Here is a 57,489-nt window from a genome sequence, read left to right on the forward strand (position 1 = left end):
GGGTTGAGGTTCTGGTTCGTGTTCTCCATTCTTGGGTTCTCATATGCAATTCTTTTTAGTTATAGTTATTATGTGTACTCGTCGGGCTTATGGGGGTCCGTTCGGGTTTTTATTTAACTTGCGCACGAGTGTACCTTCTGGGCTTATGGGGGCCCAGTTAGGTGTAGTTAGCTTATAGATTACTTTAGTTAGTTCTTTGTACACTCGTGTGCATTCCCTTGTTAGTTAGATTTTAGTTCTTGACTTCGGTTTGTGTTATTCCTTCTTTTCATATTGCCTTTACTTTTCAAGTTCAGTCGGCCTATGATGCCTACTGGGTACCTGTTGTTTTGGTACTCATGCTACGCTCTGCATCTATTTCGTGATGCAGGTCCGGGCACTAGTAGCCAGCGTTGATCGAGCTTGGAGCAGACTGATCCGGAGACGGGAGTGAGCACACGACGTTTTGTACTATTTCAGTCTCCATCTGTATATATAGACTTGTCTTTTACCTTTCGAGACAGTCCAGTCTCTGTTGTCCACTTTTGGGGCTTGTACTCATTTTGTTAGTAGCTCTGTACTAGTGACTTCCAGGTTCTGGGAGGGATCTTTATTTGTATATATGTTTTTGGTTTGCTTCCGCCTGTTTATATTGTTATTTGCCTACTCTTGTTTAGTTTCTACCCTCAGACCCATTACTTTGGTTTTTCGGGTTACGGGTTGGCTTATCTGTTGGTGGGTTATAGTAGGTGCCATCATGACTTGAGAAATCGGGTCGTGACAAGTTGGTATCAGAGCCTCGGGTTAACCGGTCTCACTTGTATAGAGCTAACGTCTAGTAGAGTCCTGCGGATCGGTGCGGAGACGTCCGTAACTTATCTTCGGGAGGCTACAAGATGTCCTTAGGAAAAGCTCCTCTTTTGTTTCACTTTCGTGCAGTGTATGTCTCATTGGTTTTTGGAAATCTCACTTGCTTCACTCTTTCGCAGGATGGCTCGCTCGCGAGGAGGTGCGGTCAAGGGTGGCGCACTCGGGCCTGCAGGCAAAGCCTAAGTTTGGGGTAAATGTCGACCCCGAGGTCGAGGCAGGGCCATAGCACCAGCCCCAGATAGGGAGGAGGAGCCTCTGGCAGATTATGTACCTCCACAGCCGGTGGCGCCGGGGACAGCCCAGCCACCACCTGCACCAGCTACAGCTGCAGCTCCTGATCTTCATGCTCTGCTAACTCAGATACTAGCAGCTATTGGGGAGATACGACAGGCACCAGCACCAGTCCCAGCAGCAACAGCTCCAGCGCCGCAGGGTCAGCCTGCCACAGCGGCACCAGAGATTCAGCCGCCAACAGTTCATGTGGCTGTCGTGTCAGACTTAAAGGACGGGGAGATGCCTCTGCGCGAGCAGAAGATGCTCGGGGTGTTCCAGAGGTTGGCACCGCCGATATTCTCAGGGGCGATTGGGGAAGATGCCTACAGTTCCAACTCACTTGTCAGGAGCAGCTACAGTCATTAGGCCTCTTGGAGTCGAGAGGAGCCGACTTCACCGCTCATCAGTTTCGTGGGCCAGCCAGGCAGTGGTGGCGCTCGTATCGAGAGTCCAGGCCAGCTGGATCACCTCCTGTATCTTGGAGTGAGTTCTTAGAGGCTTTCTTGGCCCGGTTGATGCCACGGAGCGTCAGGGTTAGGCTTCGTGATCAGTTCTCCAGATTGGAGCAGGGCCCCATGACCGTCTCAGAGTACGAGACGAGGTTCCATGAGTTATCTCGACATGCTACCATGATCCTACCCACGGAGGAGGAGAGAGTTCGTTGTTTTGTACGTGGGTTGCGATACCGTCTGAGGGTCGACACAGAGCATTTAGTTTCGACCGGCCGTTCATTTCTTGATGTGGTCGACCATGCCCGATCCATGGTGCATATTCATCGCGAGGCCCAAGGGAGCAGCGATAAGAGGGCACGCTACCAGGGCAGCACCAGCGGGTCCCAGACTAGAGGGAGAGACTCCTATGATAGGCCCCGCCAGAGGTTCTAGCAGGGTCAGTCCAGTCGGCCTGTTCAGGCGGCATTACCTGCTTTTGAGGGAGGCCAGCATCACCAGGGTGGTCCTAGTACGGGCCAGGGTTCGAGGGGATCAGATTCCCTCCCTTCCTATCGCGGTCGGGTTACTTTAGAGCGTTCAGCTTCGGGGTGTTTTGATTGCGGTGCGCTTGACCATTGGTCCAGAGAGTGCCCCCGACGAGGGCGATGAGCGATGGTACCACCTCCCCTTGCACCTAGACCAGTTTCAGCAGTGCCCCCTCTAGCTAGAGGCGTTGGTTAGGACCAGGGTCGTCAGGACAGCTGACAGGGTACCAGAGGCGGAGCTCGGGGAGGCAGGTTAGGTGGTAGACCAGATGGATCGGGCAGAGGTGCTCAGGGCCACTTCTACGCAGCCCCGGCGATGCCCCCTCCAGCTAGAGGTGGTGGTCAGGGCCAGGATCGTCGAGACAGCCGACAGGGTACCAGAGGCGGAGCTCGGGGAGGTAGGTTAGGTAGTAGATCAGATGCTTCGGGCAGAGGTGCTCAGGGCCATTTCTATGCAGCCCTGGCGAGAGCGGCGGTTGAGGCATCTGATGATGTCATTACAGGTACACTTTTATTATGCCATCAGCCTGCTACAGTATTATTTGATCCCGGGTCCACATTCTCGTATGTAATCTGTTTATTTTGCTCCCCGATTGGGTATGATGTTTGAGTCTTTAGCAGAGCCAATTCATGTTTCGACCCCGGTGGGTGAGTCCTTAGTAGTGGATCAGGTATTGCGATCTTACTTAGTGACTATCCAGGGTTATGATACTAGAGTTGATTTTATTTTGCTAGATATGGTTGATTTCGATATGATTCTGGGCATGGACTGGTTATCCCCTTACCATGCGGTCTTGGATTGCTACGCCAAGACTGTTACCTTAGCGATGCATGGTATTCCCCCAGTGTTGTGGCAGGGTGCTTATATTCATACACCAACGGGGATCATCTCTTTTATGCGAGCTAGGCGGTTGGTTGCTTCTGGGTGTTTAGCTTATTTAGCCTATGTGCGAGATGTGAATAGGGAGGGCCCTTCAGTTGACGCAGTTCCTGTGGTTAGAGAGTTTGCAGATGTGTTCCCTACAGACTTACCTGGCCTACTCCCAGAGGGTGATATTGATTTTTCGATTGAGCTTGAGCCAGGTACTCGGCCTATTTCTATTCCGCCTTACCGGATGGCTCCTGCAGAGCTCAAGGAGCTCAGTGTTCAGTTAGAGGATCTCTTAGGTAAGGGTTTTATCCGTCCGAGTGTGTCGCCTTGGGGTTCTCCTGTTCTGTTTGTGAAGAAGAAGGACGGGACTATGAGGATGTGTATTGATTACAGGCAGCTGAACAAGGTGACGGTGAAGAACCGTTACCCCATGCCTCGTATTGATGATTTGTTTGATCAGCTTCAAGGTGCCGCCGTGTTTTCTAAGATTGATTTGAGGTCCGGGTACCATCAGCTGAGGATTAGGGCAGCAGACATCCCTAAGACTGCATTTAGGACCCGTTATGGCCATTATGAGTTCTTGGTGATGTCGTTTGGGCTGGCTAATGCCCCTGCCGCCTTCATGGACTTGATGACACGTGTGGTCAGGCCATACCTTAATTTATTTGTCATTGTCTTCATTGATGACATACGGGTATACTCGCGGAGCCGGAGTGAGCATGAGCAGCATTTGAGGATAGTGCTCCAGACTTTGAGAGATCAGCGGCTTTATGCCGAGTTCTCAAAGTGCGAGTTTTGGCTTGAGTCTGTAGCCTTCTTGGGGCACGTGGTGTCCAAGGAGGGTATTAGGGTTGATCCAGCGAAGATTGAGGCTATTCGTGATTGGCACAGGCCCACTTCTGTTACTGAGGTTCGTAGCTTCGTCGGGTTAGCGAGTTACTACAGACGCTTTGTTGAGGGCTTTTCTACTATTGCAGTCCCGTTGACTCGATTGACTCGTGTTGATGTTCCCTTTGTTTGGTCAGAGGAGTGTGAGGCGAGCTTTTTGAGGCTCAAGGAGTTATTGACCACTTTCTCCTATATTGACTCTTCCAGTTGAGGGCGAGGGCTTTACAGTTTATTGTGACGCATTCGGCGTTGGTTTGGGTTGTGTATTGATGCAGCAGGGCCGGGTTATTGCTTATGCATCGAGGCAGCTTAAGATCCATGAGCGCAACTACCCCACTCATGACTTGGAGTTGGCGGCGGTAGTTTTCGCGCTTAAGATTTGGAGGCACTACTTGTATGGAGTTCGATGTGAGATCTATACCGATCACAGGAGTCTTCAGTACATCATGAGCCAGAGGGACCTTAATTTGAGGCAGCGTCGTTGGATTGAGCTCCTGAAGGACTACGACCTCTCTATTCTCTATCATCCGGGCAAGGCGAATGTGGTAGCGGACGCCTTGAGCCGGAAGGCAGTGAGTATGGGTAGTCTAGCCTTCTTATCTGTTGAGGAGCGACCCTTAGCTTTGGACATTCAGTCCTTAGCTAATAGCATGGTTCGGTTGGATATCTCAGATTCTAGACGCGTCTTGGCCTTTATGGGAGTTCAGTCTTCTTTGCTTGATAGGATCCGTGGTTGCTAGTTTGAGGATGATACCTTCGTGGCCCTTAGAGATCGAGTGTTAGCGGGTGATGGTGGTCAGGCTACCTTAGATCCTGCTGGAGTATTGAAATTCGCCGGCCGCATCTGTGTTCCGAGAGTTGGAGATTTGATACAGTTGATACTTTCTGAGGCCCATGAGTCTAGATACTCTATCCATCCGGGCACAGCGAAGATGTATCGTGATTTGAGGCAGCATTACTGGTGGAGTGGCATGAGGAGAGATATTGCTGACTTTGTTTCCCGTTGCTTGTGCTGCCAGCAGGTAAAGGCCGAGCATTTGAGGCCTGGTGGCGAGTTCCAGAGATTACCCATTCCTGAGTGGAAGTGGGAGCGTATCACTACGGACTTCGTTGTGGGGTTGCCTCGGACTTCTAGAGGTGTTGACAGCATTTGGGTCATCGTGGATCGATTGACCAAGTCAGCACGCTTCCTTCCTGTTCATACTACCTTCAGTGCTGAGAGGTTGGCTCGTATCTATATTCGGGAGGTAGTTCGTCTTCATGGTGTGCCTGTTTCTATCATTTCAGATCGGGGTTCACAGTTCACTTCCAGCTTTTGGAGGGCTTTTCAGGAGGAGTTGGGCACCCGTGTCCACCTTAGCACAGCATTTCACCCACAGACGGATGGTCAGTCAGAGCGTACTATTCAGGTCCTTGGGGATATGTTGCGGGCATGTGTTATGGATTTTGGAGGTCAGTGGGACCAGTTCTTGCCTTTGGCGGAGTTTGCGTACAACAACAGCTACCACTCTAGTATTCAGATGGCCCCGTTTGAGGCCTTATATGGTAGGCGTTGTTGCTCTCCAGTTGGTTGGTTTGAGTCTACAGAGCCTAGGCCGCGTGGTACAGATTTGCTTCAGGAGGCCCTGGATCAGGTGAGGGTGATTCAGGATAGGCTCAGGACGGCTCAGAGTAGGCACCAGAGTTATGCGGATCAGAGGCGTCGACCTTTGAGATTCTCTGTTGGTGACCGGGTATTCCTCCGTGTGTCGCCCATGAAGGGCGTGATGAGGTTTGGGAGGCGGGGCAAGCTTAGCCCCAGGTACATTGGGCCTTTTGAGATACTCCGGACAGTTGGGGAGGTTGCTTATGAGTTGGCCCTACCTCCAGTATTTTCGGCCATCCACCCAGTGTTTCATGTTTCGATGCTGCGGCGGTATGTTCATGGAGGTTTTAGATATCTTTCTGAGCCCTTTTGTGGGTTTTGACTTAAAATGGCTTTTGGAAGTGGGACCCACTTTTTATCGAAATGACCTCTGATGGAAATTTCGACTGCGCTGTTGAGTCTGGAATATCGAATTTGGTATGGTTGCATATCTCGTTTGCGTGCACGGGGTTCCGAACGAGATCGGAGCACCCCGTCGGAGTTTTTAGTTTTTGAAAAAGTTACAGCAATCTGCTATTTATTGCAAATATACTAGCAATATTTCCAAACTTCAAACCCTCATAACTCACTTATCTCTCAACCGATTTGGGCGATTCAACAGGCAAAGTTGTGAGATTTTTTCGAGGACAACGCGTTGGTGAGCTCGGATAGTGATTTGGGGTATTCGTTTGAGGTAAATTTCATGAAACACCTGCTGCCACGACCCTTTTGTGAGCTTGATTTTGGAAATTTTGAGCTCAGCCATTTTAGGTCCGATTTCGGTGATTTTTGAGGCTATCTTGAGTGGTTTTTCGAGGAGAACGTCGTGGTGTTGTCGCATTTCACTATAAACCTCCATTTTCTGGTAAATACACTGATTCAATTGCTGTCCATTTCTAATTTTTGAGAAAATTTGGGATTCGATTGTATGTTGGTAGTGTGTTGTTCCCGAGTCCCGAATTGTGTCCCATTTTGGGATATGAGCTGGGGAAAACTGGTTAAGACCCACTTTTGGGGGTTAATTTCGGAATTTTCAGCGCGGGTCCCACGATTTCTATTTTGACCCCAAAATTGGTCCATCTCCGTTTATTGTGATTTTGGTGTCTAAATGACCTCATTAACGTTGTGATTCTATTTTTGATAGCGAGGCAGCATTTTGAGGATGTTCGAAAAGGGAAAGCTTCGAAGAAGTGATTTTGGAGCGTATGTGATTGGCCTACAGGTAGGCTACGGTTTCCCTCTCTTAGATTGAGCTCGAGAATGTGAATGCATGTTGATTAGTTGGGATTTGGGTTGGGTAGTTATTGAATCCTGCATAGGTGTTAAGAAATCATATTTTCAGCCTATTTCGAGAATTATCGGGTAACTGTGAGCATGCTTTGTGTTATTAATGGACCCTTATCGCTATGTGGAGTGCTTTCATGCTTAATTACTATTTATTTGAAGCATGTTGGGCCTTAGTTTAGGTTTGACTAGGGCTTTCCTTAGAAATACATGATTCGGATTCGATAGGCGTTAGTTTTGCCCCGACGTCGTTCGGCCGACATAGATCCATGTAGGCTGGTGTAGCAGACTTGAGTCTGATAGTTTGGGCCTTAGGTAGGCGATCCGCTTGCTCCGACTTTAGTTATCCTTATTTTTTTCCCGATGTTACGGCTTCACGAGTTACATCGGCGACACTAGTTCTACTTCGCAATTTGAATTTGATTTTCGATTTTGTCACAATTAATTACATTGATTGGGTAAGTATGGACGGTCGTTCCACGGATATTTATGAATGTGGATCGATTAAGACTCTTTCAGCAGCTACATTGGCACCTTTATAGAGCATCCGGTTTAAGGTCCGGCCTCTATTGCCCAGATACTTATATAGAGCATCCGATTAGAGTTCCGGCCTCAGATACTTGTGATTGGTTACTTGGGTACTTCTGGTGAGCATTCGGTTTGAGGTCCGGCCTCCGTACTATTAGATTTTACAAATTGGGGTTGAGGTTCTGGTTTGTGTTCTCCATTCTTGGGTTCTCATATGCAATTCTCTTTAGTTATAGTTATTCTGTGTACTCGTCGGGCTTATGGGGGTCCGTTCGGATTTTTATTTAACTTGTGCACGAGTGTACCTTCTGGGCTTATGGGGGTCCAGTTAGGTGTAGTTAGCTTATAGATTACTTTAGTTAGTTCTTTCTACATTCTTGTGCATTCCATTGTTAGTTAGATTTTAGTTCTTGACTTCGGTTTGTGTTATTCCTTCTTTTCATATTGCCTTTACTTTTCAAGTTCAGTCGGCCTATGATGCCTACTGGGTACCTGTTGTTTTGGTACTCATGCTACGCTCTGCATCTATTTCGTGATGCAGGTCCAGGCACTAGTAGCCAGGGTTGATCGAGCTTGGAGCAGACTGATCCGGAGACGGGGAGTGAGCACACGACGTTTTGTACTATATCAGTCTCCATCTGTATATATATAGACTTGTCTTTTACCTTTCGAGACAGTCCAGTGTCTGTTGTCCACTTTTGGGACTTGTACTCATTTTGTTAGTAGCTCTGTACTAGTGACTTCCAGGTTCTGGGAGAGATCTTTATTTGTATTTATGTTTTGGTTTGCTTCTGCCTGTGTATATTGTTAATTGCCTACTCTTGTTTAGTTTCTACCCTCAGACCCATTACTTGTTGTTCCGGGTTACGGGTTGGCTTACCTGCTGGTGGGTTATAGTAGGTGTCATCATGACTTGAGAAATCGGGTCGTCTCCGTATTTAGATAGTAAGAATCTTGCCTAAATGTAGCTCCAATTGGTCGATTTTGGTTACTGTCTTTGTCACATAATTGCTCATATATATTCATAATGTCTTTATCTTTAGCATTTAGTATTAATCCACTTTCATTTTTCTTTTGTCATCTACTGCATCTTATAATCCCATATGAGTTTAGGCATTCAAATAATTTGTGAATAAATTTATGTGCATATACTAGGCGCAAAACATTAATATTGTTATGCATCTTCCTTTTACCACTTGTAGTTGATTATGAAAGGTTTTGAATGAGTTGTGTCATTTTTTTTTAAAAAAATAAAATAAAATAATAATAGCATTAACTCAAATACTTACTGATCTTTGTCTTCTTTGCTTACACGAAACGCTCCTGTATGAGTCCATACGGACTCCTCCTTTTGCATTTAGAGTTGGGATGGAACCAACTCTATTATCGAGTCAATCGCAATGAAGTACAGGTCCCAAAAGTTGAAATGCAGGGCTGGAAATCGGGTTTTGAGGTTCCGGGAAGCTGAAAATAGACTGATATATCTGCTGTATACACCGATATACAGTCAGAAAATATGATATACAGGTCAAAACGTGAAAATGGAGAAGTAAGGAGTTTAAAACAAAATACAGGTCCGGGAGTCCGAGAACTAGTAGTATACATGATGTATACATCAAATATACACTTGGTGTATATCATGATCAAGGAGGATGGAAAGGGGGCCAAAAGCCCAATGAATTTATTTATTTATTTATTTTGCAGGTTCAACAGATTTGTGAATTTGGGCCCAAATTCAATATGTCTTTCCTTTCCCTTTCCTATTTATTTGATATTGTATTTGACTAACGCTTTGATTATCCTATGGTTTAATTTAATTAAATTCCTCAAGATAGCCATTTCATTATATATATATATAAATTAAAGTATTTCCGTTTTATGCTTAGCTTTAATTTTATTTGTCTCGTCACTTAAGTCTATTCCCCTTTAGTTCATTCCCCCTTAAGATATATAAAAAATAATAAAAATAATAATAGTAATAAAAAAATAAGTTAAAATAAATGAGCTTCTTTTTACTTAAGTTAAATTTAAAGAATAATTAGTTAAAATAAATGAGTTCTTTTACTTTGTTAAACTTTCAAAATTAGTCAAAGTCGTGAGTTCTTTACTTAGTTAAATCCTAAAAATAATTAGTTAAAATAAATGAATTCTTTTACTTAAGTTAAAATTTCAAAATTAGTCAAAATCATTTTTAGTCAAATCACCGGTCAACCGCAAGTTAGCGGACATTCCGAGGGCCTAACACCTTCTCGGAATGTACATTGAACTTCGAACCCTTTTATTTTCAATTGATTTTATCTGTTTTAAGTCTGTTGAAAAGTCTTATACTTTTTCTTGATTTTTTACTAAAAATTAAGTGGCGACTCTGATTCTTTGAAATTCGATTTCTCTTAAATCATAAGTTTAATCGATTTTTCGAAAATTCAGTCATTTTTCCTTTATATACATTTTTAAATAAAACATTTCTCATAGTTCAAAACACGAAGTTTCCTTCAAAGAAACCTTACCTGGCGTTGAATATACAAAAAAATTGGAAGATCTGATGGTTTAGTCGTCTGAGAAAATAAGGTGGTATCTCTATCGCTATAAAAAATTTGTTGGAAAAAAATATTTGAAAGTATCAAGTGTTATGATGTGCAAAATATTTATAATAGACAAAATGTAACAAGGTACTAAAAATATTGAAAATTACATTCAAAATACACAATTTATTTTTACAGAAAAACGGTAAAACTTGAGAAAGTGTATCTTCAAAAATAATAAACCTTTCAAAACATTAGTTAATGTATCTTAAAAACAATAAAATATCAAAAGTTGTATGTGAATTGGTACATAATCACTAATCTACATGAACCAAGTCATCTTATTGTGGTGGATTGAAATAGCTCTTGGCTTTGGTGGATCATCTTTATCGCTAACATATCCCGCCTTGGCTTTGTCGAGACCTACTTACATAACAATGTTGCATATCTTGTGCGAAGATAGTCAGCACAGAAATCATTAGATGGGATGTTGACTTCATCGCTAAGGAATTCGACAAAGACAGCTACAAACATTCCGCAGATACATAATAAAAATGAATTAAATTTGAACTAAAATGTGAACAAAAATGTTAATTACATGATACATTAGAATAACTACAAAGTATCTTACTGTTTAGTTGATACATAATGATAAAAATAACAACGGATACTCAATACCACTTGATGATATTTGTATATGATACTAAATGAAACATCATATATTCATTATATGTTATTTAAGTGTCATTTTAAAACTATTTTATAATATGATACACTGTTCGGCAAATTACATCCCATCAAAATAATTTCTACTATATAATTTGATACATTAATGGCAATATATCGAAAAACAAAAAAAATCAAAATTAGAATTTTATGGATAATTTCGGAAGACTTAAAGCAAGCTACAAAACAATATGACAATGTATCAACAACAATGTATCATTTTTTTCCCCAACAAATCATATACCATACCACATGATAAAAATAATGTATCGGCTTATTTCGACCTAACACACCATAGACCATGTCAAACATAAAAAAAAAAGTCGGAAATAGATGAAGAACACATACTATAGGTAATATAGGTCAGGAAATTGCCGGTGCTACATTTCTTCCCCTTTTTGGGATTTTTTTTCAACATTGGCTTTTGAAGATGAAAAGAACCTCCTTATTCGCCTTGTCAATACTTTGACTCTTCATTGCTAATGGGTCATGCAAAAGTTTAGATCTTTTTTCAGCCCATTTATCATCATCATAATCATATTTTCGTCTAGTATTAGAAGAGTTTAGTTGAGTAATACCAATACTAAAAGAAGGATCCTGATCCATATGTATCAGGAAATAAAGAAGAAAAAAATAAAATTAAAAAAGACGACTATGGAGGAGACGCACTGTACCTATTGAGTAGTTTGAATTTGATTGGAGAGATAATCCTTTTGAAAATCAAATTGATATGAAAATTGTAACTGCTAAGATTGTGGAATGAAATTAGAGAGACTAAAGGATTGAAAAAAGGAAGGGGAAACGTGAGTTAAGGCAGGTATATGTTTGGAGTAAATGGCTAAAAACATCTCTTAACTATACCTCAAACTCAAACTACATCCTTGTATCATTACATTGAACAAAAAGCATCCTTCAACTATCTAAAAAACTGCAAGTTACATCCTTCTGTTAACTTTCTATCAAGAAACTAACCACTTTAAGTAGAAGCACACAACATTCCGATAAAGGCAAACAATTTTGCCCACTCACTGATCTTCTCTATCAAGTAGTAAACTAGTAATCATATTAAAAGGTATTCTATGACTAGCATTATTGTAGGATTATTAATTAATTAAGGCTTAAAGATTTATAACTTGGGACTTGTTCAACTTTGATTTGTCCATTTTTTTAATTTTACTGAGCTTGTTATTATGTTGTTAGCTTTTCTATCAAGAATCTTATTGATCCCATGCTATTCCGAGTTTGCTTTATTTTTTCATTTTCTAATTAGTACGTTACTCCTCCAACAACATTCATCAAATTTCCTATACTCTCAACTAATTAAATGAAAACTTTAAACATAAAAATCAGATGTAAACCTTGCAGATTTGTCTTTGGACATAAAATAAAAATTATGTGATACTAAAATAGAAGGATTTGAACTCTTAATTAGTGTGTGTTTTGGTGCTGGGAAAAATAATTTTTAAAATATATTTTCAATTTTTCATATTTAATTGGCCAAAGTTTTTGAAAAATATTTTATCTAAGAAACAAGTTCTTAAAATATATAAAAAATGACTTGTCTAATCGACGTAGGAAAAAAAGCTCCACAAATGACATTTCAAATTCATTCACAAATCCTTTTAGCAAAGACAATGTTTGTTCTATGTTTAAGAAGACGGTGAGGGGATAAAATCTCTTTTCATTAAGAGATGGTCGTTAGATTTTTGATAGAAAATTAAGGAGGGATGTAACTTGTAACTTTCAAAATAGTTCAGTGATGTTTTGTGTTCACAATAATAATATAAGGATGTAGTTTGAGTTTAAGGTATATTAAAGGATGTTTTTGGCCATTTACATTGACTTGAAAATTGGGAAAAATAAGGGATTTTGAAAATATTTTGAAATGGTAGGAAATAATGGAAATTATAAAAAAAAAAAATAAAGAAAAAAGAAAAAAAAAATAAGGGGAATGTTTTTCATATATATGTTTGAAAAAAATTAATTCATATTTAATATGTGGGATCACTTAAAGAAACCCACACAAATGGGTCGTTGTATTTCTCTGACTTGGACTTTTATTTGACGAAAATAGTTCTCAAAAAGTGCCACTAAGACTTTCTTTCTCTTGTTCTTTTTTATTAAACTATATATATATATATATATATACACGTCTTATTTCAATCAATAAAATTATTTTAAAACAATAATTATTATTTATTGTCTATTTAATTGATAAGAAGTTTACATACGAATGTTGAAAAGTTATTTAATAAAATATAAATATTTTTCTTTAATATTTTTTATTTATTCTAATTTAAATAAGATTTATACAAAATAAAATATTAATTTTAAAATCTTAAATATTAGTATTTTTAATATAGTTCAAATTTAAAAAAAAAAATCAATTTTAAAGTACTAAATATTAAGAGTTCTTACCTTACAAATAAGTTAAGATAACTTAATGTTCGTGCATTACATGTGTATGTAGACTTAGAAGACATAAATCACAAACTTATTAAAATAAGGGTGAAACAAATTTCGTAATTTAGATACAAAATTATTGTTAATTATTTACACATTAAAACAATGAATAAAGCAAATGAGAAAAAAAATGATAATATCTAATTATGACCATGAAAATATATTAATACAAGCTAATAAAAATTATCAGGTTAAATAATCATTTTTTTTTATTTGTAACAATAACATAATGGATCTCAATATTTGACAATATATATTTTGAGCTATTAGACACCAAAAATGAATTATGACCTATTTTGTACCGAATTTTTGTTCATGTTATGATGTTATATTATTATCACAAAATTTTTTTTAAAATGTAGTCAAGTTATTATATACCAAAAAATAGAATGTGGGCTCTTTTATGCCAAATTTTAGGCCACGTTAGGATGACAAAATTCCTAATTTTTTCTAATGTGATTTTATTTTTCTTCTTTTGTGATGCGTCTTGTTTAGGATATATTTTTCGCTTTTGATATATTTTAGGAGTTCTTAATTTTAAATATTATAAAAATAATAAAATAATGATTTGAAAAAGATAGTAAATAATTTTTTTATCTATTATAAAGTTTTTTAATGAACAACAAAAAAATTAAAGTTTTGTAATAAAAAAAATATTAATCAACATTTTAAAGGATTTTCGAGCTTTAAATAACATAGATAGATAATTTATTGATATTTCTTAGTTGTTATTTTAGGAAAATATTATCTAACTTGCTGATGTACTTGAGTTCGTAAACCTTTTTGATACATCGCAATACCAGTTTCTACACGTTTTCAAAGCCCAAGAAAAACACAAGATAAATTAAAAATTAAAAATTAAAAATTAAAAATTAAATTTCATATCAAATAAATAAGAGTTTTAAGTTTTATTCACTAATGATATGCAAGTCATTTTTAACGTAATAACACATAATTTTTTAAAATATAATCATTAATTAAATATTTACTAAAATAATAACCAATATATAGAGCCCATGTCCAAAAGGTCATTGCCTTGACCATGAAAAGACTTTTATTTCTTTTTGACTAATTGAATGAATTGAACTTTAGGTATAACTAAATACATTTCTCACTATACCCCCAACCCCTACCAACCCATCCTTTATTTTGTGCTCATATCCATTTAATTTTTAAAATGAAAAAAAAAGAAGATAGAATAGTCTTTCAAAAACTCCACTTTTATTTCACCATATGAAAAAAGAATAGTCTTTCAAAATCTCTACTTTTATTTTATCATATATAATCTTAAGAAAGAAAGAAAAATCTATTTAATAACAAGCAATAACATATTCAATGAGATATGAAAAAAATATAATATATACAAACTTTATATCTATTTTCGTAGGACACATGTAGGTAAAAACTCATTCACAAATAAGCTATATATGTACATAACATAGCCAAAGAATCGCCAGAATTTGTTTCATATTTAAAAGAAATTGTTATGGTTATAAAATAAAAATGTTAGAATTATATAGTTTTCATATATATAAATATAGAAATGTATTGACAACAAGGGGCATTCTGGACAAAACTATCAATGGTAAGGATATTTTTAGATCAAAGTATTAACTACTCTATAAACGAAGGGTATTTTTATTTATTTCACATAGTTTAAGGACATTTTTTATCTTGTTCCACAAAAATATATGGATGTTTTAACCATGTTTATTTTGTTTTATTTTAAAACTAAAAGTATATGATTATATTGCTAACTCTTTTTGACAAAAATTTCAGTAACTTTTCTTAAACCTATTTTTGGAGCTTCAAAAGAGGGAAATTACTTTGAAAGTTCTCAATATGTTTTATTATTTCAAAGTACACAAAAGTGGATGGCTGCTGTTATTTAATAAATAAATAAAAGCAAAAGACATATTTGATCTTTTTTCTTAATGTGAAATTGAACTTTCCCTTTTCTCTACAAAAAGCTATCTAGAAAAATCTTTCCATAATATACTTGGACCAAAATAATGGATATGGAGAATTTTCCAATTACTCCAAGTTTATTTTAAATATATATAATATTTCTTCTCAACTTATAAAAACAAGAAGGCTCTCTCTTTGAGTTGTGCTAGCTGAAGAAGAAAACCAGATACAAGTTTTGTTTATACTATCAGGTGACAATTAATTAAATTATTCCATTGTGTGTATGCTTTCGTCCGATAAATTTTATAGCTAAATAGCAAATTCTGTCATTATAATTCAATTTAGTGATTGGGAAGTGGAAACCTGTTAGTTATGAGTTGTTTAGTGATGAAATTTATAGATAATTTTAGTTTTTTATTTTAAAGTGTGGTTGGACATCAAGATTACTCAAGAATTGGTGAGTTCTTAGTCAATTTATAAACATATAGCTTCATGATGATATAATAAACTTATTACAAACATGTTGAAATCAAATAAGTAAGAAGAGAAATTGAGTCATCTTTTTCGAAAGAGGCCACCTTCTTTTAAGCCAGAAGTTTCTACTTCTAGTGAACGATAAACTTTCCTCTTCTTCTTTGGCTAGATCATAAATCTTTAGCACTACAATAAAAGACGCATTTATAACGGCAATACCGTTTACTATCGTAAAAAAATAAATACGGTGATTAAGTTAATGTTACAATATTCATAGTTGCTAAAGTCTTTAACAACATTTATATAGAGTACTAATTATAAATATCCATATCTTTTATAGTTGCTAAAATGATATAACAATAATCATATTATTACCGCTTAACAATTATCGTAACTTCTTTTTTATTTGTTAGTTCAACTTCTCTCCTTTATCTGAACTTGAAATTGGTGATATAAGCAAATTAAACACTCATACACACCTGTTTCGTTTAGAGCGCACGATAAAGAGTGTTAATTAATGAGTGACAAAGCCAAATATATATATATATATATATATAAGGGGATTCAATGAATTACTTTTACACTATTTGTAGAGTATGGTTTTCGACAAAGAGACTTCAATTGAATCCTATTATTTCCGTTACTTTATATATGTATAATTAATCCTAACTTATTTGAAACAGAGGCACACAATTATATTATTGTTTCATAGTCTACATAGCCGGCCCTTTATTTGGGTTGGACGTATGAATTTGGGTGAATTTGGTGAAGGTCCTATATGAGCAGCTAGCTAGGTAGAAGAAATAAATTGATGAATTTAATGCTCAAGCAATTTATTTTCCTTTGTTTACTTATTTAAAATTCGATATTAAATCAAAATGAAATAAACAAATTAAAACGAAGATAGCAACTCAAGTGACATACACACAAAACAAACCCTCTTTTTTCTTTTCTTTTAATAATTTTTTTTTTTTTGTGTGTTTGTATGTGTGAAAAGTATAGTTTAAATATTATTTATATTCTAGAACATTCTCTTTTGAGAAAACTAAGTCAAATTTGTCATTGTCGCAGTTAATTACAAGTTAATTATATATGACTAACTTAATTAACAAGTTATTGATGACTAAATTGGCAGTTGAATATATATGGAGTGGATTCAAAGAAGGCACGTGACAATATCTTTACTACTTCTTGTTATTCTCATTGCCTTGAATGTCACTAGTCTTGATGGAGGACTAATTGGACCAGGTGAGAAGTCAGAATTCAAAATTTATTCATGTTAGATATTTATTACATCAATAAATATATGCGTCATTTCTTGTCTTTCATGTACATAGATTCAAATCGTAATTTTGACCCTTTCATCTTAATATATTTTAGCTCAATTATCTTTTGAATTTAACCAATAATTCAGTCCATTTTAATCTGCTTAATTGACATCCCTAATTTTAAACTTCTAACACTCCCTCCTCTACACATTTGATACTTTGTAGTTTGTAATAATTAATGGTAAATATTCCCTAATTTTAAACTTCTAACACTCCCTCCTCTACACATTTGATACTTTGTAGTTTGTAATAATTAATGGTAAATATTCCCTAATTTTAAACTTCTTAAACAACTTCCCTCCTCTACACATTTGATACTTTGTAGTTTGTAATAATTAATGGTAAATATTAATTTATTTGATTATTAAATTCAAGTAAAGACTATCTTTACATACTAATATATGCAATTTTCAACAATGTAAAACATATTTAAAATGATTAAATCTCCATTTGAAATTTCAGAAAAAAAATTAGTTATTCTTGACTTTTATATTTTCTTTCTTCTAAATATTTCTACAAAATATTTTTATTCATTTTGCAGAAAGAAAATTAGTTGAAATAGAAAAAGAGTCAGGATCTGATGATACTGTGAGAATTGATCCTTTGAAGAATTTCAAGAAATACAGAGGAGGATTTGATATTACAGAAAAACACTATTGGAGCGTAAGTTATCATCTCTCGTCTTGTTAAAGAATATTTTTTACATTGTCGATGCGATTTAATCCCCTATAGCGTAGTATATATTTTATTTTCCATACCACTACTTCCACCTATTATAACAATTACCTATAATATCACTTAAACGTATTATTATCATTAAAAAAAATTAATTTGAAGAACTAAATTTTAATATTTGGTGCAGTCCACTATTTTTACAGGTATATATGGCTATGCCATTGGTGTGATATGGCTTTTATGTGGCTTAGGATATGGATTATTTCTTGTTGCTTCAACTTTTTGCTGCAAAAGAGACAAAAGAAAGCTCAAAAGGAGATCAACTTGTTATAATAAACATGATTCCTATCTCTGGATTATTCTCTCAGCCATTTTCTTGACAATTTTAGCAATGTGAGTTACTTACTTCACAAACTTGTTTGCATCAAAAGTTAAAAGACATGTGCATATAGTCATCTTATTCGAATCAGAGGCGGATTTAGGATGGATTCTATCAATTCAATTTATTAATCAATTGCTAACATAAGTTATTCAGATTCTTGGGAATTATTGTCACACTTATATTGATACGATATGTGTGTGAGTGTGTGGATATGAGATGCAGGGCCGTCTCGACCATAAGGCCACTAAAGCAATCGCTTGGGGCCCGGCCCCATTTTCTCTCAAAGATGTGTGTGTGTGTGTATATATATATATATATTGTTAAAAAAAATTCATGTATTGGTAAATTTGAAAATATTTTTTTGTATAGAAAATATAATTGAGAAATTGAATATTGTTTAGTTGATTGTAGTGTCTTTTCTAGATTCTTATGTGGCTAGTTAATTGTAGTATCCTTTCTAGTTTCGCATGTGGCTATCTATTTTGTTGTCTAGCTCATTTATATTTTGACGATTATCATGAACCAACAGTATTGTGTTCTTATACTTACTTTTCTTTATTCTCCTTTCACTATTTTTTATTCTTTCATTATTGAATATTCTTAAGTCTCTCAAACGTTCAAACATTCTACATTATGTGATATCTATTGTTGTGTGTTTATAAAAAAATCAAATTTGTTTTTGGTGTCTTATTAAAATTTCAAGCACTAAAACTAATCAACACTATTTTAATATTATTTATTAACTTATCAAATTCATCGCTACAATATTTTAATATCATCATATTTTTAAAATTTTGAGTCTTGTTTTATTATTCAAACTTTATATTATATAATTTTCATTGAAAATTTACATTATTTGCATTCTTACTTCATAATGTCTACATATATCCTGCCTCTCCAGACCTTATTTGTAGGATTACACTAGTATATTATAATTATTCAATTTATATTTATATCAACTAAAAAAATAGGGCATCTTTATAATATTTGGCTTTAGGCCCCCAAACTTGTTGAGACGGCCCTAATGAGATGCACACTAGATTTGGTCAACTTATAACCTAGGGTGCTTTGACTACATGTATGATCGAGACGTATAAATTAAAATTGGTTATATAGTTGTATAATGTATGAGAATGTTTTTTTCGAGTTTTAGATATGAGAAGATTCTTGATATATAGATTAGTATGCATAGATGCATGCATCTAAATAACGATATCTTCGTCTTTGTCTTTTCTAAGTATGTAGTTAAGACGTAAATACACTAGATACATGTATCTATGCACATATATATGTATTTGGATAACTATATTTTCATCTTCATGTTTTTCCAAGTATGTATATATGCACGTACACTAGATACATCACAAGTCGATATTGTATTTATGCACAAATACACAAATAGATTAGTGCCTCTCGATACCAATCTGTAACTCTGCACAGATACACTAGTTACATCAATTCATTTTTTTACACTAGAATTTAATATTGGATACACTAGATGAAATTGCTATACACAGATACACTGAATACATATGTGCATATTTGATACACAAATACATGAAAGTGTGAAACACAAATATAGAGAAGTAGAGGGGCGAGAGAGACAAGATACATTCTCTAGATACAGTACTGTATCTAGATGCAAATATATATAGTGTATTTAGAGACAACTCGAACAAGTGTTTTATATGTCGTATATTCATTTATTAGTTGTTTCGCAATACATGTATTCTTACTCGGAGTTATACCCATAAATCCTAAAATTCAACCTCTAGATCCACACGCAGTATCAAATATCCACACTCATAAAGATTGAACAACATAATTGCTGAAACCATACACATACATTCTGAACATACTAACTTTAGATTCCACTTTCACAATTTTTTGCAGAACTGCAACAGGATTGGTTCTAGGAGGGAATGGGAATTTCCGTTCAAGAACAGATAAAGTAGTGGATATAATAATTGATACAGCAGATGGAGCATCAGAGACAATTTATACTACAACTAAAGCCATGAGAGAAATGAATAGTGGATTAGAAGGGACTGATATAGGTCAAGAAGCTTCTAATTTCTTAATTCCAACTTCTAGAAGACTTGATACACAAGCTGATGACATAAGTAGAGAAGCCAGAAAAAATAGGAGATTAATTGAGAAACTCCTCAACATAGTGTAAGTCTCTCTCTCACTCACTCTTCACGCTTCCTTCCACTGTTGTAGATATGTGATTTTTATAATCACAAGTTTTAAGAAAATAAAAGTTAATTTTTTAATTTCATGTCAAATCAAATTATGTTACGTTAAATTAAAAATATGTGTTTCTATTTATAGGTACATAGTGACTGTAGTGGTTATTTCTCTTAACCTGGTTGCTGTAATTGCTCTATCAGGTAAAACACTATCTATTTTTTTCATTTATGTTTTTGCTTAGACCAAATCCATATTAATTTACTATAAAGTTTAGTTAGAATTAATCTTGTCTAACTATAGATGTCCAATAAAATTACAAATTTAGATGTAATACATTGTCTTAACATTGTAATATTTTTAATTGCAGTATTTGGGATACTCAAATTTAGAAGAACCCTTAAATTGTAAGTATTTATTTATTTATTATATATATATATGTCACAATTAATCTAAGAACAACTAAACACTTTATATTTATTTAATATATCATTTGCACCTGTGTCTCTATTTTGTGTTGGTCTTAAAAAAATTTACCTCTAAGAATAAATAACTTTTTTACATGGCGTAAGTCTCATCATAATATTCCACAAGTTATGTTTCGTTCCCTTAAAGAATGTATGTTCTATTAGGCATTAATTTGATTTCTAGGGGTAAAAACTAATTAAAGAGTGGTCTATTTGAAGAACAAAACGTACGATTAATTAAATTACATTGATCAAGCTTCTAACACAATCTTTTTTTTTTAATTGAATGCAGGCTCATTGCATTATGCTGGATCTTTACAGCTCTGTGCTGGTTCCTTTTTGGAATTTATTTTTTCTTAGACAAGTATGAAAACTATACATTCTCAAATAATTCGTATTTCAAAACTTTATAATATACTTTGGATTCTAATAATAATAATAATATAATTGTGGCATATAATTTTTGCAGTTTTGCTGGAGATACATGCACTGCACTAGAAAGTTTTCAATCAGATCCCTACAATAGCAGTTTGAGTTCAATTCTTCCCTGTGATGAATTGGTTTCAGCTGAATCAGTCCTTCTTGATGTCAGTCAAGGGGTACATCAAATAGTCAACGAGGTACGCTCACTAATAAAAAATCACTATTTTTCGTTACAAATTTCTCACTGAAAATGTTTAGTGACTATTTCCACAGTTAATTTTAATTGAATTACTGAGAAAAGAATAAAGAATCTATTTCGTACCATGTTTCCTATATCATGATAACCAAAATCAATACATATAACACTTAATTTATCTAAAAAGACTAATGTACCTTGTCCAAGTCACTACTAAAAAAATATACTATTTTCCCACAGTAATTTCTCACTAAAAATGATTAATGATTATTACAACCATATATATTTTAATTGAATCAATGAGGAAAAAAATAATAATGTTATCATACCGAATAAATAAAAAGTTTCTCACTATTTCAGTAAGAATATATTTTTCATCATTCATTTTCCTAGTAAGCCGGTTCCGTGAAAACTCGTGTTTTATAACACAAATTTCTCATTGATTCGCGATAAAAAAAATCTTTGTTTTTAGCTGTGATTTGTGAAGGCCACCAAATAAAACAAACGAAATATGAAAAACTAATTATTACTAACCTCCTTTGATTACCATTCCCTTCCTCCTCTATTTACGACGAAATGATTTCTTATGACCACTTATAATCTTTGAATAGAAAAAAATGATTTTTTTCGGATTTCTCGCAAGTAATCTTTTCGAATCTCTTATGACTCAAGTAAGATTTGAAAACTGCAGGTGAACCAAAAGTTATCTACAGAATATGGAAATGTTGCACAAATTTGTAATCCTTTCTCTGGTCCACCACAATATAACTACGAGCCAGGGAACTGTTCCTCTACAACGATTCGCGTAGGAGACCTTCCTCGGGTAAGTACGAGTAATTTCCATATAATCGAGAGTTAATTTCATCATTAACGTTCAGTTACTTTAATGTGACAAACAGTAGTGTGTTTGATCTGAAACCTCTATTTTCTTGTCATGAAGATATTCAAGATGTTAACTTGCACTGATCCAACTTGCACTGGAGGAGTCATGATCTCTCCTCGAGATTTCAACACAGTCGATGCTTACACAACCGCGGTCCAGAAAATCCTCGATGTGTACCCTGGAATGGAGAATCTAACTCAATGTGACACCGTGTTTAATGCATTTGACGATATCATTGACAATCACTGCAAACCATTGAAGAAAAGCGCGCATTTGGTATGGGGAGGACTTGTTTTCCTCTCCGTAGTTATGGTAACGTTGGTCCTCGTGTGGTCATTCGAAGCACACCATGAAGAGAATCATAACAACTTAGATAGTTCTATCAAGCCTCATTCTGTAGAAGCAGATATGATGGAATTAGGTACGCGGAAAGAAGCCAATACTGCCTCAAATCCTGTTTCAGACATGTAAATAAATACAATATTTGATTAGGTAATAGGAAAGAACATAGGCATTTTATTAGAAGAAGCAAAGATTCAACGCTCTCCCAGTCATCATTGTCACAAGGTTAGAGAGCATCCAACACAAAGCAGCCTTTCATTCTTTTAGGGGACCAAACAATGCCCTTTTTTCTCCTTGTGGAAGAAAATGTGGTAAGAGTTATAGGACCATATATTTCTTTAGTTATATATGTTTATTGTTTTCCAAAATATATATATATATATATAGTATAGAAAATTCTTGTTTCTTCATAAAGTTAAAGAAGCCAGCTATGGGGATGAACCCTTCAAGTGGCATGTATTAAATTTTATAAAGCAAGAAAAGTTATTCATTGGTCTGCCTGGTAAAATTTCATCATGGTTATTCTGTCTGGGTATATACTATATGGTTTTTTTGTTTGGTAAACAAAAAATATTATATTAGTAAAACTTAGTATGCATCAGTACATGATAGTGGTACAACGGTATAACTAACCGCTAATAAGGTTCCGGGTAGGGGAAAGGAGTAAATACAATAGTTATTACAATAATGATAATATGTACCAGTGAAATCCTACAAGTGGAGTTTGGGGAGAGTAGAGTATGTGCACCTTAATCCTGCGTCATGGAGGTAAAGAGGTTGTTTTCGGAAGATCCTCAACTTGAGTACAACAAATCAAAGTAGGTATGAAGAAGGTAAACAACAATGAAGAAAGATAACAACTGATAAGAGAATAGTAACAATCATAAAGTAGTGTGATAACCTAAACACAATTTACAAAAGATATTGCTAGAAAGCTATGTTGGATGAGGGGTTTCCCCAGAATGTTTATATAAGTTCTACTATGTGATGTTCTGGCTTGTGTTTTTGTGGAGAGGGATCAATCCTTAGTGTATTTTTTAACAAGTATACACACTTTAAATCGACATCCATTAGCAATTGAGCACCCTACTTTTTATTGAGACAATCTAGACACTTCAACTTGGCACAGGTGCGTCTCGCAAACACTTTTAACTTTGAAAATGCACATTGAGACACCTTTAAAGAGACATTTTTTATGTGCATTCTCAAAGTTGAGGTGTTTACGAGACTACTTAAACCAGTTGAGACAATCCACACGAAGTGAGTATGAGGTCAGAACAATGTTGAATTGTCAGAAAATATCATGTTGAAAACCACAGACATCCAAATAAAAATGTATAACAATCTTGTTTAAACATAAGGGAGAACCCCCAATCACAACTGGGTTATAAATTTGCACCACCAAAGGAAAATATAAAAAAAAAATCATTTCCTTATTTGCATATTGTCCGTTGATATCAGACATCACCAAGATACATAATCAAGAAACAGTATCCACCCATGCTGAAGAACACGATCTGACGATGGTGCTACACTTCAGTTTCCTTCATCCTACATAAGAAAAAGGCAGAAGAGCTGTAAGATCATTAAGTATAACAATCTAAGCAAAATTTAGTAAAGCTGAAGCATAATACAAAGTAAAAGAGCAGCAATGGACGACGATGATCTCAAATCAAGAGCGAAAAACGATCAGATCTGATGCTCTCATCCAAAACAAATCCATACTCTAAATTGGACTATATGTTAAAAAAGGGACCTTGGGTCTAACTTGACCCCAAAGCTAACAAATGAAGTGAGGATTGCCTACGAATTGAGATAACAGCTCATCCTCAAGCACTGTGAAACATTCTTCCTTTTCTTTTTGGTTCTAAAAAGGTGATATGGTGCTTTCAGCAGCAAAGTCAATCAAGCAATAAATCGACCAAGCCTCAGTCCCCGTTTAGTGCCGTCAGGCACAAACCCAAAGAAAGAGGCATTGTAATAAGTATCCTGCCAACAATGATGACCAAACTGTTCCAAGTGTGATGCCTTGAAAACAGCCACATACACCAAGAAAGAAGCTATGCTAATAGCATCAGAGCGTGATATCTTTTTCATCATAATCCCTCCTCTACCCATGGGTCTAAATGAGTTAGCAATACAGTAACAACCAGAACTATAATTGCCACGTCAATTGTAACAGCAAAGTACTTCAAGTACGAGAAACACTTGGTGAAAACAAAAAAGACATTTTGAATAATTGAATATGTGAAATTGGTGGGTGGAATAAAAGAGAGAAGGACCAAGTGAAGTGCCACAGAGCTGCTTCAATTTTTTTTCACGCATCACTTTGCCCCTTACTCTAATCCTTGGCGTGTAAAAACACCCTCATTTTACAAATGGCTGCATTCATTAGTTTTCATCTATTTAGTGACTCGAACACACATTTTTTTAACAGGAAAAGGTAAACATTAGTCGCTCAACACACTTTCACCTGCTTAATGGAGTAAATATACCCCCCCCCCCCCCCCCCCCCCCCTGCAACAACACTTCTTAACAAATTTGCTTTCCCATGTAAAAAGATATCTGCCATTAGTGCATCGATGGAAGCAATATATTCAATAAAGAACAGTATTAGAGCTAGCATGCTAGAGAAAGGAGGACGCAGAAACCTCAAACAATTTTTGCTTGAGAAGATCTAATTCCAACTTAGTTGGGCAACAAGGACTGGAGAAGGAATCCATACGCTAAGTGCAGAATGGTAATGGTGGTCATGTTGATGGACCACGTGGGCACATACACGAGGACAGATTGATTTCAAATTTAAATCGGATAAATGAATCAATTTCTACAGTAAGTTATCAAAGATCTTAGAAATGATGTAAGTAAAACTTTTTGGAGGGGGGCTACACTTTGATGTAGTATACTTGTGGATATATAGAAGTAAATGTTAACTTTCTCAAAACAAAAAAAAAACAACCAGGGCTGGAGCAGAACAGTTACAGGACAAGCCAAGACTCGTCATCAAAAGAGCTTTGAGTTCGCACCACCATTAGCAGATAGTAAAAGCGGATAATTTATGAGTATGCCAAATAAACCCCAGGAGCCAGAAAGCTGTACAGTTTGTGACACTCCTAGAAGTAATACTTCATCAAATTCATACATGTGCTGGAAAGTTGACAGCACCATCAAACAGACTTGGAAGATGATACCTGTAGAAAGTTTTTGGAGTATTTGGAGGGAAAGGAATAGAAGATGTTTTGATGGTCTATCAATTCCTTTACATTCTCTCACTGGATGCCTCATCTGTCTGTACAATTGGGTCAGTATGTGCATGGTAGATTCCCAACTATTTTTGCTTCTACTTCTATAACTAATTTGCATCTTCTTGATGCCTTTAATGAAACATTTACTTCATAAAAAAAAGGCCCAGGGTCTAGAAAGGCTGGAGGTCATGAATTTGCCTGAACTTGAAGTAGTTGTTGTCACTTCAAAAGATAAAATCTCTCGATAAATGGCGACAAGCAATGTAGGTCAAATCCATGAATGAAGGAAGAGGGAGAATGCAGATCAGCCAAGGATAGAGGAAGAGAGAGACCACACAATCAAGTACCTCTTCCCCAAGGTCTAGAAACATAAAGTAGCTGGTTAGTCATCAAAAGAGCCTGCTTAACTCAAGAAGTGCTGCAGAAGAAAGGAAAGCAACTAGTCCCTAGGTGTTTCCTATGCAATTTGACTGGGGAAACAAACAATCACCTATTTTACATTGCAAATTCACTGCACAGATCTGGGAGCTGTTTCTCAACATCACATGCTATAGCTGGACTATGCCAGAACACATCTCTGATCTTTTTAAATGTTGGATCAGAAGGGGGGATAGCAAGACTCAAAAGAAGTGGTGGAACCTAATACCATCATGCATATGGTGGTCAGTGTGGAAGGAAAGAAATGGGAGATGTTTTGAAGATAGATCTAATTCCATTCACAAAGTAAAATGGAATTGTTTGGTATCTTTATTTTTTTGGTGTAAACAACTCTGCATAGAAGATGTAGATCAAATTATAGAATTAATAGGGAGCTTGTAATTTCACTTAGGGCTGTAAATTTTGAAGGTGGCCAGCATGTCCTTAATGCTGAAGAATACAACTTTACCAATGTTCAAAAAAAAAGAACATAAAGTAGCTACTGCCACTTCAAAAGACAGAATCTATGTCCATAAATGACAACAGCCAATGGAGGTAGAAGCCAAGTATAGAGGAAGAGAGAGAATATAAAATCAAGTACCTCTTCTCTCCCCCCCCCCCCCCCCCCCCACCTCCCAGGGTCTAGAAAAGGCTGAATGGATCACAGGTCTAGCTGAACTTGAAGTAGCTGATGTTGCTTCATCCATGAATAACAACATCAAGGATATACGAAAGAGAGAATGCAGAATCAGCCAAGGATTTAGGTAAGAGAGAATGTAGAATCAGCCAAAGGTAGAGGAAGAGAGAGAATATGAAATCAAGTACCTCCTCCTCCTCATGGACTAGAAAGGCTGGATCATGGATCTGGCCGAACTTGAAGTGAGTTCGAAAATTCCGAAGAGGAAGCTCAAGCTTTAAACATGAGAAACAAAGTAAACAAGAAAAAAGACACTCTAGTCCCAGGAACATAATGAAAAGTGTAGAAAGCTCAAAACAGAAGGGTCAGAGAGTTCAAAGAATTAAATTTTGGGATTCTTATGGGGAAAGATCGCGAAGAAGCAAGGAAACGAATGGTTGAATTGCCAATTAATATTATTCTTCACTCACACACAAGTTGTTTGTAGTTGTAAAATAAAAGTAAAAACCATTAGATGGAATATAAGAAGTTCGACGGACAGGGAGAACTTACAGTGCGAAAGTTCTCAGTAAGTAATGGAACACTGATTTTATTTCTCCAAGAGACAAAATTGAATGATGGATTGCTGAATTAGCTAAAAGAATTTGCAGAAACATGTCATCGATTGAGTAGAGTCAAATAGCAAAGGTGAAATAGACATCAGACAAAGAAAAGAAAGAAGAACTTGTTCCAATCTTACTATTTTTATAGGTCAACTAATTTCAACTAATTTCACCAGGCTTTTCAGTGAGTTTACAGGCCAAACAACATTTGGGATAGAAAATAATAATGGTTTTAGTTGCTCGCAATGAGAACAACCAATTAATACTCACGTCCTAGTTGCATCTGTACTCCTTTTTTGAAGTTAACAGTTTTTTTAGTTGCATCTGTACTCCTTTTTAAAACATTTTTTTTTTTTTGATAAAGATAATGTTGTATTCATCAGCATTAAGGATATGCTGGAGACCAACTCCTTTTTAAAACTTATATCTAATATGTATGTCATTCTATATATGCACATTAAATATAATGAATTTATCACTAATATTTTTGTTTTCATACTATTATTTTATGGGTTCTCCAATTTATATTTATATTTTGAGTGAACCAAATTGACCCTTCTGGTTACCTTGGAAGAAAAGAAAATATTGTTCATTTTCTTTTTGCCTACTTTCACTGGGTATGTTGTTAAATATATGGATGAATCCCACTGAAATAAATTAGTATTAACAAGTTCACTACACCCTTGAAACTCACAGAACTGACCAACTCCTTGGTGAACTTGTATGATTATGTACTCAGTAAGCTACCAACAAAGCTCAGAAGAAAGAATGGGCCAAAGGTCCAAAACAGGTGCCCCCTGCCCTGCCGCATTTAATATACTAAAAAATATAAATTTTAACCCGTCCTTCCCTGCCCTGTTTCATTTAAGTATTGCACTGTCCTGCCTTGTTAAGCCTTTGCCCTACCCCAATTCCCATCCCTAAATCTAATGAATGACTTCTCCACTTACATTACAATTACAGACATGGAAGTGATAGGTCCACCACTCTTTGGAGACAAATATTTATTGGTCTAGAGGATGTGACAAACCTGATTATTAAATAATTGGACTTTTTACCGTTAGCGGAGTTTACAATTACTAAAATTCAAATGTATCCTCTAATTCTTCTCTTCAAATATCATTTAACATTTTGATAACTAAAACTTGAATTTAATGGACTTGGATTTTAATTCAAGGGTTGGAATGTTTGATCTTGATTACAATCTTGAGCTTGAGTCAAGGTCTATGGAAGTTTGATCTTTAATTTTTATGGTTGATGCGGAACTTCAATGATCACCACAAGGCACAAACAATGATCTTGAATTCAATTGGCACAAACAGAAAATTTGAGTTCATACACATTCAATCTTAAAATTGTACTTCATTCTTGAGATGAAACTAAGATCTTTGGAATTGACTTGTTTAAGTGCTTGTTCTTCACAACTCTCTTGTAGCTCCTTGATACTCCCCCCCCCCCTTTTGGCTTAGGGAGTACCCCTATCTATTGTCATAAAAAAGAGGAGTTATGGTGCGGACAAACACATCTGCTTGATTTGATTGATTGACTTTAGTCATCAACCAATCAGGCTAAAGCAATGTTCATATGTGCTTGGTCAGAACATTTCACTAGTGTACTTGGCATGTTCTTATTGTGGTGAGGACAAACTCCATTGCTTTCACTTGATTGGTTGACTCGACTCACCTACCAATCAAATTAAAGCAATGATAAAATCACATTTGTCTGGTCAGAACATGTTACTTGTACACTTGACATGTTCGTATTGGCATGTCGGAACATGTTACTTGTACACTTGGCACAATCTCATTGGTTCCTTTATTTATCTTGGCGTGCCATATCACTTGGCACATGACACAAATTTCAGACTCTAGGATAAGATTCCAATGGACCTTGAAAAATAAAGTGGGTTAGTCATTTGCAACCCAACTAGATGGATATGTGTATATATATACACAAATGGCACAATCTCATTGGCTCCTTTTTTTAATCATGGAACACCATGTAAAATTTGAGACTCTAGGATAAGATGACATCCAATGGACCTTGAACAAATAAAATGTGAGTTCATCATTTGCAACCCAACTAGACAGATGTGTGTGCGTATGTATATACAGAGAGTGTATTATATATACCTACCACATTATCTTATTACTATGGAGAGCACAGAAAAAAAAATTGTTGAAAGCCTCACCTTCAAATTATAGTTTGTACAAGGGCTCATGGTTGATTATTGTCAATACTCAAATGTCAGCGAAGTTTGTAACCTATATGGTTTTCAACAAGAGTGAACGGGTAGAATCTCTAACCCATTCCATTGCCTGTACAGACTTAAGAAGGGGAGGAGGTAAACATCGAGAGAGAGAACTAGAATTGGATTTAGTTATTGAGAAGAGAAGACAAAAATAAACATTTTACCAATGTGTGGGCAATGTATGTTCAATATTTAAGTGAACTAAAAAATGGCATGGTGTTAACTTACTACAACCATGTATTATCCATGTAGCTCTCACATGGTCATACAGACATATCAACTGTAAAGGCCACAAGGTTTGCACTTTAATCTCTTAAAAGCTCAAAACCATTAGGGGTCGTTTGGTTGGGAACAAGTTATCCCACGATTATTTATCCTGGGATAACTGTATATGGGATAACTTATCCCATCACTATGATATAAATGGTGGGATAAGTTATCCCAAACATGGCAACCAAACAAGATACAAAAATTTTATCCCGTCACTATTTATTTTTATCCCTCAAACCAAACGACCCCTTAGAACTTTTAAATTTCAACTCCCAAAAGCTTTAACCATGTGACCAACTGGTATATTTTTTTTTTGATGAAGTAAATGTTCCATTGAAGGCATCAAGAAGATGCAAATTAGTTACAAAAGTAGAAGCAAAAACAGTTGGTCTGCTGGCTCAAGTACAATTATGCTAAAACTAAGGAGCCAACAAAATTTGAAAAACTATCCACGGAATCTACATAGGACAAATTAACCCAACTGTACAGACACATAAGGCATTCCGCTTTGAGAGAATGTAAAGGAGTTGATAGACCTTCAAAACATCTTCTGTTCCTTTCCCTCCAAATACTCCAAAAAATTGCTGCAGGTATCATCTTCCAAGTCTGTTTGATGGTGCTGTCAACTTTCCAGCAACACCAACTCTCATAAGCTTCTTTGATACTATGTGGCATGACCCAACTGAGTCCAAAAAGAGAGTAAAACATGTTCCACAGTTTTGCTGTAACAGTACAATGCAGAAAAAGGTGCCTATTGCTCTCTGCTGCTTTCTGACATAAGTAGCATCCATTCACAATGATGCGTTTCCTTTTATAGAGGTTGTCTTGAGTTAGGCATGCTTCATATAGTGCAGTCCAGCAAAAACAGACGATCTTGGGCGGTAGCTTGATTTTCCAAATTAATTTCCATGGCCAGTGGTCAGTGACTGCATTAAATGCTCTTGACTGCTTGTAGGCTGCACTCACTGTGTAATTCCCGTCTCCTGTAGTACCCCATTTGAACTGATCTGTTGCCTGAGTGTTGAGAGAGAAACTCTGTAGAGTCTGTAGTAGTTTGATCAGGTCATTAAACTCCCAATCCTGCATATTCCTTCTAAACATAATGCTCCAGGTTGTTCCATCTCTATTTTGAGAAATTGTTGAGTCTGGATCCCTGGCTAAGTTGAAAAGACTTGGATAATCATCCATCAGAACTGTGTTGCGAAGCCATTTGTCTTTCCAAAATCTGATATGAAGTCCATTCCCCACTGTGAAGTGCTTATGCTGAGAAAATTTCTCCCATAGCTTGCATATGTGTTTCCAGACTCCGACCCCATAAGGTGCTTTTGAAAGACTGGTGCACCAATGACTCTGTATCCCATGCTTTGCACTGACCACATCCTTCCATAAAACATGTTCCTCCTGTGTGTATCTCCATAACCATTTCATAAGTAGACACTTATTATGCAGCGCCAAATCCTTGATCCCTAACCCCCCCTGTAGTTTAGGAAGAAGGACTTTTGGCCATTCCACCAGATGATACTTGTGCTTCTCACTATTCCCTTCCCATAGAAAATCTCTCCTGATCTTGTCAAGTTGTTCCAACACTTTGCCAGGAATAGGAAAAAGTTGCATATAGTATGTGGGAATACTATCAAGTACACTGTTGATCAGTGTAAGTCTGCCCCCTGTCGATAGGTACTGCATCTTCCAGGAGGCAAGTTTTTTCTCAAACTTCTCAATAACTCGTCCCCATATAGCTGTTGACTTATACTTTGCACCCAATGGCAACCCCAAATAGGTTGCCGGGAATTCACCCACACTACATCCCAAGATACCTGCTAATTCCTCCAAGTTTAGCACCTCATTAACAGGATAGATCACACTTTTTAGCATATTGATGTGCAAACCTGAGAGGGCTTCAAAAATCAAAAGGGTTAGATTCAAATAGAGAACTTGACTCCTGTTTGCCTCACAAAATATCAGAGTGTCATCTGCATAAAGCAGATGAGAGATGTTTGTAGTGATCATGCTCCCCACATCAAAACCATTCAGCCATTGCAATTGCTTGGCTTTATCTAACATTCTGCTTAAACCCTCCATTGCAAGTATGAAGAGAAAAGGAGAAAGTGGATCTCCCTGCCTCAAACCTCTTTGTGGGGAGAAAAACCCAACTGGACTTCTGTTGATGAGAATTGAGTATTTTACTGTAGAAATGTTGAAATTGATCCAATTGATCCATCTTTCACCGAACCCCATTTGCCTAAGGATGGAAAGAAGATATGACCAATTCAACTGATCAAAGGCCTTCTCTATATCCAACTTGCATAAGATGCCCGCCCCTCCGTTTTTTATTTTCCAATCAAGAACCTCATTTGCAATCAGTGAGGCATCAGTGATTTGCCTATCTTTAAGAAAAGCATTCTGGTGTTTAGAGACTAGCTTTCCCATAACTGTCTTTAACCTTTCTGCCAGGACTTTAGCTATGATCTTGTAGACACTCCCAATTAAACTAATTGGCCTATAATCTTTGAGTTCTATTGCTCCTTTTTTCTTGGGAATGAGAGCTATGAAGGAGGCATTGCATGATCTAACCATCCAACAATGTTGATGGTAATGGTTCATAGCTGCCAGTATGTCAACTTTGATGAAGTCCCATGATTTCTGATAAAATGCCATTGTGTACCCATCTGGCCCTGGTGCCTTGTCGGGAGCGCAAGACTGAATAGCTGCCAATACTTCCTCTTCTTGAAAAGTTGCTTCCAGATTAAACTTTTCCTCAACTGAGATGGATGGAATGCCCTAAAAGTTGGCTGAAGGCCTGTTTATACACTGAACCTGAACAGTGGAGGCCTTCAGCCAACTTTGAAGGCATTCCATCCATCTCAGTTGAGGAAAAGTTTAATCTGGAAGCAACTTTTCAAGAAGAGGAAGGATTGGCAGGTCTTCAGGTTTGCGCTCCCCACAAGGGTCATTCCACATTTCCACTTTCATAGCATTTGGAGGGATCCAAGGTTGATTTTCTCTTCTATTGTTCTATACTTTCAGGGGCTCAGTGATTTTATTATTTCATAGATATACATATAATCAATGTACAACTCAGGAAGTGTGTAAAGCCTGCTAACATCTCATGGGTAGCTGTTACTGGTGAAAAGCTCTTGATTATGTCATATAATTGTGTAGATCAGTGAAATGCATTAAACCTGGCTATGACATTAAAAATTTGGCAACTCTAATTGATTAAATCATTAGAGAAAAAAACGGACAAAAGGCAGTGGGTCAAAACAGACACTCTCCAAGGCTCTTATTCCATATCTTGTATGCTAGAGAGCATTCAAGAGGAGTTCAGATGGTGTTTTACAGGTATCTATGGACCTCACACAGATTCGGAAAGGGAAGAGATGTGGCACGAAATTGCTGGAGTTCGGGGGTTATGGGATGGACATTGGGTATTAGGGGGTGATTTCAATGTGTGCAGATTTGAAAGCGAGAAATTAAATTGCTTGAGAAGGACTAGTGCCATGAGATCCTTCTCAGACACCATTCAGGACCTTAACCTGATTGATTTGCCATTACAAGGGGCTCAATTTACATGGTCTAGGGGTGATAATTTTGTGCAAGCATCTAGAATTGATAGATTTCTCATCTCCACCGAGTGGAGTGACTCATTCAAGGATGTAAAACAATCAGCTCTCCCAAAAGTAATCTCTGATCACAAACCTATTCTACTTGAATGCGGAGACTGGGATGTTAGCCCTTCATACTTCAAGTTTGAAAACATGTGGCTTCAATCAGAAGGGTTTCTAGAGAAGCTAGAATATTGGTGGCAGAGCTACAATATAGTGGGCAGGGCGGACTTTGTACTACTTCAGAAATTGAAAAGGTTGAAGAGGGATATAACAAACTGGAACAGAGAAGAATTTGGCAAGGTAGAGACCAGGAAAACCAGAGCTCTAGATGAGCTGGCAGCTTTTGAGCAAGCAGCTGAGAGTAGACAATTAACAGTTCCAGAGCTTATTCAGATGATGAACCTGAGAATTGAGCTTCAACAACTAGTTAAAGCTGAGGAAATCTCATGGAGACAGAAATCCAGATGCTTATGGCTCAAAGAGGGAGACAAGAACACAAAGTTCTTCCAAAAAATTGCAAATTCTCATAGAAGGGGCAATTGCATAGACAAACTCAAAGTGGGAACTGAGATCATTGAAGATAAGCATAGGATAAAGCAAGAAACTGTTGATTTTTACGAAAGTTTGTACACTGAACCTGAACAGTGGAGGCCTTCAGCCAACTTTTAGGGCATTCCATCCATCTCAGTTGAGGAAAAGTTTAATCTGGAAGCAACTTTTCAAGAAGAGGAAGTATTGGCAGCTATTCAGTCTTGCGCTCCCGACAAGGCACCAGGGCCAGATGGGTACACAATGGCATTTTATCAGAAATCATGGGACTTCATCAAAGTTGACATACTGGCAGCTATGAACCATTACCATCAACATTGCTGGATGGTTAGATCATGCAACGCCTCCTTCATAGCTCTCATTCCCAAGAAAAAAGGAGCAATAGAACTCAAAGATTATAGGCCAATTAGTTTAATTGGGAGTGTCTACAAGATCATAGCTAAAGTCCTGGCAGAAAGGTTAAAGACAGTTATGGGAAAGCTAGTCACTAAACACCAACTGGTATATTCATTCTTCGATTTTCAGCTAAACCTTTTTGAGTTCTTACAGAACTTAGGCCACAACTACTATTAGGTCAATTCTTATATAGGCCATAAAATACAATCTTATATCATCTAAGAGAAATGATGGCTAAGTTTGTGTAAACATCAGCCTTTAGAGGGCTTTTATTTCACAAGAAAACTGCATCAGTGGTTCCAACTATGAAACTGCAAGCTTTCACGTTTCTTTCTTTAGGCAAGAATATTGTCCATAATTTTGCACCTCTGTGATAGAAAATTTATATCTTAGCGTAATAGAGGTATGAAAATCACGTTATGTTTGACTAAAAGCATATCAGGGTTTTACACTAGGGATGACATTGAGCCCCTACTTGTTTACCCTAGTTATGGACGAGCTAACCAACACAATATAAGATAAGGTCACATGGTGTATGCTATTTGCTGATGATATTGTGTTAACAAACGAAACTAGCGAGGGTGCCAACCAAAAGCTTGAACTAATGAGGAAATACTTTAAGAGAGTAAGGGTTTTAGGATAAGTAAAAGTAAGACTTAATACATGTATAGCAACTTTAATCACATGAAAAGAGAAAGTAGAGGTGAGATTGGACGGGGTTGTGGTGCCAAAATGTAAGCAATTTAGATATCTAGGCTCATTATTTTAAGAGAATGGAATGATAGATAAAGATGTTACTCATGGGATCAAAACTTGATGGTTGAAATGGAAATGTGATATTGGGGTGTTATGTGATAAAAGGATGCCTATCAAAGAGGAAGGTAAATTCTATAGAGCATCTATAAGACCGATAATGTTATATGGTGTGAATGATTGGCTACTAAGATCCAGCATATCCATAAAATGTTGCAGAAATATGGATGTTATGATGCATGTGTGGTCTTACCAGATTACATAAGATTAAAAATGACCACATTCGCTAGAAGATGCAAGTAGCACACATTGAGGATAAATGTGAGAAGGTCGCTTGAGATGGTTTGGACATGTTCTGTGTCGACCTACTGATGCACTGATCATTAGGTGTGAAACTATGGTAACTGAAGGTGTGAATTTTAGACTTGTATGAGAATTTCTAATATTATTATTATTATTATTATTGTTATTTTTGATATAGTATTACACTATTACTAATATTAGATATATAACTTATGTTACTATTTGTTGTACCTTGTACTTCGGTTATCGTATTATTTAGGTGTTAATAATGTACTAAATGATTTGTCATGCTTTATATAGTATTTTACCGACTTCTTCCCTTCCGTTATTTCCTTCTACATACTGCTTTGGACTATTTTTCTCTTGAGTGTCTATCGGAAATAGTCTCTCTAGCTGCAAGTTAGGGGTAAAGTGTGTGTAAGTTCAACCCTGTCCAGACCCCACTTTATGGAATTACACTGGGTATGTATTGTTGTTGTTATATATAATTAACTTATTTTTCACTTTTATTTATTTTGTATTGTGATGATGTGAAACAATCTTCAATGAAGAAGTGAGGATTCATATAGTTGGCCCAACTTGTTTGATACTGAGGCGTAATTGTTATTGGTGGTGGTGGTGGTATTTTGGTCAACTTACACGTACCTCAACTAAACGAGGATAACATTGGAGCAAGCCAACATTGGAAAATTCTAGCAAGAGGTCACACCACAATCATAATCCAAATATCTCTAGATATGAGTATGCTGATATCAGAAAAATACATTTCACTATACACATTCAAGTTCAATGTTTTGGTGTGCACAAAATGTCAATATCCTTCTCAGAAAGATCAATTCATTTTTATTTTGCAGAGCATTCTTTTCGCCCGTCTTTTCCTCTATGACTAGAACTAAACAAAACTTAATTCCAGTGAAATGTGCTTATCAAATCAATAACCAACCATACTTAAAACATAAATTAACAACGATTTCCATTATTTCTATATAATACCCAAAAATTAGCTTACCTGCTGAGTATTGGGAGTATCATGAAGCGCTAATTCAAGATTTGAAACCCTAGTCCCCAATACGCCGAATTTCTCCTCCAACTAAAAAAATGAAGAAAAATTGAAAACCTAAATCAACATTAATTTTTTCACAATAATAATAATAAAGGTAGAGAAAAATACTTGGGAAGAAAGAGAGAGCTGATGAGCCCATAGATCTCTGAATATGAATTGAGACATTGCAGCTGAAGCTGAAGTGAAACCTAGTGTAAACCATACCAATCTTATTCGCATCATCTTCCTCCTTCGATTCTTCTACAATATGAGTTTTTTTAAATATAGATTTGCCCTTTCAATTTAGTAGCTTTGATTTATTTATTTTTTCATTTTGGGATAATTATGTAAAATGTGAGCTCATAAATTTTACTTATATCACATATATATATATTAGAAAAAGGGAAAATTGTGCATTATAGCAATCAATCAATTCAAAATAAATGTTATAGTCACAGTTTTATTTAATTTTAACTCGTAGCAAACACTTTGGTATTCGCCTCTCTTCCCTTAATCTCGCTCGCCTCTCTCTGCTCGCTAGGGGTGTGCATTCGATTTTTCAGTTTGGTTTTATATTATTCGGTTTGAGTTTTTTGGTTTTTGATTTTGAAGAAGTGTAACCCAATTCGAACCAAAATAAATTTGGTTTGTTTTTTCTCTTTTTGGTTTGGGTTTTTTCGGTTCGGTTAATCGGTCATGTCAATAATTAGAAACATAACAAAGTTATATTTGCAATTTGAAAAAAATTATATATATATAATATTGAATTTCTTAAATATACTTTTTAATATAAATCACACGTAAAACGTAAATCAAAATAGTTAAAAGTATATCAATTATAGATGTCCAAACATAAAAAATAAACTAAATCATAATGAAAATAACTAAAAAGGGACAAAAGTGGTTACGTTAACTCCAACTTAATTCTAAACATATATATATACATAATATAATTCGGTTTTTCGGTTTTCATTTTTCTAAATCCGAAATCAAACCAAAAAACCAAACAAAGAAAATTATAAATACCAAAACCAAACCAAAAATCCAAAAAATAAATCCAAATTAGAATTCGATTTGATTTGGTTTGGTTTTTCGGTTTAATCCAAATAATGCGCACCCCTACTGCTCGCCTCTCTCACTTTATACAAACACAATTGTATAAATTGTGTTTGTCGTTTGTATAAAGCAAGAGAGAAATGTATATACAAATACAAATGCATATCTCTTCGTCATATACACTTATAATTATACAAACACAAATCTTCTTCTATTCAGTTCTCTTTTGTCTCTCTCTTTCTCGTCTTATACAAATACAAATTATACAAAATACAATGTATAATTTGTGTTTGTATAAAGCGAGAGAGAGATTTGATATACAAATACAAATTTTTTAACTCGATTCATTGTATACAAATTCAAATTTTATGTAGATATACAAACACAAACATTGATACATATACATAATAGTTACATATATACAATTATTTAATTGATATACATATACAATCACTTGATTTTATACAAATCAGATGTCTGCGAATCAGATCATGTGATTTATACAAATCAGATGCGCGCAAATAGCAAAAATGTAGCTATAGAGTGTTATATGAATTTTATGTTTGTTATTCCTAAAATTTGTCCATAGAAAAAATGGTTATTCGACCATATTATTTATTAAAAATGGCCGACGTGACCTTTCTTTCTTCTTTTGCGTCTTCTTCGTCCTTCTTTTTTTGTGTCTTTTTTTTTCTTCTTCATCATCCTCCTTGTTGCTTACATTTTTTTTTAAAAAAAAATCGATATACTACAAAAGTATATTAATTCGAGTGAGTTATATATCAAAAGACTTAAAATATCGAAAGGATTTTATATCTAAAATTTGAGACTGTTTAGAGGTGATTTTGAGTTGGTCGGGATTGATTAGTGTATAGTTGAGTTATATTCAGTTTTTGATTGTATCATAATGTATAGTTAGTGTATAATTCATGTATATGTAAGTTATATTCAACTTTTTAAGTGTATCATAATGTATAGTGTATGTATACTTTCTATGATTTTTGGCTATTTTTTGTGTAAATCAAAACATGGCTATATTTATTGTAAACTAATTTCTCCATCGAATGTATTGACTTATTCCTCTCATTTTCTGAAATTATTTTTTGGTTGAGCTAGTAGACGAGGTCATCTCAACAAGATTGGAGACCTAAAGTCAAACTTCATCATAATGAGGCTTTAAATTTTTTCAGTTGACATATATAAATGAATACTCAGTGTATTCCTACAAGTCAAGTCTGGAGAGGGTTGGATGCACACAACCTTATAAAGTAAGAATGTAAATAGTGCAATTTTTCAATGGAAAGATATAATATAAAGTTAGAATAATAAAATTTGGTTCAAGAATTTGAGAAGTTGATATAATTATATCGAAATAATGTTGCACTACACTTGAAAAATTGATATAATGCTATTGAAATAGTGTTGACTTTTTGTAGTGCTTGAAATTTGAAGAAAACATTAAAAAAGAATTTGATATTTTTCTAAACATACAAATAGATTTTGCAAATATGTTGAAGGTTTGAGCGCTTGGGAGACCGTAGAATATTTAATAATAAGAGAATAAAAATAGTGAAAGGGGAATAAAAAGGATAAACATAAAATAATAATGTGGTTTTAGGTAAATCATCAAGATATAGATGAGGCAACAAAATAGATAGTCACGTAAAAAAGAATACTACAATTACCTAAAACTTATTTCATTTCTAAAATTTTGTGTGCGCGCGTAATACATCTTAAGAAAAAAAATTGAGACAGTTGTTTTAGTGATATTATAGTCGAGTTGACCCTGCTAGTGGAATCAGGTTCTTCAATAAGCTAATCAAGAAGTAAAGTATGGATTATAATTAACACAAAAAAATTTATCACGAAGAACTTCTTGCTCAATAGTAAAAAAAACATGACCTACTCTCCTAGGGATTTACTTCAAATCTCCACTAAAACTCAAACAATTTTAGGTTAAAATTGTATATAATTAAAGGGACTAATTACTTCTTACAATACTTCACTCTTCCTAGTTGCAAATTGTATAAATCTTGTTTGAGTGAATAACATTTATCTTCAAGGAATTACAATCGTGTTTTATATAGGGTAGGTAAAATATGAGAGGTTATGATCGAAATCCTCTAGTTATAATTTCATGCTCCGAAATCCATTAGAATTTGGTGAAGAAAATTAATCACAATTGGACTTGATTTTCATAAGTATTTTGACCTTCTAAAAAGACATAATAAGAGCCTATTGAGCAATTGTTTATATGTCATGAACACTATCAACTCCTTATTTAAGACATATATACTTAAAAACTGATTTTTATATAAGGTTTATTACTTTATTATATTTATCGATCATCAAAACTGCATATTTAACCTAACTCAACAAATCCCCCTAACTTTTGATAATGACAAACCCATTGCAAAATGATAACAATCTCATGTTTAAGTACCCATGTGCAATATTTCCCTTAAGAATCAGCTTTGATCAACAGTATGACTTAGCAAGATATGTGACACATTCAATTAATGTCCATGTTGTTAAGATTTTGAGTGTCCATCTTGTCTAAAGATTCTTATAGCATATTGCAATCTATATTAAAGAAAAATGAAAAAAAATTGGACCTCTTTATTTTGAAAAATGAAAAAGGTCAAATATGTGGTCTTTATATAAAGTATATGAAATTGAATAAATTTGTCCTTCGTTATGAATTTAGTAATATGTCCTTAATTTAACAGGAGCAATCAATTAAGCTAATTTAATTAATAAGTGAAAAGGACTAAGTAAGCCTTTAAAGTATATAAATTGAGTAAATATGTCCTTCGTTGATAGTTTGATGTTAAAAGAACGTATTTAACATTTCTTTTTTACTTGTATTTGTGTAATAACCAAAGCTAAAAAACCATCAATTTCTAAAAATCTAAATATAAATAATTTAATTTTTGAACGGTAAGAACATACCTGAGCTAAGCTATTAAAGAAGGGTAATTAGACAACTCTTCTTCAAAAGCCATTATGTATTCATCTTACTTGGTTAGTAAATTAATGGTTTTCTCAAAAGGGATTATTCTTCCTACTTGAGTTCTGATTTCATTATGCATGTTTAAAATGGCCTAATGGATGGTTCAACTTAACTTGAGTAAAAAAGCTGATAATAATATACTACAATTATAAATATTAAAAAAAGCTGCCAATGTTGTTGTACACATTAAAAATAAAAGTGCTTTTCCTTTAAGCATTGACAAAATTGCAAAAGCAAAATCTTTATACCTTTAATATTTAGATCCTTTCTTCTTTTCCCACCAATTATTTCCTAGTGATTGGGCTAATATAAATGATACACTCTTTTTGACAAATGGATGCACCTAACATCACATGCCTTTTAAGTTTTAATACTAATATATAATATTATACTTTTTGCTTCCATATAAATAGTATTTGGCTATTTCGATTAGTTTTATCTCATTGTTATTGTTACTTGAAATGATTATTTATGTAAAGACATTACCCATGTACAAGGGGTGGGTAAAAAGGAACACAATAAATACTTTCAAATCACTTTTTTCTCTCAGGAAGACAAATGAAGGAAATGATTTTTCTTTACTTCATTTTATTTATATTTTTTAATCAACGATTCTCTTTAAAAATAAGTGAATTTCTATCAACTTGACTTACATTTTGACTTATCGAAAAGGACTATAATATCTAAACATATATAAGATTATCCTAGCGTATAGCCGTATACCTAGTTTAGTATATGTATCATCATTTTATTTTACTCATTCCTCTTTTTTCTCAAATACATATATGCTTTCATTAAATTCTAAATACATAAAAACTAACAAAATTTGTGTATCACACAAATTAAAACTCTATCTTCTTCCAAAACAAAGTTCACATTTCAATAATAACTACATCAGATATATAATTGGTACAACAAGTCTATGTAAATCCCATATTTATTAATTTTAACCATACAAATTACTGGTCTACACTAATAAAAAAATGCTCACTCCAAATATAATTCAAATCATAAGTGGAAATCCACATTGGAATTAGAGAAAAAAAAGTTAGGGACCTAATAAGAATGAGTTTAAAATCAATTGTTGAGACGTTGTCTAAATAAAAATTTAAGGGACAAATTTAATCACACATGAGAAAAAAAGTTAGAAATCTTATAAGAATGAGTTCAAAATCAACTATTGAGACGTATTTTAGATTAAAACTCGAGGGACAAATCTGTATGGACATTGACCTAGAGCGCGGACAATACCTTATTCTTATGCGATGTCTTGCTCTAGATCTTAACTATCTTTTCAGACTGAACAATCTAGGTAAACAATAATGTTTTCTCCAAGGAGGTGTTCCTATCATTTTAAGGTACTTTTAAGAAGAAAAAAAAAAAAAGGCCTGCACAAAAACTATTCGTTTTACAGACTAGTTCTTAGTTACTGTGAATTTTGATTTGATGTACTCTTACTTTAAATAAAATAAAATATTTAGTAACAATATATTTTTTATATAGCGACACTATTTACTCTCACAAAAGTATTTAGCAACAATTGAATTAATGTTACTAAATTTAGAGCAGCTAAATTCTTTATTTAGCGATAGTTATACAAAGTGATAACTATAAATACTACTATATTTATTATTCTCGCTAAATAATTGCTGAAAAATCATTTATTTGTTATAGTGCTACAACTTCTGAATATCAAGACAAGAATAAAGACAATTTGTTGCCCTCTTCTTCTTAATATTTAAGAAATTCAAACCAAAAAGAAATAAAGCTGACTGGAAATCTAATATTAAAACTATTATTACCAGTCATTGAAGTTGATATTATCTAATTAATCTTTTATTTGCTAATAAATAATAATTGTTTTAACTAAAAAGCATGACCAAAAATTAAAATAATCAAATCAACTCAGGAATTTGTATTATAAATATTATTATATTTTTTCCTAGTTGTGATGTTCTAACTTCCGTATTATAGAGGGTGTGTTCGGTACGAAATTAAATATTCATGGTGGAAAATATTCTTTTGAAAAATAAGTCAATTTTTTTTTTTATTCATAAGCAAAAAAATATTATTCTAACCGTATTAGTACATAATTTAGATAAATACAATGGAGTGAGCGGATATAATCAATAGTGAATGTAACTGAAAAGTCATTTTTCTCATTTTGTTTTTTTGGAGGAAATATTTTTTAAATCTTTTTTGACCAACCGAACTTGAGAAAAACAGAAGATGTTCTTTTTTTTAGAGATTAATTAGTTTGCATTTCGTTAACAATTTTCTCAATCATTTTAATTTGTAGATTTTTTGCAAAAAAATAATAATTCATATGGTCAAGTAGAAATTTCCATTAATTTCTAATCTATTCTATTCCGTTTTCTTTTGTTGAGAATTTAGTAAGTCATAATTAACCTGTCGTTATATACCTTGCTCTTATCATCATCTATTTGTTCTTATTAACAAGGGCAAATATCTCTATATATACACACATAGACGGTCTGCAATTAATTAATGGAGATCACTTTTTTAATATATATTTTATTAATTCCTAGGAATAACTGTTTTATAATAATAAAAATAATAATGCTGACATGGACCCTTCAACTTTGCTTCTAAATTCTTGTTTTCCTATAATGCTGACATGAACCCTTCAACCGGCTGCATTTAGAATAAATCATAGTCATGCATTCCCCCCTCACCCACCCCCCACCCCATGTTTTTTTTGTTATTTTATTTGTCAATAGAGATATAAGGAGTTTATCGAGTTTTTTTCGAGGGATTTGATTTTATATATAATTCTTCACATGTTCTTTTAGTTCATTTTTTTACATAATAGATCTGAGAATATCATTTTCTTTTATTCAATTTGTAACTATGTGGTTATAAGAGATCATTTCCTTTATCACATACTTACAATTTTTTTAAAATTTATTTATGCCTTTATAGAGTATACACCTACATTTGTCAATATAGTTTGATGACCATAGCTTTTCTTAAAGTAGAGTATACATATAAGTACTATATATAGTGATTTGAGTTTAATAAAATCAAACAATAATTAAGGCCATATATATTGTGAGGATATATATTATATATATGAGCAATTATGTTTCTAGAAGTTTATATATTAAGGCCTTGTAAAAGCTTCTTTCTACTTTGATTATTTCTTATGGCTTTAGCTTTAAACCTGCAAAAGTGCTTTCTTAGAGCCTCTACCAAGAGGGCTCCATAACACATGGAGAAAAGTCTTTTTTTTTCCAAACGTACAAATTATAAAAATTATTTCATAGCAAACAAGTATGTTCATCATATTCATTTGATAAACATGCAAAACCCTAATCATCATGATAACTCATCATCATCAAGAAGTCAATCACCGGAAGATGTTGAGCCTGTTTCCGATTCCAAGTGGGCTCCTAGGCTTCTCCGTGAGTGTGCTACCGCGATTTCTAATAAGGATTCAACAAAGATCCATCACTTGTTATGGATGTTGAATGAACTTGCTTCTCCCTATGGTGATTGCAATCAAAAATTGGCATTTTATTTCTTACAAGCACTTTTTTGTAAGGCCACGGATACTGGCTTGAGGTGTTACAAAACCCTAACTTCAGCAGCTGAGAAAAGCAAATCATTTGATTCATCTAGGAAATTGATCTTAAAGTTTCAAGAGGTAAGTCCATGGACAACTTTTGGTCATGTTGCATCAAATGGTGCAATATTAGAAGCATTAGATGGAGAGAATAAGCTTCATATAATTGATATAAGTAACACTTTTTGTACTCAATGGCCTACTTTGCTTGAAGCCTTAGCTACACGAAACGATGAAACGCCACATCTTAAGCTCACGGTTGTGGTCATGGAGAGCACCCTAGTGAAGTCTCATGTTATGAAAGAAGTAGCACAAAGGATGGAGAAATTTGCTAGGTTAATGGGAGTGCCTTTTGAGTTTAATGTTATAAGTGGATTGAACCATTTGAAAGAACTCACAAAAGAGAGTTTGAATATACAAGAAGAGGAAGCATTGGCTGTGAATTGCATTGGAGCATTGAGAAGAGTTGAAGTAGATGAAAGGGGAGCTTTTATAAGAATGCTTCAATCACTTAACCCTAAAGTTGTGACAATAGTAGAACATGAGGCTGATTTTTCTAGCACAAGGAATGACTTTGTTAAGTGCTTTGAAGAATGTCTTAGGTTCTACACATTGTATTTTGAGATGCTTGATGAAAGCTTTCCAACAACAAGCAACGAAAGGCTAGTCATCGAAAGGGAATGTTCTAAATGCATAGTTAAGGTTTTGGCTTGTGATAATAATGAGATTGGTGATGATCAAGGAGATAGTGAAAGAAGAGAAAGAGGAAACCAATGGTGTACAAGACTCAAGGAATGTTTTACCCCATTTACACTAAATGATGATGCTGTTGATGATGTTAAGGCTTTGCTTAAGAGGTATAAAGCTGGATGGTCACTTGTGCTACCACAAGCAAATCAAGAGTCACCTGGAATTTACTTGACATGGAGAGAAGAACAAGTGGTATGGGCTTCCTCATGGAAACCCCAGGAAAAATCAATGGAGGTAGAGACATGATCAATGAAGATTCATATAGCTGAATTGGACGTGTGTGATGATTATATTACTGAAGATTCATATAGTTGAACTGGACGTGCGTGATGATTATATTACTGAAGATTCATATAGCTGAACTGAATGTGTGTGATGATTACTGAAGATTCATATAGTTGAACTGAACGTGTGTGATGATCAATGAAGATTCATATATAGCTGATCTGGACGTGCATGGGATTAAAGCATAGTAATCATATATTGTCATATGCTTTATTTAGCTTACAACAACCTAAAGCTTGATAGCATTTGGTTTTTTTTCTATATTTTGGAGCCAACACCATAGATAAGCAAGAGGTTGATCTTTTTTTTGCTTTAATTTGTTTTTTTTTTCCTTTTCAAGTTTTCTTTTCTAATGGATCTTGCAAACATATAGGACTAGTATTACTAGATTATATTGTTAATTTAATTTGCATTATAATGCTTTGTGTTTGGGAGTTTGTATTGCTTTTTTTTTTTCTCAATTTCTTCTAATTGTTTGAAAGTGTTTGCATGTGTACACTTTTTCAAATTATGAGTTTCTTTTTTCTCTGGATCTTTTTGCTAATTAGAAAAAAGTGTTTGCCATTTTGCATTCCAATCCTTTACAATTAGCCTTGGTGGGGGACCTCTCCCACTATTAATATAGTAATAAAATTGGAGGTTGTTTTCCCCTTTTCTTATTGGCACTACTTGCTATTACAAAATAGATTTAGATTCCCCTTTTTAAGACTAGAATATATTAGATAGAAACAAGAAGAAGAAAAAAATCTAACTATTCCTCCTTTTTTCAAATACCATGAGAGCCCGTTTGGATTGACTTATTTTAAACGTATGTTTTTAAGTTAAAATAGTTTTTAAATACCTTGTATTATTTGGTTAAATTAAAGAAATGCTTATAAGCACTTAATTTTAATCTAATAATAATAAAAATATGCTAAAGTCATTAATTATAATTTCTAACTTATGACTTATAAGCCAAAAATCAAACACTTGAACTTATAAATTCTAATAAATTGGAAAAATAAATATGTTTTTCTTTTTTAAAAAAAAAATAGGGGTAGAGGGAGGGAAAATAGGGGCAGATAGATACTACAAGATAGAGGATCGAATCCTCACTAACATTATGAAATTTCAAATAGTCAGTCAACTGACCTACCCCACAAAGAAAAAAGAGAAGATGTATGCAAACCTCAATGAATGGTTTTTCTAGGAAGATCTACCTATTGATTTTTATTATTATTTTTTTTGCATTTTTTTATTAAAGGAAAATAAATATCATATAAGTTTAAGATAAAGATAAAGAAGAAGATAGTGAATAAAGGAGGACATAAAAAGAGGAAAATAGAAAAGGACCCATGAGGCATGAGGTGAAATTGGTGGCAAGCATAAACATACCAACTTGATCCCATAATTGCCTTTATGTCTATTGATATGAATAGCATAAATTTGATTGTTTTTTCACATTACGTACAATAGCCTCATGCCAACATCAGTTAGTGGCAAACCACTTTTATTTTGATTTAGATAAGACTGCTACTTAAACTTTGCTCATTTTTATTCATTTTACCCTTTACTTTTTTTTTTCTTCCATCTCTCCTACTATGTCTCGATTCGGAGCTAGTTAAGTTAGTAATCATTACTAAAAAAAAGGATCAAAATCAACGGATAGGGTCGATTTTTCAAATTGCGGATAAAATATAGTTGATTTAGTTTTCATTGCTCTCGTGAAATTGACATACATTGTTAGTTAAAATCGAGGGATAGTACAAATGGATACAATCATTTTTTCAGAAATATACATAAATATTTTGTAGCTATTTGAAATCGAACTCATATATTTTCTATGATTGTGGACAATTCTATCACTTGGCCACGCATGCTCTTTAATAAAAATATTTTCATCCTTTGTTTTTATAGTCTTCAACTTTAATATTTTGCATTTCAAAAATCGATCACATCTGTTTATTTTTGTAAAAAAATAATTTAAAAATCTAAAAGACTTGTGTCAATTTTCTTTAATTAAGCGCGTTGGTTTTCTATTAAATGGATAGGATGGGTATTCCCTTGATTTTTGGACCGACCCTTGTTCGTCGATTTTCTGTCCATCAATTTTTTTTTATTTTCTAGCCGTGAATATAATTTTCAATGCTAATTTCTTCCGGTAAATCATTTTGTCGAAGACATGATTAAATAAATAAAAATATTTTTTTTAATCATTTAAATCTTTAAATAAAATGGTTTCACACTATGTTATCAACTCAAAATTATTTGTCTGTTGAACTTAATTTGTTTTTCTACTTTCTGTTCACTCTTGTTGAGTCTTTTTTTTTTTTTTCTAATGTTAAAGAAAAATGGATTAATATTAAATAATTTCTAAGTTAATAAGGCAAAATTAATATAAGTTTTGGGTGAAGATAAAATTTTTATGTAGCATTTTTTATTATAAAAGCAAATTTTGACTCGTGTCGCGTCAAGTCCTTTTCTCGTTTACTCAATCTTATTCTTGTTGAGTCTTTTCCTTTTAATGTTAAGAAAAAATAGGTAAAGAATAAGTAATCTTAAGTTAATAACACAAAATTAATATAATCTTTGGGTTAATAACACCTTTTAATGACTCACTTTTTAGATTTGACATTTAGCTAAACTTTCTTATAAAAAAATGTTACAATGAAGAAAATCCATTGATAAAAAACCGAAAAAGTAATGAAATAAAGGGAAAAATATAGAGACAGAATGAAAGTACGTAGCTAATTCTATTTAAATAATAATAAAATAAATTTAATTACAGATTGAAAAAGTCATAGCTAATTTCTATTTTTCGTAGAGTTTTAATTTGAGCATGGATTAAAAATCTATAACAAAGGCAAGAAATCATTCTCTTTCGTGATTTATGTAATTGTATCGACCTTTTTAATTGACTTTTTCAAAAGTTAATAAAGTGAAGGATGTTATTCTATTTTAGTCATATAAAAATTAAAATCAACAAGATCAGACACATCACAGAAGTAAATAATCACATTCATAATAAATTTGAAACCAAAACTCAAATAATAACATTTTAAAAAATTAAAACGAAAAATTATATATCAACATAAGTGAAAGACATATATCTCAAAGAGATCGGAGGCGGGGGGAGGGGTTAGAAAATGATCAATAAGTTCAAAAGATTCAGATCTTGGTTCAATTTTCAATCCGGAACCTGAGATCTGACCTCGAGTATTGAACCTGTAAAATTAGAGTAGGTTGATATTCATCTTTGAACTTCTATACTAATAATAGATCTATTACCTAATTTCACTATTATTACTAAACTGTCATTTTTTAAATAATTATATTTCAACTTTTATATAAATTAAATTAATCATAATTCGATACGTTATATCAATATTTATGCTAAATCATTGATAATTAAAAGGAAGAAAATGTATTGACCCGGTCGATCATGTTTTGTTTTTCCATAAAAATTACCATTTTGCCCTCTCGATAGTGACCCCAAGTTTTTCATGATTAAGTTTATAAAGTTGGTTTTGAACTTTGAGTTAAAAGTTGGGATTTTTGGCAAGTTTTGAGTTTAAAAAGCTAAGTTGTTAAGAAAGTGATTCTCGGTGTCTTTTGAAGTTTTGAGAGTTAGAATGGAATTTCATCGATTCCATCCATCCTGAAATGTGAAATCTGATCCGTGAGAGTTGTCGATTTTAGTTTTTGAGTCTTTTTGAGGATTTGAGGTCCTAAGTTATGGATTTGTGGAATTTTAGCATTTGGGTTGACTTTGGTCAACATTTGGGGTTCGGATGCTCGGATTAGAATTTCGAGAGTTCTGTTGGATTTAGGGATGATTTTAGGCTTATTTAAGGTCTTGGTTGATTTTTGAGAGGCCTCGAGAGCGTTTTAGCCTTGTTAGACGTGAGTTAGTTTCTTGTGGTTTTCACGGATGTCGGGTCAAGAAAATCTCATATTTGTGTTTTGACGATTTCATTGAGTCTGGAACGTCGAGTTTGATTAATTTGCATATCTAATTTGTGTGTATGGAGTTCCGAACGAATCCCAAGGGTCATTTCAATGATTTTGAGTTTGGTTGGTTTCTGGTTCTGGTGCATGATCAACTTGGTCATCGCGATCGTGTAGTATCATCTTGGAGTGCATCGCGATCGTGCGGGTCTTGTCGCGATCTCGATGATCAATTTTAATGAGTTGATTGCCTTACTCATCACGTGACCCTAGGTCGCGATCACGATGAGCATATGTGACATCGGCAAAATGTTTTCTAAAGTTGGGGTTTCAACCCCATTTGATCAATTTTGAGTTTTGGGAGCTTTGGGAGGTGATTTGGACTAGGTTTTTGAGTAAAATCTTTTGGGTAACGATTCTTAACTCTAAATCTTCAATTAACTATTATTATTTTTGGATTTTTGTGTTCTAATCAAGCTTTTGAAATGAGATATTTGGTAATTTTCTTCAAGAACCCAAGAATTTACTAAAATGGAGTTTGTGAACTTATTTTAAGTCCCTTTTCGAAATGATTTTCTTTAATGAGTTCCTAAAACCTTGAGTAATCTGTTTAAGTATTAATTTTCGAATTCAAACCTTATTTTTGGAATTGTGTTTATGTTGATTGGCTCACTTTTCAAGATAAATTAATGTGAGTATTGTTGTTTCCAAAAATTTATTGTGAATACTTGTTTATGCATAGATTGTGTGGCATTGAAAGTGATCCAGAAGGGGAAGACTCAACTATTGGAGTGATTGTTGATTGATTTAAGGCAAGTGGCTTCCTAAACCTTGTACTCTAGTTGAATTTGTATGCTTCCTTTGTTGATGCATATTGAAAGTAATGGGAATGAGGTGAAGGGTTTAAACTGTCCACTTGTTATATCTAAATAAATAAAAAAGGATTGAAATGAAAAAGGCTATGTGATGAACATGATAATGTGACTTGCCTTATTGTGACCCTTGATGATTGATTGATGAAATGCTTGAAAGCATGATTGTGGACTTAAATTGTATGGTTTTGTTGTTTCTTCCATGTGGTATGATATTTGTTTGTTTGCATTGATTGTGAACGTTGTAATGAGACATGTGATGAGTTATTATGTCGAGGTCATTATCGGTGAGTGTTATTATGTCGAGGTCTTTGCCGGTGAGTGTTATTATGCTGAGGTCTTCACTGGAGAGTGTTATAAAATCGATGGAAAATGGTTCCGGCTAGTGATGATCATTGCGACTTAATGCACTTGATGCTTATGCATGACTTACTTGTGGAATGTTATTGATATACTTGTTATGTGTTACTGAACTACTTGTCATTGAGATTAACTTATTTGATTTGTTTGATTATTGAATTGTAAAGATTGAATTGTGAATGTTGGGCCTGTGAGTCGTGTATTGTGGAATTGCTAGGTTAGACTGTTTTCTGTGCAGGTTGTAGTTAAAGGAGATTCGATTGGAGTGTAAGGGGTATTTGTTTTCTAGCTAGTTGCTTTGTTTAATAGGTTGCTTGTTGGGTACCGTGTTATTGGCACTCACCCGTTGCTTTTACGTGCGTAGATCCCGAGATCGGACCCGTGTGATTTCTTTCTCTTTCTCCTGATCTCGAGGCTCGTAAAGGACTTGAAGAGGTAGTTGCTTGTCATTCTGCAGACCCTCTTTTTCCTTTTCTTATACTTTGTTCTATTTGAGAAACAAAGATTGAAACATGTATTTATTTCTTAATTCTGCACTTATGTAAATAGTGACTTGTACACGTGAGCCAAATTTTGGGGGTTTTAATAGAAGAATAAATTTCCACATTATCTTGTTCTTATTTTTACTGTTTTTCGCTTTTCTTTTGTTTTTGTTGGGTTGAGGCTGACTTATCTTAGTGAAAAAAGACAGGAATTATCACGTCCATTTTTGGATTGTGACAGAAAAGATTAAGGGAAAACCCCCCAAAAAATTAGGGCTAACTCAAATAATTTAGTCCAAAAAGAGCCACTAAAAATGACCTGACCCGAATATGTTTCTAGTAAGTTAGGATTTGGAACTCTTATTCTCATTCTCTCATTCTCCTTTTGATGAACAACCATTTTTCTCTTCTTCGCCCCTTTCTTCTTCCAGCGAAAACTCCTTCATTTTGTTCTGAAAAGATTCAATGGTCTAATTCGGATTTGTCAACATTTTTTAAATCCCTATCTATAAGGGAGAATCATCAACTCCGAGTTTTTATTTTATTTTGAAATTTCAAACGACTAGAACATGTGGAACTCTAACATAATGTTAGAGGTTACCCCTATAAATACAGTCTGTCCATTTTTGTCCCTTAAAGCTTGTTATTATGAATCATTCGAGCTCAACTTGAGTGTAGATCTACGATGAGAATGTTTTGGAGCTTAAGTTAGAGTGTAAATCTGCGATGAAGATGTCCCAGAGCTTTAGTTAGAGTGTAGATATGTGATGGAGATGTCTTATTGTCCCTTAAAGCTTGTTATTATGAATCTTTCGAGCTCAACTTGAGTGTAGATCTACGATGAGAATGTTTCAGAGCTTAAGTTACAGTGTAAATCTGCAATGAAGATGTCCCAGAGCTCTAGTTAGAGTGTAGATCTGTGATGAAAATGTCTTAGAGCTCTCAAAGGTCCGTCGATTTTTCATTTAATTTCTGATTAATATTGGTAGTTACTCACGAAATGTATTAATATGCTATTGATAAATTAAAATTGCATTGAATATTAAATCCTATGTCAGTTTATTCGTAAAACTACTTAGTACGAATTTCAAATTATTTGTTAAATTTTCTTTTGAGTTCAAATTTAAGATTTACTTATTAAAATAGGATTTGATATTATTATGTTAAGATTAAAATGAGTTTCTTTTAGTTGAACATAAAATATTACTTTACTAATTGGTAAATTGATAGTGTGTCACCAAATTCTCTCTATATATCTTTTTCCGCCTATTATACACTTATATAGCTTTTCCCGCTTTGACATCAAAGATCAAATTTACAACAAATTCTTGATTTCGCAAAGTAACAAATCTTCTAATCTGCTTTGCTTTTTTCTCTGTGGCTCAATTCATTTGCTCACTTGTGGCTCATTTTTTGAATCTTTAGTCTACTTTGCTCTGCTTATTTTCTGGATTATGGACAGTCAATATCATACAATCCCATCAGAGATTCTTGATTGAATTTCTTTACTGATTACTTTCCTACTTTTGTTTCTGTTTCTATTCCTTTGCTTCTTTCTTTCCTTTATGTTTCAAAGAATAGATGTTGAGTCCATTTATATCTTTTCCAGTTTATCCTTCTCTGCAAGAAAGGAAATTGAAATTTCTTTACAGATTTCTTTCATACTTTTTGTTTATTATCTTTTACTCATTTCTTTTCTAGTTTATGTTTTAGAGAGCTATTTTAAAAGAATATATGTTGAGTTCAATCATAGATTCTCCCAAGTGATCCTTGTGTACAAGACAGGAAGACAGGTAAACATATTGATGTTCCAACTCCTCTTCCAAATGTGAATCTAGAGGGGGTCAAAAGATTAGAATGGATGTAACAACTTTTTCACATTTCTATTTTAATGGATAGTTGTTGAGTCTTTGTATGTGGGTGCATAGGTTTTGATTTTCATGTGTTTCCTCCCAGGTATTCCTTCTTTTGCAAGACAAAAATGTAGATGAACATATTGATATTTGAAGAAATCGGAGTAAAAAAATCACTTTTTTCTCTCAAAATGCTTAAAGGGCCCCTACTCTTTGAAAATAAAAAATAAAAGGGACAATTCGCTCCTTCAGCAGCAAGATTCTTCTTGATTTTAATTGTTGTTAACGGTGTAAGAAATTAAAACAATTTCACTGCCCACCTAGCGAGTTTACCAAAAAATATTTCAAATAAATCATTGCTTTGACATCGAGAAATGTCAAACAGATCGTTGTTTTTTAATAGACATGAAAAAAGCTAAAACAATATTGTATTGTCCTTGTACTGTTTAGATAAGTTATAAAAACATAATGATAATATAGTGAATGCTGATAAATAAATAAAAAAAACAGTAAATTATGCTGCATTTTTCAACCAATTTTTTTTAAAAAACTCGCAACAATTTACGTTTTGAAAAATAAATAAAAAATATACAAACTCATTGCACAACATTTTCTTTATCAAAGCAGCAATTTTCTCGAAAAGAATTTGGAGAACTCGCTACATGAGCAGCAAGATTATCTTAATTTATTACGCCATTAGCGACCATTAAAATCAAGAAGGATCTCGCTGCTAAGGGAGCAAATTGACCCTTTTTAAAATAAAAAAAAAGTGGTCCTTTTATGTATTTTGGAGGAAAAAATGGTCCTTTTGCTCCGAACTTGATTTTTCAACTCCTTTTTTGGGTGTGAATTCGGAGGGGTCAAAGATTCGAATTAAGGCAAGCAGTTTTTTCATGTTTCTTTTTAAAGAATAGTTATTTAGTCCTTTTTATTTGGCTACTTTGATTTTGATTCACGTTTTTTCTCTCAGGTGATCCTTCTTTGCCAGAAAGGAAGACAAATGAACATATTGATATTTCGACTCCTTTTATGGGTGTGAATGCAGAGGGTGTCAAAGATTTGAATGGAGGTAAGCAGCTTTTTTCTGTTTCTGGTTTAAATGATAGTTGTTGAGTCCTTGTATTTGGCTGCATAGGTTTTGATATTCATGTATTTTCTCCCAAGTGGTCCTTTTCTGCAAGTCAATAAGGTAGATGAACATATTGAAGCTGGACATATTGAGGTTCCGACTGCTTCTCTGCAAGTGAAGAAGGCAAATGAACATGTTGAGGTTCCGACTCCTCTTCGAGGTGTGAATCAAGAGATAAACATGTTTTTCTCTGTTATATTTTAAATAATAGTTTTTGAGACTTTGTATTTGGCTGGCTGTGTAGGTTTTCATATTTTTCATGTCTTCTCTTAGGTGATCCTTCTTTGCAAGAGAAGAAGGCAAATAAACATATTGAGGTTTCGACTCTTTTTGGGATGTGAACAATCAGGTAGTCAATTATGATGTTGGAGATGATAGTCTATTAATTGATGTTTCGAGTTCTCTTTAGACTTATAATATGGAAGGGTAGTTCATAAATGATTCTCTTCATACCCCTCAAGATCTTCCTCTTCATACCCCTCAACCTATCCTACCTCAACTTGTCCCACTCCCGCCTCAACATGCTCCTTTTGATGCAACAATTTTTCATAATGGTATGCAAGTTCCCCCAAAAATTGTTTCCATTTCTATCGACACTCAATTTGAACTTATCATTACGCCTCTTCTTAAGTCTAATGTTATGCTTAGTAAGACCAGGTTTGCAATGCTAAATATGATTTTTTTTCTAAATGACTTTCTGAGTGAATTAGAACAGCAGCAACTGAAAATGAATTGTGAATGTGAGGATTGTCTTGAAGAGTAATACAAAATGGATTTGAAAGTCTATAATTTTGATATGTCTTGACGTTTTCTTGTCGAAGAGAACGGTCTCAAGGAAGAAGGTTTGGTAGAACTATGGAGGACATAAAAGGCTAGTGAAATTTTGTATATCTCGAGAAAGTGTTAAAACATTGCAACAATTTTTTTCCTAGTTAAAGCTATTCGTGTAATATTCTTCCTAGTTAGAAGGTATATTTTGAGAAAGTGTTAAAATCATACATGTAATAATTGTTCGTATTGCAACAATTTTTTTCATAGTTAAAGTCATTCATGTAATAAATGTATTGTTCCTTCTTCTGAAGATGCATCCTTGAAGCCTACACTAACGCACAAAACCTAGACTTCAGCCCCTTGAAGCCTACACTAACGTACAAAACCTAGTTTCAGTCCTTGAAGCTTACTTTAACGCACAAAACATAGGTTTCAACACTTATCCCTCAGTCAAATCTCAGTTTGTTTTGAATTATTTTTTTAGTTCGTTTCAAAAATAATGTCTCATTTATTTTTTTTGGTAATTCTATACTTCTAACTTTTCACATAAACGTATTTACGGCCACACAATATTAAAGGTAGAGGTGGACGTTCGATTCTTCGGTTCGGTTTTATCAAACTTTGATTCGGTTTTAGGAAAGTGTGCACCGTATACCAAACCAAACTAATTCGGTTTGGTCCGATTCGATTTAATTTGGTGTTTTTAAAATAGTTTTTCGGTGAGAATGAAAAATAAAATGAGAACAAAATTAAAGTATAAGGTACTTAAAAATTTAAAACTATGTTAAAGGATGATGTGTCTCGCTCTGGAATAATTATTGTGCTAACTAAAAGACTATATTTGTCTTTGTTAAATATATTGTGCCTACGATTCTCGAGTAAAACAAGGATGAAGACGGGTTCCCTTACATAATGTGCATTGATAAAAATATGTTTGAGTTCCACTTGAGAATTACTATTTGAAGCTAACTATTAAATTGTAAATTTATTACTACTTTGATTTGTTCGTGAATGATTTAATTGTAAGTTGATTTTTTTATTTTTAGTTAAGGGCATTCCCTTAACTGAAAAAAATCAACTTATAATATGGGCATGCACATAAACATATCTTTTAAATATGTTAACTTGTCAATTATCATGATTTATGGTATTTTTTAGAAGTAATTTTCAAATATATAAAATAAACTAAAGAGAATAAGATAAATAAATTAAGACATAGAAAGTACAAAAATATATAAATACCTCGACTTGAAGCAGGACGAAAAGGTGTCTAATATAGTAATTAATAAAGTCATGTTATTTTTTCATTAATTTTTAAAAATTATCAAATATTCCATATTCATTTATATTTTATGAACTAGAGGGAGATTGCCCGTGTATAGCACATGCCCAATTTTTGTTCCTTTCAATATCATGTTTCTCTTAAATGCTAAAGAATGGAACATGTATATTTTATGTGTTCCATTTTATATTACATGAACCTTATTAACTTGACACCTCTTTTTAAAAAGCTTTAATTATAAATGATTTTTTTCTAAACTTACATTTATTAATAATACGAATTCTTAATTTGATTATTATTACTTTATATAATTATTTCATACTAAAATAGAAAAAAATAAGATATAATAAAATTTTCTTAATTTTATAAAGGGCAAACTACATAAATTCCATTACTTTAGATCCTAATTACTAAGACTCGCAATAGTTCGTAATATTACTTTATATATCATATTTTGACCGTGAGATACATGTATCATTGAAAGCGAGATATGTGTATCTAGCAACTTTAAAAACCGAAATACATGAGTTATTAATTTGAATTAAAGGGAGTGTAACTTATTTCCTTAATTAAATGATTAATTGATGACAAATTAATAATCCAAATTGATTTACAGGATCCTTGCATAGCAACTCTAACAAATTTTCCTAAAATAACGAAATCATAAACCAAAGTAATTCTGTAATCCTAAACTTCATCTTTTTTATCAGTTCCTTCTTTGGTAGTAAAGGCAAGATACATGTATCATTAAAGACGAGATATGTATATCCATCAGTTTTAAAAGCCAAGATACACGAGTTACTAATTTGAATTAAAGGCGATATACGTGTATCCAACAATTTTAAACGGTTTAATTGTGTATCTATACTGTTAATTAAAGCTTGACATAATTTTTCCATTTTGATTAGGTCATTCTTAAACTTAGATCTATTTTCGATTTGAATGTTGGCGGATGCAATGACAAAATACACAACAAAATTGTTAATGAAAAACAAACAAAAAAAAAAAGATTGAATTGGTATAGAACTGTTATCGAGATATACCTTAATAGGAATCATCCAATTTTGTGAATGATCATCCATTAAAATAGTTGAGAAACAACAAACGCAAACAATGTAAAATACAATTTGTAAAAGTTTATAAAATCGAACTTTAGTGTAATATGAACTTTATCTCAGATACATGACAAAAAAAACTCATATATACTTAATAGTAAATACATAAATACTTATTTATCTCAAATAAATAAATACTTAAAATAAAGAGAAGAAAGGTAGATACATATAGGGGTGTTCACGGGTTGGTTTGGATCGGTTATTGGTCAAAACCAAAACCAAACCAACTTAATCGGTTTTAAAATTATCAAAACCAAACCAAACCAAACCAAATACAATATACATTTATCGGTTTGGTGATTATCGGTTTCGGTTTGGTTTGGTTCGGTTATTCGGTTATTAACCATACACAAAAATAAAAGAAACAATTCATTTAAAATATGAAAAAAGTGACAACAATCCATTCAAAACGAAAAATAGTTAGAATGACTTAAATTACTAAACTTTCAATCACTAAATTTACTATCAATAAAGCTTTAAAATTCACTATATTGGCCTAGAAGGAAGAGACAATAACATTTTCAGCCCCACAAAGAATTGTCATAGACACTCATATACATGAAATCAATAAGATAAATGTTTCATCTTGGGCATTTTTGCTTTCAATAAGTAAATTATAAAGAAATTTTAATGAAAATATGTATAAGATCTTTAAAATTGTTT

At 33.9% G+C, this 57,489-nt stretch overlaps 3 protein-coding genes across 4 annotated transcripts; 2 read left to right on the forward strand and 1 right to left on the reverse strand.

Moving 5' to 3' along the window:
* Positions 1-14,954: 14,954 nt before the first annotated feature.
* On the forward strand, positions 14,955-22,636 carry LOC102602864 (uncharacterized). 2 transcript variants are annotated; one of them, XM_006355712.2, is made up of 11 exons: positions 14,955-15,163; positions 16,522-16,634; positions 17,256-17,377; positions 17,577-17,782; positions 19,665-19,946; positions 20,106-20,164; positions 20,332-20,368; positions 20,721-20,792; positions 20,898-21,048; positions 21,739-21,870; positions 21,988-22,636. In XM_006355712.2, exons 2-11 carry the CDS (start codon positions 16,532-16,534, stop codon positions 22,399-22,401), a joined length of 1,578 nt encoding a protein of 525 aa, XP_006355774.1. In that variant the 5' UTR covers positions 14,955-15,163; positions 16,522-16,531; the 3' UTR covers positions 22,402-22,636. The 2 variants fall into 2 exon arrangements, with proteins under 2 accessions (XP_006355774.1, XP_015168008.1); XM_015312522.1 differs by lacking the exon at positions 14,955-15,163 and adding an exon at positions 15,346-15,369.
* A 901-nt stretch (positions 22,637-23,537) lies between these two features.
* Positions 23,538-36,686, reverse strand: LOC102603203 (uncharacterized). Its single transcript, XM_006355713.2, has 3 exons — positions 36,475-36,686; positions 36,313-36,393; positions 23,538-23,823 (listed from the first exon to the last, which is right to left on the reverse strand). The coding sequence occupies exons 1-3, from the start codon at positions 36,586-36,588 to the stop codon at positions 23,809-23,811; spliced, it is 210 nt and encodes a 69-aa protein (XP_006355775.1). The 5' UTR covers positions 36,589-36,686; the 3' UTR covers positions 23,538-23,808.
* A 6,845-nt stretch (positions 36,687-43,531) lies between these two features.
* Positions 43,532-45,499, forward strand: LOC102598869 (protein SHORT-ROOT-like). The gene has a single exon (XM_006355785.2). The coding sequence runs from the start codon at positions 43,647-43,649 to the stop codon at positions 44,994-44,996; it is 1,350 nt and encodes a 449-aa protein (XP_006355847.2). The 5' UTR covers positions 43,532-43,646; the 3' UTR covers positions 44,997-45,499.
* Positions 45,500-57,489: the final 11,990 nt, after the last annotated feature.

This window comes from Solanum tuberosum, unplaced genomic scaffold, assembly GCF_000226075.1.
Source record: "Solanum tuberosum cultivar DM 1-3 516 R44 unplaced genomic scaffold, SolTub_3.0 scf00208, whole genome shotgun sequence".
NCBI lineage: Eukaryota > Viridiplantae > Streptophyta > Magnoliopsida > Solanales > Solanaceae > Solanum > Solanum tuberosum.

Coding starts and splice junctions, on each gene's coding strand:
- LOC102602864 (XM_006355712.2), top strand. CDS start 16,532: ATGGAGTGGATTCAAAGAAGGCACGTGACAATATCTTTACTACTTCTT. Junction 17,378..17,576: donor CAGAAAAACACTATTGGAGC/GTAAGTTATCAT, acceptor TATTTGGTGCAG/TCCACTATTTTTACAGGTAT. Junction 21,049..21,738: donor TACATCAAATAGTCAACGAG/GTACGCTCACTA, acceptor TGAAAACTGCAG/GTGAACCAAAAGTTATCTAC.
- LOC102603203 (XM_006355713.2), bottom strand. CDS start 36,588: ATGATGCGAATAAGATTGGTATGGTTTACACTAGGTTTCACTTCAGCT. Junction 36,394..36,474: donor AGCTCTCTCTTTCTTCCCAA/GTATTTTTCTCT, acceptor TCATTTTTTTAG/TTGGAGGAGAAATTCGGCGT.
- LOC102598869 (XM_006355785.2), top strand. CDS start 43,647: ATGGAGAAAAGTCTTTTTTTTTCCAAACGTACAAATTATAAAAATTAT.